General features: G+C 38.9%; 5 protein-coding genes across 5 annotated transcripts; 1 reads left to right on the top strand and 4 right to left on the bottom strand.

Moving 5' to 3' along the window:
- The first annotated feature begins 37,076 nt into the window (after positions 1 to 37,076).
- Positions 37,077 to 37,920, top strand: LOC104217120 (probable FBD-associated F-box protein At5g38565). Its single transcript, XM_009767269.1, has 2 exons — positions 37,077 to 37,368; positions 37,502 to 37,920. The coding sequence occupies exons 1-2, from the start codon at positions 37,077 to 37,079 to the stop codon at positions 37,918 to 37,920; spliced, it is 711 nt and encodes a 236-aa protein (XP_009765571.1).
- Positions 37,921 to 42,506: 4,586 nt separating this feature from the next.
- On the bottom strand, positions 42,507 to 43,079 carry LOC138868477 (uncharacterized). Its single transcript, XM_070146032.1, has one exon. It carries the CDS (start codon positions 43,077 to 43,079, stop codon positions 42,507 to 42,509), a length of 573 nt encoding a protein of 190 aa, XP_070002133.1.
- Positions 43,080 to 43,202: 123 nt separating this feature from the next.
- LOC104217118 (uncharacterized) lies at positions 43,203 to 44,682 on the bottom strand. The gene is made up of 2 exons (XM_009767268.2): positions 43,765 to 44,682; positions 43,203 to 43,664 (listed from the first exon to the last, which is right to left on the bottom strand). Exons 1-2 carry the CDS (start codon positions 44,680 to 44,682, stop codon positions 43,203 to 43,205), a joined length of 1,380 nt encoding a protein of 459 aa, XP_009765570.2.
- Positions 44,683 to 53,232: 8,550 nt separating this feature from the next.
- Positions 53,233 to 53,709, bottom strand: LOC138868476 (uncharacterized). The gene has a single exon (XM_070146030.1). It carries the CDS (start codon positions 53,707 to 53,709, stop codon positions 53,233 to 53,235), a length of 477 nt encoding a protein of 158 aa, XP_070002131.1.
- A 10,049-nt stretch (positions 53,710 to 63,758) lies between these two features.
- LOC138868475 (uncharacterized) lies at positions 63,759 to 64,265 on the bottom strand. The gene has a single exon (XM_070146029.1). It carries the CDS (start codon positions 64,263 to 64,265, stop codon positions 63,759 to 63,761), a length of 507 nt encoding a protein of 168 aa, XP_070002130.1.
- Positions 64,266 to 72,089: the final 7,824 nt, after the last annotated feature.

Raw genomic sequence — 72,089 nt, 5'->3', positions numbered from 1 at the left:
CCTGTTGGCCAAGGTGAGGGAGAGGAAACCGGGTTGACTTAGACCAAATCAAGTGCATCAAGGACGAGGATGGCAAAGTGTTGATGGTTGAGGCACTCATTAGGGGAGATGGCAGACATACTTCTATAAACTGTTGAATGAGGACAGGGATAGACGCATTGTGCTGGGTGATTTGGAGCACTCCGAGAGTCGGCGGAATTTTGGGTACTGCAGGCGGATTACGGTAGAGGAGGTGGAAGGGGCGATGCGTAAGATGTGTAGGGGCAGAGTGATGGGGCCAGACGAAATCCCGATGGAATTATGGAAGAGCTCGAGGCAGGTAGGTTTGGAGTGGCTCACTAGGTTGTTTAATTTTATTTTTAAGATAAAAAAGATGCCCGAAGAATGGAGGTGGAGTACGATGGTTCTACTTTACAAGAACAAGAGTGATATCTAAAATTGCAATAATTATAGGGGTATCAAGTTATTAAGTCACACTATGAAGGTTTGGGAGAGGGTGGTAGAGGCCACGGTAAGGAGGTATGTGTCTATTTCCGATAATCAGTTTGGATTCATGCCGGGGTGTTCGACTATAGAAGCAATTCATCTGGTAAGGAGATTAGTGGAGCAGTACAGGGAGAGGAAGAAGGATTTGCATATGGTGTTTATTGACCTTGAGAAGGCATACGATAAAGTTTCGAGGAATGTCCTGTAGAGGTGATTGGAAGTTAGTGGTGTTCCGATAGCGTACATTAGGGTGATTAAAGATATGTATGATGATGCTAAGACTCGACTGAGGACTGTGGGTGGTGACTCGGAGCATTTCCCTGTGGTGATGGGATTGCACCAGGGATTGGCTCTTAGCCCATTTTTATTTACCTTGGTGATGGATGTATTGTCACGTCACATCCAAAGGGAGGTGCCTTGGTGCATACTATTTGCCGATGATATAGTATTGATTGACGAGATGCGTATCGGAGCTAACGCGAGGTTGGAGGTTTAGAGATAGACCTTGGATTTTAAAGGTTTCAAACTATGTAGAACCAAGACAGAATACTTGGAGTGCAAATTTAGTGACGCGACCCATGATGCAAACGTAGAGGTTAAGCTTGATGCTCAAGTTATCCCCAAGAGAGAGAGTTTTAAGTATATCAAATCTATTATCCAGGGTAACGGGGAGATTGACGAAGATGTCACACATCGCATCGGAGCGGGATGGATGAAATAGAGGCTCGCTTCTGGTATTTTGTGTGATAGGAATGTGTCGCTAAGACTTAAGGGTCAGTTTTTGAGTAGTGGTTCGACCGGCTATGCTGTATGAGGCTGAGTGTTGGCCAGTCAAGAACTCCCACGTGCAGGAGATGAGAGTAGCAGAGATGAGGATGTTGAGATGGATATGTGGGTGTACCAGGAGAGATAGGATTAAGAATGAAGCTATCCGGGACAGAGTGGGAGTAGCCTTCATGGAGGACAAGATGCAGGAGTCAATACTGAGATGGTTAGGACATGTTAAGAGAAGAAGTACTGATGCTCCTGTCACGAGGTGTGAGAGGTTGACCATGGAGAGTTTAAGAAGAGGCCGAGGTAGGCCTAAGAAGTACTGGGGAGAGGTGATTAGGTAGGGCATGGCGCTACTTCAGCTCACTGAGGACATGACCCTGGATAGGATGGTGTGAAGGTTGAGGATTAAGGTAGAAGGTTAGTAGGTAGTTTATAGTTGTTAATTGGTAGTCTTAGTAGCATGCATGTCCCTTCATATTCTTAGATTTTTATTATGTTATATGGTTTTGTTCGCCTCAGGTATTGTATTCCATGTTGCTATTATTTGGTACTACTTATCCTTTATCTCTCCCTTTTCTTTTCTCTTCCATCTTTCTTCCTTCCTTGCTTTCCTCTTCTTCTTTTTGCCCTTCCTGAGCCGAGGGTCTATTGGAAACAGCCTCTCTACATGCATTAGGTAGGGGTAAGGTCTGCGTACAGACTACTCTCCCCAGACCCCACCTGTTGGGATCAAACTGAGTTTTTTGTTATTGTTGTATATAAGTCCAATATATATGGATTAAATAAATAAGTCTTAATCCATTGGGCTAGTTCATTTAGGTGGGCTACAAATAATGAGCCCACTTTATTAGGCCCAATATGCCATCTTTCTAGAGGCACAGTTTGGTGCCACGTGTCAAATTAATGACGTGGCATACCAAGTCAAATGGAAGAGTCAATAAGATCATGCCACGTGTCAAAATGGCAAGACATGCCAAGTCACATTAAAAGGCCAATAAAACCGCGTCACGTGTGCAAATGACATGTTCCGTCCAAACAAATGTGGCCTTGTCACACTTCAATTTGATTGGTCGGAAAGAGTTTGTTCTTATCATAACTCTTTCCTTCCACAACTATAAATAGAGGTCTTCGTAACTCAGAAAAGACACTAGAAGTTATAACAAGAAGCAAGAAAGAATTCGTGGATCAAACGCTGCAAATTCCTCCACAAGTTTCAAGCTTCAAGCAATCAAGTTCATGAATTAAGTTTAAGCTCAAGAATAAAGAGCAATCAAGATTCAAGGAGTCCGAGTTCAAATCAAAGTTCATGCTAGTTGAATTTAAAATCATCGTTCGTGACAACAAATATAAATTCAAGATCAAGCTCAAAGGCTTTGAAAAGAAGAATCAGAGGATTCATAGATATTATACATTCATATTATTTAAAATCAAATACTACGATTGTCGCAATATTTTTCAGTCTCGATTTTTTTTTCTCGACGCAATTTATTGTCTACGGTTATCCCAAGCTCTTAACTCATCCCATAATTGTCTTCTTAGTTGAGTAGTACATTTAGCATACACAATCATTGTGTGCAGAGGGACGGGGCTGCCTGGCATCGAAACTTGGTATGTAATTTTTGTTCGGAGACCTCCAAGAGCTGTATAGTTAAGTCAGAGGACCAAAAGATCTATATCTTATTATTACAGTTAAAGAAACTATTTTGTAGACCAAGTTGTAATTGGTATTCACAATCTTGGAGGAGTTGACCATTGGATCTTGCACAATGAATGGTAGTTTGTGTTGAATTTGAAGAGATTTTATCCTTTCAAAGGCCTCTTGGGACTCCATGCCCCTAATGTTCCATGATACAATGTTAATCATTGGAAACTATTTGAGGTTGAGGCTTTCTCCTCCTTTTTGTTATATCTTGTATCATTTGTTGAATGTTATTTTCTGTCCCCCCATGGAGTTATGTTGACCCCTTGGCGAGAGATTGTTCAATTATGTTATTTTGTCCTTAACATCACCTCCTAGACCATTGTCCTCCCCTAAGTCTAGTGCCCTATGAGGTCTCCTAGCATTTTCATCGTCTGATTTTGTGATCTCCTCTTCATTCTACATTAACTCCACGTTTGTGTCTTGTTTATCCTGGACTCTTTCTGTAAAGTGGCTGCCACTGTTTTGTCTCCAGTGAGGTGTGGAAAATCTGGGGTCTTGGGTTGAGGATTTCCGTGGCGTTAAGTCCTGCACATCAATTGCAAATGCAGTACTAAGACCATGTTCACCTTTCTCCCATCTCACCTCTATAGAAGGACTGATATTGTGAAAAAAGGGAAATGACATTTTTAGTTCCTGTATTATTGCATTATTCTAATTTTAGTTAGGTTAAGCACATTTGGCCTTTAATTTTAGTCCAAAAAGTAACGGACGCTTAAATTACAGAGGGATAAATTTGGGTATTTATTTTTAATGCAAACACTTAACAAGAAAGAAGAAGAACCCGATTTTAACATTTTAATCATACCCTCTCTGCTCTCATTGCCTCCTCAACCTGCATTTTCTCTCTTTGACAATCTTTTTTTTGGCAATCTCACTTAGAAAAATCAAATCCTTGTGATTGTTTTTTTTTAGTTTCTTCTCTGTTCAACTTTTATCTATTCACTCCTTTTTATGAAAATTCAATTATAAATGGCGAAGATTTCATGGATTTGTTAATGATCTCCTCTTTATCTTCAAGAGGGGGAATCCTTTTTTTCCCCTCAAATTAAGGCATCACCAAAGGCTTGGCGCCATTAGTGTTGGGGATTTAGGTGACCCTTACCATTTCTATTTCAATGCAACAAAAATTATAAATGAGGAGGGGGCATGGACCTAAACCTCCGAAAGGAACAAGACTAATAAATCAATCTTCAAAAAAGTTTAGAAGAGAGAAGCCAATACAACTCTTCCTTTTCTAGCTATATACTCAACTTACAAAGAAATTATATTTGTCGTATCTTCTTTTAATACTAGGAAATTGTCATTTGTCTAGTTGAAAGTATCCCTTCATCTCTTTCAGAAGTTGTTTAAAAGAGTAATAGGAGGTATCATTTTCATTCGACGAGACTAGTTTGACTAAGAAATTCGCCATTTGATTGGCTTCTCTAAAGTAGTGTTTGAAGTGTACCTCTGTCCCATTGATTGTTGAGATGATGTCTCTAATTATCTTCCAGAGTTCGAAGTTGTTAGTGTCTTCGTTATTCAATATGTCAGTCACAATCATAGAGTCTGATTCCAAATTGAAGGCATTGATTCCATTTTAGAAGCACTAGTCCATCCCATATTTGGTTGTCTGTGCCTCAACTCGGTTATTGCTGGTGCATTGATTGGAATTAAGGAGGCCATTATTAAATCACCCGCCTCATTTATAATTAATTACCCCTCTAATGCATGTTCTTGAGTTGTTCCCAAGAAAGCTTCCATCTGTGTTAACTTTGCACCTTCCTGTCGAAGGTTTACTCTAGCTCACATGTCTCAGTATTACTACTGGTTTAAGCTGTTCAATAGTCTGGTATTGTTGAGCCCCTATCAGTTGTATTTAACTTTGAGAATGCTATAGAGATAGATGTTTACTTCTTCTTTTTTATCTAACAAATAACGTAGTTATTATCATTGTTTTGGCGTGGACTTGCAACCCTGCCCCACCACCCCAATCTATGTTATTTTTGTTTGATTTTTAACAAATTAGAAGGCACCCATTTAGAGAAATATGATCAAACCGGCAAGGAAAGCGGCTCTTCTCTGCGTGCATGGACCTGAGATATCAATCTTGAAGATAATAAAAGGAATTTTAGTGTAGAGTATTTCGTGATACTTTTCAACTTACTACCACGTGAAATTATTATACCACCAGACTATAGCGTAAGAAAGAATTCGTGAAGAACAATCACTAAGAATATAGATACCCAAATTTGTCCTCTACAATAATCAGCTATTTTGTTTGGTGTATATTATTTAAAGGACGAACATCCCATGCTTCTTAGTTAAAGGTCAAAGGTGCTTAACAGAATCTTAAGGTTGGAAGACTGCTTAGAGAGAGGCTAGCTACCTCTCTCTCTACAAACAACGGTATCGCTTTTCAACGAAAACACTCTTTAATTCCTTTTCTTTCAATTCGTCTCTTGAATGTCCAGATCTCCCAAATGAGCCCTAAACTCCCCATTCATGTAGCTACTTCCTCTGATCAAGAACCACCTGACATCGAAACCATGCAAATTGATGATCCCGCCCCACCTGCATTTACTGCAACCTTGTTACACATACAGGTCTGCAACACACAATCCTCCTCCTTTCCAACAGCAAACTACACTATTAACAAGGAAATTGAGATCTCAGATGAAAGCACTAACTGCGAAAATGATGATGATAATTTTATTCTACTCACCAAAAATGATAAATCTAGCCTATACTCTCCATGGCAAGTTTTTGTTATTGTCAAAGTTTTTGGCAAAAAAATAGGACACCAGATCCTCCGAAATAAAATTGGAATTTTTACATCCTATATCAAAGGTTAACACCTTATTTATATTAAATAAATACCATTTAAATAAATTGTATTCTATAGATATCATTTATGGTTTATAGCAAAATTGTTAATTTTGGTTATCTCCTACACTTAAGCCACAATACACATTCTTTCTCTCTCTTATTTTGATACACTATATTCTCTTTCCCATTCACTATAAACTCGCCCAAAACCAGAGAAACTCTCACCCACACCGTTTTCTTCTTCCCCAATCTCGGCATAAACCCTAATTTTCGCTTGATAGTTGTCATTTGTTGCTATAATTTCTCTTAATCTTAATCTTCAAGTCCCAATTGTTGTGGACTTCGAGTGTAACCCCCACCTCTGGTGCTTCTGTCACTTCCTCTGCAAATAATCTCTCTGTCCGAATTATCCATTTTCAAATGCATGATGCTCCTTTCAATCTCACTGCTTCCCAATTCATCAGCCTCATTCGCCACCGTAGTATTTGCCGTCCCAAAAATTCATAGTGTTTTCAGGCAGTCCATTCGATTTAACGTTCATGCCTTCCTGAATAAACCACTGGACTCGAGCTCTGCACCGGCCTCTAATCGACCATCAATACTTGTCTCTGTATTTCATGTATTTTATTGTATTCTCTGTCTCTTTTTTCATTGTATTTCAATGTATCCCGTTGTATTTTATGTATTTCATCATATTCACTGTCTCGCTATATGCCATGAATGTATTCATAAGTTTTTTTAATTAATATAATTCATGTATTCATATGTATTATATAATTTCTCTGAAAATTGCTATGTTTTTGGGGTATTTTTTGGTTGAGAATCTTTTTTATAACTGAAAATACAAATTTTGTGTGTTATAATTGAGTTTGTTGAGTTATATTAGGAGTCTATTATGTTAATTGTTTCACTTTCCGTTTTAAAAATAATGTAATCCCCTATTTCACACCGTGAACACAGTCGAATACAATAATCTGTCCAGCTGTAATCCCATGTTTCACTCCATGAATACAGTCGAATACACTCGAATACAACAACTGATTAGCTGGACTTCCTTGATTCATGCCTATTTTTGCTATTGTATTCATGAATACAATAGCTTAAATACATCAAATACATTTTATAACTATATAAAAGGTATCTATAATCAGTAATATAGCAAATGATATCTATAGATGGCTAATTACTACTAAAAGATAGTGCCTTATGAAAATTTCTCAATAAAATTACCTCACTTTGGAAGCCCACCTAGGATCTCCCATTAATTGACCTACGGTTTGATTTCTTCCTATTCAAATTAAAAAATGAAGAAAACATGCATAAAGCTCTTCATAGAGGGTCTTGGTTCATTCTCAATGACTTCCTCTCTGTACGAAAATGAGAACCAAAAATTTATTGCTTCCAACACACAACTCACATACTCGGCACTGTGGGTTCGCCTACCTGAACTCCCCACAGAGTTCTATGATTTGAAAATCCTACAATGAGTAGGTTCAAAATTGGGACATCTATTGAAAGCGGATACTTGCACTTCGACAACTACCAGAGGAAGGTATGCCCGTAGTTGTATTGAGGTACCACTAGAAAGATCACTCAAAATACATATCTACATAAGCAACCATAAGTAGACATTACTATATGAAGGCTTTAATTTACTATGTACTAAATGTGGTCGCTTTGGGCATGCAACATGGAATTGTTACTATGTCATAAAATCACACACTCCTCCACTACTTGCAACTAATATGCCTCCATCAACTTCACCACATACAAACCAAATACCAGTAGAAGGGGAATGGAAAATTGTAACTTTTCAAACGAAATCAAGCACATGATACAACAACCGGCCAACCAGCACCTCTAACGAAGAATTGCACCCCCTCAAACAACCCTTGAATACACGAGCGATAGGGTCGGAGAATACGGCGGCTGCTCAGATTGACACAACACCACCAGGTACGTCCTCAAACCCTAATGGGCCACATAGTCCATATCACGTCGGGTAAAACAATATTGGAAAAAAGGCCTGCTACAACTTTAATTAATCAGTTCTCCTCCTTAAGAAATATTGATCCAAACATAGCCATAGCAGATATTGCTTCTGATAGCCCAATGCTTATGTCCTTATCTACCAAGCCCATCCAAACCCACGATCCTAGTACAAACATAGACCAATTCCTAATAAGGAACATCATAACGACTCCACAAAAGTAAAAATAGCACGGTATAGCCAGTTTTCGGACTGGTCATTCAAAAATAGCAAGCGTTTACGAAATCAATAAAAAACAGCCACTATTTTGCTACAACAGAGATCGGTCCAGCATAATATACTGGAGTTCGGTGCACCTGTGTATGAACTCCAGCATATTATGCTGGACCGGTATACTTTGCTAACTCCAATATAACATACTGGAGACTGGAGCACCGGTGCTCCAAACTCCAATATATTATACTGGATAATTATACTTGCTGGAACTCCGGTATATTGGAGTTCTAGTGTACTTATGCTGGAACTCCATCATATTATGCTGGAGTTCCAGCATACTTATCTTGGAACTCCAGTATAATATGTTGGAGTTCAAGCATACTTATGCTGGAACTCCAGTATAATATACTGGCATATTTTTTGGGTTTTAAATAGTGTTTTCGTTCAGATTTATCTTTACATGAAAAATAGCTAAATTTCGATTACTTTTAAAACTGGACTATTTTTGAACAACCATTTGTAAATTTGACTATTTTTGAATTTCTCCCTCCGCAAAATGCCAGCAGCCCCATGTCCACCAATTACCCACAGAATCTTACCACTCATGACCACCTATCTATAGCACATAAAACCATAGTTTTTAGAACCTAGGTTGGACACGCCACATAGCACAGGAAAGTCATGTCTGTCACACCTCCTTTTTCCGCACCCGAGGGGGCGCAGGGGAGTTTTTCCAATTAAAGGACAATCGAAACGGGATTTATTTATTAATTTCAGAGTCGCCACTTGGGAGATTTAGGGTGTCCCAAGTCACCAATTTTAATCCCGAATCGAGGAAAATAATGACTCTATATTATAGTCTGCGTACCAGAAATCCGGATAAGGAATTCTGTTAACCCGGGAGAAGGTGTTAGGCATTCCCGAGTTCCGTGGTTCTAGCACGGTCGCTCAATTGTTATATTCGGCTTGATTATCTGATTTTATACAAGTATGAACTTATGTGCCAATTTTATCTTTTAACCGCTTTTATCATTCACTGTTATTTTTATAGGACTTGCAACGTCGTGAAAACATATCTCGAACCACGTTACATCAATGCACCCGTGGTTATTGATATATCTCGACTCGGTTGAGATTTGGATTTGGGTCACATAAATGTGCACCCGAATTAAGAAAAATAAATTATTTAAGACGCGCCTAAAGCAACTAACGTATGGTTGTTTTGGGGAAGGCCGTAAAATTTGCTAAACGGCATGTCCCGAATTCTAAGTATTTTTAATATATATGCATTTAGAGGGCCCCGCAGCTTCTACATTTTTGTTTGTCGAGGCTCGTCTCATTTATTATTAAAAGGAATTTACAACGTCATGGAAATGCATCTCATACCACGTCACAGTCAATGTACCCGTGATTAGAGGCACATTTCGATTTCGTTGAGATTTGGATTTGGGTCACATAAATGTGCACCCGAGTTTAGGGAGATAACGTTATTAAAGGCGCGCCTAAAGCAACTAGCGCATTATTATTTTTGGGGAGGGCCGTGAAATTTGCTAAACGACCCGTCCCGGAATCTAAGTATTTAATATATACACTTAGAGGGCCCCGCAATTTGTCCCTTTTATTTGGCGAAGCTCGTCTCATTTTACTTATTATTTTTTTTATTATTATTTATTTTTATTTTTATTTTTATATTTTTAAAGGGATGCCATTTTTATGCCTTTAACAGTACTAAACCTTATAGCCTATTTACAACTGAAATCTCATAACTCGTTACGATTTTAATAAAAGGAATCTAGCAAAATGAGTGTTTTGGAAGTAATAACAACAAGTAATGCTAGTTTTGTCCGAATGAACTAAGCAAGAGAAAAGACGAACAAATTAACGTTAAACTGTGTCATGGAACAACTAACCCTACTTAATTAAATGATATCAAATAAACAAAATACGTAACACCAAAAATGAACAAAACGCATATGGTGAAAACATAAGCAGAACATTATCGCATCAATTTATATATTGCCTCTCAAACATTCAACGTAAGTTTATTTATCTAATACATCGAGGTTTACTAACCTTTGCACCTCGACAAACTCAGAGCGACAAACATGATTCCGACGGAACTTAAGCCGGACCTTTCTGAACGAAGAACAACGACGGAACCTCAGACAGTGCCTCGACGTACCGGACCTCGACTCAACCTTTGGACCTTGGACTGGAACTCGACCTCAACACAAGGTCGAGCAGCTCACCTCCATGAACTCCGGCTCAACTAGTGGCGTAAAGCTGACGGACTGTTTAGTCGACGATCGTGGGGGTCGACGGGCAGTGTTTAATGGTGACGGGGTGATGGTTGTCGACTGGAAAATGACGAGGGCGTTGGTTGCGACAGTAGGGTGGGTTGTTTGGGCAGTGGTTAATGGCTGGAGCTCGGACGTGAGAGAGTGGTTGGTTTTGGGTTATGGTCGCCGGACATGGTGGAGAGCTCGACAACGCAGCAACAGCTGCTCGAGTTCCGGCGAGGGGGCAACGACGACGCGATGGAAACGTAGCAGCAGTCGCTGCTTTGACGGAGGCTAGACGCGGTGGAGGAAGCTGACGGACAGGTTTGTTGGAACTAGAAGGAGGAGGGGTGGTCGTCCATGGCTGGAGACGCGACAGTAGTGGTGAGTTTCACGGTGGTTTTGGGTTAGAGTTGAGGATGGTTTTCGGACATGGTGCTTGGGTGGTGGCGTTCGGACAGTAGGGAATGGAGTTAGGCTGGTGGTTTTTGGAGTGTAGGCGACGGGGTCAAGGTCGTTGATGGTGGTTTTTGACGCCCCTGGCAGTAGTGTTTTTTCGTGGGTTTTTCGAAGGGTTTTCTGAAGAAGAAGCAAATGAACAGTAGTCCGTTTTTTAAATTCTCCAAAATTCTTCTGTTTTTTTCTTTTTTTTAAAATTTCCCCAGTCCCTTTCCGTTGGTCCCCCCCTCTTTTCAAATTCTGTCCGTGTTTTTGTAATGCAATGCCCATGAAAATGAGCCCCACGCGTGGTGGGGTTCGAGGCATATGTCCCCCACGCGTGGTGGGGTTCCCCACGTGTCCTGGACACGGTTTATTATGGGCTAGGTCCGAAAATTAGGCCTAAAACCGGGTAGTTTGAACCCGAATATTATTCTTTTGCCCGGACCCGAGAAATAGGAACACGTTGCTTAACTAGTCCTATGTAAGCAAAATAACTACCAAAAATAAGACTAGTATTTAAACAAAACTATATATTTTTAAATATTTTTCAAGATTTTAAAATAGCTACAAAAATATTAATAAAACTATTTTTTTGTAATTTTCGTAAATATTAAGATAAAATATGAAGTACTATTTTTGTATTTTTTCAAAGTTAAAACGACTATAAAATATTAATAAAACCATTTTTTGTAATTTTCGTAAATATTAAGATAAAATATGAAGTAATATTTTTTGTATTTTTCAAAGTTAAAATAACTGCAAACATTAATAGAACTATATTTTTTTGTAATTTTCGAATTTTATATAAAGTACCAAAATAAAGTACAATTTTTGTATTTTTCAAGTTTATGAGAAATACATAAACTAAAATTTATATATATATTTTGTGATTTTTTTCTTTTTGCAACAAAATAAGGTAAAATAGTTAAAATAGCTATACTAGACCCAATTTCACATATTCACGCTAAAAATGTGAAAATTCTCGGGGAGGGTCAAAAATCACGTGCTTACAGCTGCCCCTCTTTGACTGGAAACACGAAGAGTTTTCCGACAAAGAACGACTAGACGTGTTTTTGACCCGACCATTACTTGGACGGACTACACTTAAGGAAAGGGAGGGAATGTGACCGAGCCCTGGTATCTGAGCTGCCTACATATCCTTGGTTATACAGGAATCAGGCCACGTGTAGTTCGGGAATGAGAGAGATAGTGAAGTGTACCGAGGTGGAGAGCCGATCGAGGTGCCGTTCCGTTGAGGTTCCGGTCCGCGGTCCTGTCATTACAACAAAAATGAAAACTGAAAAAGACTAACTAAGCCTATCAGCTACTAGTTACAAGGATTCCTATCTCTTAAGTCTTCTGAAACTTGGTCTTGAATCTTGAATGGTGCTTCATACAGACTTTGGATCTGAACCTTGATACTTGCTAGTTGTAGGTGCTAGTTCTTGAGCAGACCACATTTGTTCTCCACTTCCGTATTTTGGGATCTTCTCTTTCTTTTTCTTCTTCTTTTTTTTTTCTCTTTTTTCTTCTTGTTGTTGTTTTTGTTTTTTGTTTTTTGGTGACCAGCTTCTGTTGATCCTCCCATACTGTTGACTTGCATTCTTGGGGCGAGCTTCTTGTTGCTTCTATCTTGGATTGAGTGCTGGGGATTTTTGTTGTAACCTTCTGCTTTCTAGTGGGTCACTGTATGTTTCTCCGTTCTACAGGCGGACTCCTGACTTCTTCTATCTGCGACACGCAACAACCTCCGCTCTATAGGCAGGCTCCTGACAACCAAAACAAACAACACAAATGAAATTTCCTAACCCAGTTTGCACTGGGAAAGTTTGTGAGTCATTAGCAAAATTGTAACTCATTGATACTACTGATGCAGTGCTGAGAGTGAACTAAACACTAGACTAGGATGTATTCCCTTGTTATACAGGTGGGCGCCTAATTTCAATGCTTGAAATATAAGGACTGAAATGTATTCCTCTGTTCTATGGGCGGGCTCCCAATTTCAACACTTGAAAAGTAAAGACTGAAATGTATGCCTCTGTTCTATAGGCGGGCTCCCAATTTCAACACTTGAAAAGTAAAGACTGAAATGTATGCCTCTGTTATCTGGGCGGGCTCCCAATTTCAACACTTGAAATAAAAACTGGAATGTATTCCTCTCGTTATACAGGTGGGCGCCTGGGTTTAGGAAAATGACTTTTTTTTTTCTTTCTTTTTTTTTCTTTTTTAAAAAATGTTTTTTTTAGCATCTTAGGAGAAAGATTCATCGGACTAAGATTTTGATCCTAGGAGAAGGTTCGTCAGACTAGGTCTCTATCTTAGGAGAAAAATTCGTCAGACTAAGATTTTGATCCTAGGAGAAGGTTCATCAGACTAGGTTTTTTTCTTTTTGGTATCTCAGGAGAAAGATTCATCAGACTGAGATTTTGATCCTAGGAGAAGGTTCATCAGACTAGGTCTCTATCTTAGGAGAAAAATTCGTTAGACTAAGATTTTGATCCTAGGAGAAGGTTCATCAGACTAGGTCTTTTCTTTTTGGTATCTTAGGAGAAAGATTCGTCGGACTAAGATTTTTGTTTTTGGGTATCTTAGGAGAAAGATTCATCAGACTAAGATTTTGATCCTAGGAGAAGGTTCGTCAGACTAGGTCTTTTCTTTTTGGTATCTTAGGAGAAAGATTCGTCAGACTAGGTCATTTTTTGTTTTTGGTATCTTAGGAGAAAGATTCATCAGACTAAGATTTTGATCCTAGGAGAAGGTTCGTCAGACTAGGTCTCTATCTTAGGAGAAAAATTCGTCAGACTAAGATTTTGATCCTAGGAGAAGGTTCATCAGACTAGGTTTTTTCTTTTTGGTATCTCAGGAGAAAGATTCATCAGACTGAGATTTTGATCCTAGGAGAAGGTTCATCAGACTAGGTCTCTATCTTAGGAGAAAAATTCGTCAGACTAAGATTTTGATCCTAGGAGAAGGTTCATCAGACTAGGTCATTTTTTTTTAAAACAACTTAGGAGGGAATGTATCTCCTATGGGCAAAACTTAACTTTGAGGAAGTGCGTCTCCTGTGGGTACAATAAACTTAGGAAGTGCGTCTCCTATGGGTACAATCACTTTGGAAGTGCGTCTCCTATTGGGGATAACTGTTCTTAGGAAGTGCGTCTCCTATTGGTACAATGGATCTAGGAAGTGCGTCTCCTATTGGTAAAACTTAACTTAGGAAGTGCGTCTCCTATCGGTGAAACTTTTTTTTTTTTTAGGAAGTGCGTCTCCTTAGGAAGTGCGTCTCCTATTGGTGAAATTATTCTTAGGATGTGCATCTCCTACTGGTGAAATTAACTTAGGAAGTGCGTCTCCTACTGGCGAAACTTAACTTTGAGGAAGTGCGTCTCCTCTTGGTGAATCTTATCTTAGGAAGTGCGTCTCCTATGGGTAGAACTGAAACAAACTTAAGAGGAAATGCATCTCCTATGGGTGAAACTAAAACCAACTTAGGAGGAAATGCATCTCCTATGGGTGAAACTAAAACCAACTTAGGAGGAAATGCATCTCCTATGGGTGAAACTAAAACAAACTTAGGAGGAAATGCATCTCCTATGGATGAAACTAAAACAAACTTAGGAGGAAATGCATCTCCTATGGGTAAAGACGTGGAATGTATTCCCTTATTATACAGGTGGGCGCCTAATGGTAAAGACACAAAATGTATTCCCTTGTTATACAGGTGGGTGCCTGGAACATGAAATGCAAATACTGAAACCAACATATCCTATTTGAGGGCGGATGAACCCAACAGATCCTTAAGACTTGAAATGTCTTACCTCGAATACTTGCTGGGGATTGGGATGAATTTTCCCCTTTTTTTTCATTATTATCTTTTTTATTCTTCTTTTTTTTTTTATTCTCTTTTTTTCTTTTTTTTTTGTTTTTGCATAACTTCTTCCTTTGAAGACTACCTCCCTTGATTTACTTGCCTGTTGGGGGTAAAATGTTATCAGCTGAGGGTACCTGACTTCCAGAAAATTTTCTAAATGAAAGGAAAATTTTCTGCCCCAGTTTGATAATATCCCTTGTGGCATGCGTTTCTGCATCAATGCCATTTCCTTTACCTGTTTCAAATCAAACAAAATTTGTTAGTTTAAAACATGGTGGTTGGTTGTGATACTCCTGCTGGGATGGTGTTCCCTTTCTCCCTCCTTGCTCTGTGTTCCACAACTTGTTGGGGATGATATTATGTGCTGGGGATAATCCCTTCCTGCTGGGGATATCCATCTTCTTTTGTGGCATAGCTCGGAAACTGGCATTTTCCCGACCTTTTAGTCTAGTATGGATTTCGCCAAATCATGCTCACTGCTCTCCTTGCTCTGTTCACGGGCCTTGTCTTTGAGGTTTATAACCTTGGTTTTGGCAAGGATATCCCTCTTGATGCTCGTCAATCCTTTTGTCAATTCCCTTTGCTGGGGATATCTTTTTTGACACTGACCTCGCGCTTGTTCCTTGCTGACTATACCATTCGGATATACTAGTCAGATCTCATCTTGGAAAGCTGATGGCATATTTTGAAGTCATTTCATACTTGTTCTGACCGGACAGACTCTATTGGGGAAATTTTTTACGAAAGGAGAAAGATAACAGAAACAAAATAAAAGACAAAGGAAACGATGACTCTTTTACAAAAGAAACTATAAACAAAAATCCATCAAACGCAGATACCGACTCTAATGGCCATGACATGCGTATGTGGCCTATCCTCTGCCGTCAATCATCTTTTAAGATCTTCCATTGGCGACTCCCCCTCTGATTCTCAATCTTATTCGACTTGTAGTGCCCGAAGGGTTTTCACTATCAAGTCTCTCTCATTTTGGTTTTCTCTCAGCTTTCACCGCCTTATGGTGCCTGTGAAGGTTTTCACCAATAAGACTCTCTCGTTTTATATCTCTCTCCAGCTGAGGATTTGGAGTGTTGCCGGTATGACTCTTTCTGTTGGAGATTAGAGTCCTTTCTGCTGTGGAACAGAATGTTATGCTCGCCGGCAAGACTCTTCATTAGTCTGACTTGACATCTTTTGAAGACTGATCGGAAGGTCTTTCTTTGGACCGTAATGTGGGTTTTGGATAGGGCTAGAAAGAAAGGGTATTAAAGGCTCAAAAATGCATTAATTTTGGGTTATTAATTACAACCTTCGGAATTAGATTTATTTACATCAAACGCAACTTTTGCCCCAGTTTCTTGCTTGGGGATATTTTAATTGATTTTTTTTTCATTTTTCAAAACTATGACCGAGCCGTGAAGCGCCTACGTATCCTCTTTGAGGAATCAGGTCAAACGTAGTTCCCAATTCCTCTTTTTTTTTGTTATCATTTTTCTTTCTTTCTTTTCCTTCTTTCATTTTTCCCTCTTTTTTCGTTTTGTTGTTTTCTTTTCCTTTTTTTTTCTTTTTTTTTCATGCCATGCTTGCATTTTCTAGTCGTTTTTACTGATTCCGAACGAGGGGTATAAAAGAAAAATAAGTAAGGCTCAAAAAGGGGTAACGAAGGATAAAGTATTTAGGTATCAGAACAAAATGCCTTCGTCATTCCAGTCTTCAAAACATGCCAAGTGCAAACAACACAATTTAAATTTGTAGTCTCTTTTGAGGGTGCTGGACTTGACAATTATATTCAACATCTGTTTGTTCATTTGTCACTTCTAAAGCACAGTTGGCGACACTCTTATTCTCATTATTATGAACGACCCTCATGCCAATTTAGGCGAATCTTTTTTAACGGTTTTCTTTGTGTTCAACTTGCCCCAGTTCCACATGACTCGAGCTCTGAATAATCTCAACCGTCCTTATTTCCTTTAAATGGTCTGAATCGCCTTTCCAGGGTTTTATGATTAACTTTTGAGATTAGGCCCAAACTGGGTGCGCATGTCATGTCCCTAGAATCGGCATTGAACAAAAATGGTAAAAAGGACTAAACAAAAGGTGACTGGAAATAATAAAAGACCGGACTTTGTATTAGACTACCGGCGAAATGGTTTTAATAACAAAACAAACAAAACAATCCAAAACAAAATCCTAAAAACAAACTGGATAAGACAACATCCGACTCATAACCCTAATAATCCGAACAACAGAAATGACAACAAAATGAGCCACCACAAGCTTCTCTCTTGCTGACCAAGGAACAAAACGTCCTCCCACTTTATCAAAATTGGCATTTTAGCCACTGAGCTTTGCATCAATATTACCAGCTTCAACCTCATCAACCTCCGTAGGCAAGTTCTCGAGGAGGTTCGAGTGCTCCATGTCACTGTTATTAATCGCAACCCGCCCTTCTCGGATCATTTTCTCTACTTCCTTTCTCCAGCTATGACAGCTCTCAATGTTGTGCCCTACGACATTGGAGTGGTAGGCGCATCGTGCTGCCGGATCAAAGCTCCTTGCAAGCGGATTTATAGTACATGCGGGGAGTGGCTCAATCGAACCAGCATGCCTTAGCCTTTCAAACAGACTGGCATAAGATACCCCGATGGGGGTGAGAGCCTTTCCTCGTTTCAGCAACCTCTTCATTCTTGCATGTTGACAGGGCCGGAAACCTGATCCAGGTGGCTTTTGGTAGGCTTGTGTAGGTGGGTAGGCATTTTGTGGAGCCGGGTGCCTGGAAAGTGAAGTATGGCGGGGAAAGAAGTGGTGTTGGGGAGCGGAGAAGCATTGGGGAGCGATGGAGCTACTCGGGTAGCTGGGAAGGCTGCCATAAGTGGGTTGGGATGGAGAGTATGGGGGATCTTCCATTATGGTGTTGGGTGCTTGGGAATTGACCGAGTTCAAGAGACTTGGCGGTGGAGGGGGTGGTGCTTTTCCTGTTATCCATGCCTGATACATGTCTGCCACATGCTGTCTCAGCATTTTCACTTCTTCTACCAACCCGTTGTTCCGTTCGATCAATTGTTGTCGGTCATCAGTACCGACCCACTCGGTTCTGCGGTTCTGAGCCATTGTCCTTTGATTTTGCTTTGCAGGGAGGAGTTACCACAACCAACCACTCTCTATATATGGACACATCAAAGGGAAGTCATCACGTTAGTGTTAGGGCATTGGACAGACAATCATATATCAAAAATGTACCCAAGCAGTTAGGCAATTGTGCCCCCTGAAAATCTTCCACACTCTCTTTTATTTATTTATTATTATATTTTTTTTATTATTTTTTTTTTAGTGGTGGTCGAATCTTATGGAGATTGCCTACGTATCACGTCCCTGCGTGAATCAGACCTTGCGTAGTTCGGACCAATAAAAGATAAAAAACAGTAAACATTTTTTCTTTTCACTTTTCATATTAAAACAAACTGGGTTTCAAAGGTTTGAAGATGACCTGCAAACTCAAAAATCAACCAAACCACATATTTTAATCAAAAGCTTTACAAACTCAAAAACAAAAGGCTAGCTCCCTTTCTCTGTTCGACAAATGCAACCAAACGGTTATTTTTGCAAATGTGGCCCCTTCCAAATTTCACATGAATTTTGAGGCCGGGGAGGATTATTTATGACACTTTACAAACTTGTCCGTTTTTTACGAAAATAGCCTTTCGACAACTGAAAGATACTCTAAAGCTATTTCGGCAAGAACGGTTTAAGACGCGGCCGAAGCTGGCTCGGCTTATTATGACAAAATTCAAACGGTATTCACTTGACTGTCGACTCTTTTTTCAAATTATAATAAAAACTTGGTGTTGCAAAACACGGCCCTTCAGCGTCTCGGGGACGAAGCTTTTTAAGGCTGTGTGGGTCCATATCTCAAAATGACCCAGAGGTGGCTGTTTATGCCAAGTCAGCCTTCCGGCGTCCCTTTCGGGAACATTCGGCTATTTATGACAAAACAACATCACCTGACTTATTTATAACTCTTTTTTCATCGTTTTTCAAATTAGAAAAGTCAATATTGCAAACACGGCCTTTCAACGTCTCGGGGACGAAGATTTTTAGGCTGTGGGGGTCAACTGGACCAAGTCTTAAAAATGACCCAAAAGTGGTTGTTTATGCAAAGTCAGCCTTCCGGCGTCCCTTTCGGGAACATTCGGCTATGTCTTGATAAAACAGCGTCACCCGACTTCTTTATGAAATTTGACATATATATTTTTGCTATTTTTTTTTTGTAAAAGGGGAAGTTGGACATCACCCGACTTATTTATGAATAAAAACTTGACATGTTTTTTTTATTTTATTATTATTTGTTTTTTTTTGGCTTTTTTAGCAAAAGGTGGGGTTGGACCCGATGAGGGTTGCCTACGTATCTCACATCCGGTGAGAATCAAACCCGCGTAGTTCGGGCAAATAAACTATTATTGAGAAGACCCTTTTCCATTTTCTATATATATATTTTTTATTATTATTATTTTCACAACAATCAAATAGACTATTATTCTATTATTTTTTCATTTATAACAAACAAACGAATTAACGAAAAACATAAAACATTCCTTCTTTTTGAGAAGGTGGGGTTGGACCCGATGAGGGTTGCCTACGTATCTCACATCCGGTGAGAATCAAACCCGCGTAGTTCGGTCAAATAAGCATAAGTAGGCAAATAATGATAAGCAGATGAACTAACTTTTTTCTTTGAATTTTCGTTTAAAAGAACTACTTTAAAAGCAGCAAGGAAATATTATTTTTGATTGATTTTCTTTTTAAAAGAAACACTTCTAAGATATATTTTTTGAATTTTCATTTTCTTTTTTTTCTTTAGAAGAAGAAGAAAATATTTTTCGGAATTTTGCTTTTAATAAAAGAAATGCTTCTCAAAATGTTTTTTTTTGAATTTTGAATTTTCTTTTCAATTTCGAAAAAAGAATCAAAATATTTTCGGATTTGTTTTTCTATTTTATCTTTTTTGAATTTTGAACTTTCTTTTGATTTTTTTTTGGATTATATATACTTATTTTTGGAACAAATAATAAAATCACATTCAACGCCGGACTCTTTTTATTTTTATTTCTGGCATTTTCATAGACAAACAAAATAAAACATTTTTTTTTAAAAAAACAAACTCTTTTTCATTTTCATTTAATTGCAAAACAAACTATTTTCTTTAATATTTAAAAAAAAACAGACAGAACAATGATGATTTTTTTTATTTTTTCTTTGCTTTTAATATAACAAACTAACAAGACATTTTTCATTTTCTCAAAATTTCAGCAGAGTTTCGATACTACTCGGACATTGATTTTTCTCTAAAAATAAGTAGTTATATCTCTACACTGTCATTTTTCTCCTCTTTTTCACGATTTTTTTTTTAATCTCTTTTTTTTTAATCTGTGGAAAATAATGAAAACATGCAAAATCTTTTTGAATTTTCATGCTTTGTTTTATTTGTAATTTTTATTTTTTATATTTATTATTTCTTTCAAAAATGTGGCATGGGAGACATAATGATTTCCAAGACTTCTTGGATTCCGCAAATGCTCCCCATGCGCTTTTCCCAACATATGAAGCGTGGGGGACATATGGGAATTCCAAGACTTCTTGGATTCCACAAATGTTCCCCATGTGCTTTCCCAAAAAGCAAGCGTGGGGGACATAGGGAATTCCAAGGCTTCTTGGATTCCACAAATGTTCCCCATGCTTTGATTAAAATAACATCATGCTGAAAATGACCAAATGACCCATTCGCCCTTGACTGAATATAACATGTAGCACATAGGATGCCATAAGATGGTCTATTATTTTCAGGTTGCTTGTCCTAGACGGACCCAACCCCTGTGTTGAGTCCCCTAAGTCAAATGCACATGATGCAAATAAACGTTCCTACTAGGGATCCGGCATGTGGCTTTGTTATACTAGGTTCAAAAACCTGGGTCGGTGTTCTAGACAGTGTACCCGAGCGGACAACTCGAGCTGAGGAAGGAGCTCCTTTCCGGGAACCAAAAGGCCAGCCGGCTTAGAAACTTTCCGAGCCTCTTTTATTTAGGGTATGACACTAACAGAATAGGGAGTCTCAACCAGTAAGCACATCCCCGGAGGTAAGAAGAGAAAGGTTTCGGCACAGTTTATATACAGTTCAAATAATATCAAAGCGGTAAAAGCAGCATTTAGCACATTAGGCTCAAAACATGTAATAATCAGATAATAAATAAAGCCAAATAATAACAATTATTCTAAGCTCGAATTCTTAACCCTGAACCAGTGGTTCTGGGTTTCCACTTCCCCAGCAGAGTCGCCAGAGCTGTCACACCTCCTTTTTCCGCACCCGAGGGGGCGCAGGGAAGTTTTTCCAATTAAAGGACAATCGAAACGGGATTGGTTCATTAATTTCAGAGTCGCCACTTGGGAGATTTAGGGTGTCCCAAGTCACCAATTTTAATCCCGAATCGAGGAAAATAATGACTCTATATTATAGTCTGCGTACCAGAAATCCGGATAAGGAATTCTGTTAACCCGGGAGAAGGTGTTAGGCATTCCCGAGTTCCGTGGTTCTAGCACGGTCGCTCAATTGTTATATTCGGCTTGATTATCTGATTTTATACAAGTATGAACTTATGTGCCAATTTTATCTTTTAACCGCTTTTATCATTCACTGTTATTTTTATAGGACTTGCAACGTCGTGAAAACATATCTCGAACCACGTTACATCAATGCACCCGTGGTTATTGATATATCTCGACTCGGTTGAGATTTGGATTTGGGTCACATAAATGTGCACCCGAATTAAGAAAAATAAATTATTTAAGACGCGCCTAAAGCAACTAACGTATGGTTGTTTTGGGGAAGGCCGTAAAATTTGCTAAACGGCATGTCCCGAATTCTAAGTATTTTTAATATATATGCATTTAGAGGGCCCCGCAGCTTCTACATTTTTGTTTGTCGAGGCTCGTCTCATTTATTATTAAAAGGAATTTACAACGTCATGGAAATGCATCTCATACCACGTCACAGTCAATGTACCCGTGATTAGAGGCACATTTCGATTTCGTTGAGATTTGGATTTGGGTCACATAAATGTGCACCCGAGTTTAGGGAGATAACGTTATTAAAGGCGCGCCTAAAGCAACTAGCGCATTATTATTTTTGGGGAGGGCCGTGAAATTTGCTAAACGACCCGTCCCGGAATCTAAGTATTTAATATATACACTTAGAGGGCCCCGCAATTTGTCCCTTTTATTTGGCGAAGCTCGTCTCATTTTACTTATTATTTTTTTTTTATATTATTTATTTTTATTTTTATATTTTTAAAGGGATGCCATTTTTATGCCTTTAACAGTACTAAACCTTATAGCCTATTTACAACTGAAATCTCATAACTCGTTACGATTTTAATAAAAGGAATCTAGCAAAATGAGTGTTTTGGAAGTAATAACAACAAGTAATGCTAGTTTTGTCCGAATGAACTAAGCAAGAGAAAAGACGAACAAATTAACGTTAAACTGTGTCATGGAACAACTAATCCTACTTAATTAAATGATATCAAATAAACAAAATACGTAACACCAAAAATGAACAAAACGCATATGGTGAAAACATAAGCAGAACATTATCGCATCAATTTATATATTGCCTCTCAAACATTCAACGTAAGTTTATTTATCTAATACATCGAGGTTTACTAACCTTTTCACCTCGACAAACTCAGAGCGACAAACATGATTCCGACGGAACTTAAGCCGGACCTTTCTGAACGAAGAACAACGACGGAACCTCGGACAGTGCCTCGACGTACCGGACCTCGACTCAACCTTTCGACCTTGGACTGGAACTCGACCTCAACACAAGGTCGAGCAGCTCACCTCCATGAACTCCGGCTCAACTAGTGGCGTGAAGCTGACGAACTGTTTAGTCGACGATCGTGGGGGTCGACGGGCAGTGTTTAATGGTGACGGGGTGATGGTTGTCGACTGGAAAATGACGAGGGCGTTGGTTGCGACAGTAGGGTGGATTGTTTGGGCAGTGGTTAATGGCTGGAGCTCGGACGTGAGAGAGTGGTTGGTTTTGGGTTATGGTCGCCGGACATGGTGGAGAGCTCAACAACGCAGCAACAGCTGCTCGAGTTCCGGCGAGGGGGCAGCGACGACGCGATGGAAACGTAGCAGCAGTCGCTGCTTTGACGGAGGCTAGACGCGGTGGAGGAAGCTGACGGACAGGTTTGTTGGAACTAGAAGGAGGGGGGGTGGTCGTCCATGGCTGGAGACGCGACAGTAGTGGTGAGTTTCACGGTGGTTTTGGGTTAGAGTTGAGGATGGTTTTCGGACATGGTGCTTGGGTGGTGGCGTTCGGACAGTAGGGAATGGAGTTAGGCTGGTGGTTTTTGGAGTGGAGGCGACGGGGTCAAGGTCGTTGATGGTGGTTTTTGACGCCCCTGGCAGTAGTGTTTTTTCGTGGGTTTTTCGAAGGGTTTTCTGAAGAAGAAGCAAATGAACAGTAGTCCGTTTTTTAAATTCTCCAAAATCCTTCTGTTTTTTTCTTTTTTTTTAAAATTTCCCCAGTCCCTTTCCGTTGGTCCCCCCTCTTTTCAAATTCTGTCCGTGTTTTTGTAATGCAATGCCCATGAAAATGAGCCCCACGCGTGGTGGGGTTCGAGGCATATGTCCCCCACGCGTGGTGGGGTTCCCCACGTGTCCTGGACACGGTTTATTATGGGCTAGGTCCGAAAATTAGGCCTAAAACCGGGTAGTTTGAACCCGAATATTATTCTTTTGCCCGGACCCGAGAAATAGGAACACGTTGCTTAACTAGTCCTATGTAAGCAAAATAACTACCAAAAATAAGACTAGTATTTAAACAAAACTATATCTTTTTAAATATTTTTCAAGGTTTAAAATAGCTACAAAATATTAATAAAACTATTTTTTTGTAATTTTCGTTTTTAAATATTAAGATAAAATATGAGGTAATATTTTTGTATTTTTCAAATTAAAATGACTATAAAAATATTAATAAAACTATTTTTTGTAATTTTCGTTTTTTAATAAAGACAAAAATATGAAGTAATATTTTTGCATTTTTTCAAAATTATAATGACTGCAAACATTAATAGAACTATATTTTTTTGTAATTTTCGAATTTTATATAAAGTACCAAAATAAAGTACAATTTTTGTATTTTTCAAGTTTATGAGAAATACATAAACTAAAATTTATATATATATTTTGTGATTTTTTTCTTTTTGCAACAAAATAAGGTAAAATAGTTAAAATAGCTATACTAGACCCAATTTCACATATTCACGCTAAAAATGTGAAAATTCTCGGGGAGGGTCAAAAATCACGTGCTTACAGCTGCCCCTCTTTGACTGGAAACACGAAGAGTTTTCCGACAAAGAACGACTAGACGTGTTTTTGACCCGACCATTACTTGGACGGACTACACTTAAGGAAAGGGAGGGAATGTGACCGAGCCCTGGTATCTGAGCTGCCTACATATCCTTGGTTATACAGGAATCAGGCCACGTGTAGTTCGGAAATCCAAACACCCAATCTTCTTAAATATATGAAGAGAACTCCAAATGCATACCACCACTCTTACCCTCCATTAATACTGGTGGGAATAAACCCCCTACCAAAATAATATTCACGGTAATAAAAGCGGAATAATAATATAGCACCGAGATACGGTAATTAATAAGAATAAAAGAGTAACAATGACACCAAGATTTTTACGTGGAAAACCCTTTTGAATATGGGAAAAACCACGACCCCGAGAGGAGCAACTGATATCACTATAGTAAGGAATTTACACTTTGTAGGCCCGAGTAATGTCTGTGAAACCTTACTCTTTCTTTCTCTCTTTGTTGGTGTGTAGAAATGAGAGTTGAAGCTCTCCTTTTATAGCCAAAGCTTCACCCTCTAAAGCCTACAATATTTGACAATTTACACACACTTTTCACAATTCAACAAAGTTGGCTACCAAACCAAAGAAATTCAACAAGGTTGGCTACCAAACCAAACTAATTCAACAAGGTTGGCTACCAACCAAACCAAGTCAACAAGGTTGGCTACCAAACCAAAGAAAACTCTTATTAGGCACATGCCTAATACTTCTTCAATGAGATGGACATCATCAATCTCCCCCTCCAGTCTCATTCATCTAGAGGAGGTAGCACTGTCTTCTAGTTTGAGTGCATGCCGACAAGTTCTTTGCATAGCTCGAACTTGTTCCTTGGTACCACCTTGGTCAGCATATCTGCGGGATTCTCACTTGTAGAAATCTTCAAGACTTTTAGAGATTCATCATCTACCATTTCTCGAATCCAATGATATCTCACATCAATGTGTTTGGTCCTTGCATGGTACATAGAGTTCTTGCTAAGGTCTATTGCACTTTGACTGTCACAATAGACGACATACTCCTTCTGATGCAATCCAAGCTCTTGAAGGAATCGCTTGAGCCATATCATCTCCTTGCCAGTTTCTGTAGCGGCAATGTACTCTGCTTCAGTTGTTGAAAGTGCAACGCACTTCTGCAACTTAGACTGCCATGATATAGCTCCCCCTGAAAATGTAAATAAATATCCAGTAGTAGATTTTCTGTTGTCAATGTCACCTGCCATATCAGCATCTGTATAGCCCTTCAAGATTGGATCAGATCCTCCAAAGCACAAACAATCTCCCGTGGTACCTCTCAGGTACCTGAGTATCCACTTGACTGCTTCCCAATGTTCCTTTCCAGGATTTTCAAGAAACCTGCTGACAACACCAACTGCGTGAGCAATATCAGGTCTAGTGCATACCATTGCATACATTAAGCTTCCGACTGCTGAAGAATAAGGAACTTTAGCCATGTTCCCTTTCTCCTCCACTGTTGTAGGACACATCTTCTTACTCAACTTTAGATGACCAGCAAGAGGTGTGCTGACTGGCTTAGCATTCTTCATGTTGAAGCGTTCTAGTACACGTTCAATGTACTTCTCCTGAGATAGCCACAACTTTCTACTTGTTCTCTCTCGAACTATCTTCATCCCTAGAATTTGTTGTGCTGGGCCCAAGTCCTTCATATCAAATGACTTGGACAGATCTCCTTTCAACTTTGCTATCAACCCCTTGTCTTTTCCTACAATTAACATGTCATCCACATACAACAACAATATAATAAAGTTATTCTCAGAAAATCTTTTGAAGTATACACATGGATCAGAATAGGTCTTTAGGTATGTTTGACTTTTCATGAATGAGTCAAACTTCATGTACCACTGCCTTGGTGCCTGCTTCAATCCATAAAGACTCTTATTCAATTTGCACACCATGTGTTTCTTTCCAGCTACTTCAAATCCTTCTGGCTGCTCCATATAAATCTCCTCTTCCAAATCTCCATGAAGAAATGCAGTTTTCACATCCAACTGCTCCACTTCAAGATCTAGGCTAGCTGCTAAGCTCAAAATTGTTCGAATAGAAGTCATTTTGACAACAGGTGAGAAAATTTCGTCAAAATCAATACCTTTCTTTTGTTCGAAGCCTTTAACCACCAATCGAGCTTTGTATCTGACCAGCTTGCCATTTCCATCTTTCTTGAGTTTAAAGACCCATTTGCATTTGAGTGGTCTTTTACCCTTTGGAAGTTCAACCAGCTTGTATGTGCCATTTTTCTGTAGAGATTCCATCTCTTCTTGCATAGCTTTCATCCACTGGTTCTTTTCTGGATGGGACAACACCTCCTTAAGACTTTCTGGCTCCCCCTCATCACTGATGAGGACATACTCTGTGGAAGGGTACCTGCATGACTCTACCCTTGGCCTCTCTGATCTCCTCAGAGGTTGAGGTTGTTCTTCTCCCTGAGTGGGGTGCTCCACTTCCTCGACACCTTCATCAAGTTGCTCCCCCTGCTCAATAACCTCACCAGGTTGCTCCCCCTGCTCGGCAACCTCGTCGGTCGTACTTTCTGCACTTGTGGGATTGTTAGAAGTAGAAGGAATAGTAACAAAGTTAGGAATTATACCATTCTTCGCCTTTTCTGACATATCAGCAGCAGTTCCAACTTCACTTTCTCGGAAGACTACATCTCTGCTTCTGATGACCTTCTTCTTTACAGGATCCCACAGTCTGTACCCGAACTCTTCATCTCCATATCCGATAAATATGCAGGGAACAGATTTATCATCCAGCTTTGTTCTCTGCTCTTTTGGTACATGTGCAAAAGCTCTGCAACCGAACACCTTCAGATGCGAGTAGGACACCTCCTTGTTGGTCCAAACTCTCTCTGGGATTTCAAACGCCAACGGAACTGATGGACTCCTATTGATCAGGTAACAGGCTGTCTGAACTGCTTCACCCCAGAATGACTTAGGCAGTTTAGCCATTCTGAGCATGCTTCTCACCTTCTCCACAATGGTGCGGTTCATCCTCTCGGCTACGCCATTGTGCTGTGGGGTTCCAGGAACTGTCTTTTCATGTCTGATCCCATGACTTGAACAATACTCTTCAAATTCCCTTGAAGTGTACTCACCTCCATTGTCACTTCGGAGACGCTTTAGCTTTCGACCCGTCTCCCTTTCTACTAGAGCATGAAACTTCTGGAAAACTTGAAACACCTGATCTTTGGTTTTCAAAATATAAACCCATAATTTTCGTGAAGCATCATCAATAAAAGTAACAAAATATTTGTTACCGCCCATTGATTCAATTTCCATTGGGCCGCAAACATCAGAATATACTAAATCAAGTATATTCAATTTTCTTTCAGACGATGTCTGAAATGAGACTCTATGCTGCTTACCAAATAAACAGTAGTCACAAGGTTTTACCGTTGTACCTTTGGCATAAGAAATGAGTGATTTCTTGGCAAGAATCTGCAATCCCTTCTCGCTCATATGACCCATTCTTTTGTGCCACAAATCTACAGAAATCTCATCTTGTGCCGCGTTCAATTCACCTTGGCATATTTCTGCATTTGTCCTGTACAACGTGCCACGAGCAACTCCCTTTGCAATCACCAATGATCCCTTAGTGAGTCTCCACTTTTGATTTGCAAAATAACTCTCGTATCCATCTCGGTCTAAAGCAATTCCCGAGATCAAGTTCATCCGCAAATCAGGTACATGCCGCACATCCTTTAGAACCAATGTGCATCCGACATTTGTCTTGATACAAATGTCACCAATCCCCGCAATCTTTGAGTAACTTGTGTTACCCATTTTCACTGTACCGAAATCACCTGCTACATATATGCAAAAAAGATCTCTTACCGGTGTGGCATGGTGAGATGCCACTATGTCAACCACCCATTCCGACTCTGGACCTAACAGGTGCATGCATTCCTCAGATATATTTTCCTCTGAGATTGATGATGAAAGAATGAGAGCCGAAGCTCTCATTTTATAGGCAAAATATGCCTACCAACCTTGACCTTTCAACTTCTGCAGCCTGTCATTTTTCATAGAAAAATGAGAAACGTGGGCTGTCTGCTTCTGCCAACTTTGAAAATGAAGAAGCAAGGAAGAAAACAACTTCCTTAAAATGTGGGCTGGACCCCACAAATACTACATCTGAATCCTCTACTAATCTCTCATGCACTTCATCTCTCGTAAAAATTTAGCAGAAACCAAGCATGCGGCGTCCCACCTTCCAGCAACCCACAACAACACATACTTGAGGGATACCATCAACATGAACAACCAGTTCTTCCAACTTCCCCGCTTAACCATGCAAGGTACTCACCACCCCCATCCCACAACACAACATATCTCACAGACAATGGACCAACTACTCCATTCGTGGTTGGAGATGGGATTACAAGGTTATGCTCTCATATTTACACTAGAACTCAACAACCAGGAGGTGATCCTTCTCGTCAAAAACCCCACTCACCTAGCGGAGATAGTAACAGAGGGGATAAGATTCGGCATGGAAGCCTACGCCCAAACCCAGTGGTACACCACCCAACACCTCTAATTGTGGATTATCATTCATCAAGCTTCCAAGCACCCAAATGGACATACCCTATGTATCCTAACCCAACAGATGAACCCCACCATGAATCTCCTTCCCTTCTATCCTCCCCAACACTGGGGACAAATATATACCCCTTGGTTCCAACCCATCAACTCATTCAAACCCCCATGCCCCTATGCCACATCCAGCAGCCCTTACGACCCTCTGAACCTACTAGACTGACCTCCACCAACACCCCCTCCCTCTCCAAATGAACTAGACATTCAAACCAGGCAAGAGTTAGCAGAGATAAGGGAAACCAGAATGAAATTTCTATGGTTAAAAGGAATACAACTCTACAACCTCAAGGAGCAGTACGGAAAAAATTCATAGGCAAATGCCCTCCAAAACTAGACACATACAGCCTAAATTTTCGAGTAACGACCAATCGCGAAGCCGGGAAATATGCAATGGTCGTAATTTCGACGCTTCACCCGACACCAAATGTCATGGAACATGAGCAGACGGCAACACTAGCTTCCTAACTCCCGATCCCAGACCAATTGATTCTACCATCTTTCCTCATTCAACTATGAATATCTTAATTTGAAATTGCAGGGACTCTCACAATGTAGAGTTTAGGAGCCACTTTAGGTCTCTCTTTGATAACCATAGGCTAGTTCTAGCTATAGTATTAGAAACTCACATGCAAGATCACACAATCCTACGCGACGACTTTCAATTCATTAGTATGTCCCAGGTATCGGCAAATGGCCTCAGAGGAGGTTTGGTAGTCTTATGGAACAATGCTTTAATCAATGTGGAGGAATTGCGGATGTCTGAACAGTAAATCCACTACCTAGTTCAGGTATGGCCAAACCTATCTAAGGTTTTTTTTAATTATGCCATATATGCTAGTAATTGCTTTCAATTTCATAATATCTTATGGGAAAACTTAATGCACCTTCATGACGCTTTTAAGGGACCTTGGCTAGTAGGGGCGATTTTAATGAACTACTATGATCAAGTGAGAAATGGAGGTAGACCTCTTAGAAATAATAGAGAAGACACCTTTGCGCGTTGTATAAACTATTGTAAATTAATTGATCTAGACTTTAGGGATAGCCGATTTACATAGACTAACAAGCGTCAACATGGTTACACCATTTTAGAGAGGCTAGATCGTATGTTAGAAAACTATGAATGGCTAAACACTTATCCAGAAGACACAGTACAACATTCACCACGAACCTACTCCGATCATTTTCCTCTTTTACTAACTCTAGAAACTAGGCGTCCCTTTAATAAAATTTTGTTTAGGTTTGAAACAATTTGGACATCTCATCCAGAGTTCAAGAAATTAGTTCGTCAGGTCTAAGCAGCAAATACAAACCTTATTAGTGCCACTAAAACCTTTCAAAATGTAGACCTACACTGGAATAAACATTCCTTTGGTAATATATTTGAGAATAAGCGTAAAATATTAGCTATATTTACGGGTATTCAATCCTCCGTCAACTACCCCACTAGTTTATTCCATCAAAATCTAGAGCAACAACTAACTACTGATTATAGTAATATTTTACGATTAGAAGAAGATTTTTGAAAATTAAAATCATGTATAGCTTGGCTAAATGAAGGTGATGCTAATACCAAATTCTTCCATATGTCAACTCTCCAAAGAAGACCGAGGGATAGGATAACTGCTCTTAAAGATACGGTGGCTAATTGGTGCTTTAACACTACTGACATTCATAATATAATCCAAGCTTATTACCAACATTTGTTCACTAAGGAACACACTCAATCTATATACTTACACCCTGACTCTAACTCCCACCTCCTAAGTAATGAAGATTTTCAATCCTTAGAGAAGCTCCTACAAGATTCAGAAATAACTAGAGCTCCATATGCATTCAAGCCTCTTAAAGCATCAGAGCCGGATGGTCTACAACCCTATTTTTACCAGAAATATTGGGATGAGGTAGGCCCTACGGTTAAGATTTTTTGCCATCAAGTCTTTCTGGACAAGGTTATCCCTCCAGAAATTAATCTTACATACCTATGACTAATTTCTAAGGTAAAAAATGCTCATACTATCCAATAATGCATACCTATTAGCCTAAGTAATACTCCCTCTGTTTCAATTTATGTGAACCTATTTCCTTTTTAGTCCGTGCTAAAAAGAATGACCTCTTTCCTTATTTGGAAACAATTTACCTTTACAGAATGATTTATAGCCACACAAAATATATGTGACTCATTTTACACCATAAGATCAAAAGTCTTCTCTCTTTTCTTAAACTTCGTGCCCAGTCAAATGGATTTACATAAATTGAAACGGAGGGAGTATTAATTATAAACTCATCACGAAGATTATTGCTAGTAGTCTCAAACCTATAATCTCAAAAATAACAGGCCCAACTCAGACTAGCTTCCAACAAGGTATGCGAGCTTCGGACAATGCTATCATCGTTCAAGAAACTCTCACTTTCTTCCAAAAAATAAAAGGACATGATAGTACCATTCTTCTAAAATTTGACTCTGAAAAGACTTTTGATCGCCTAGAATGGTCTTTTGTCAAGAAAACTTTACTCTTTTATAATTTTTGTACTTCCTTAATTAACTTAATAATGTCCTATAATAAAACAACTTCACCATCTATTTTGATCAATGGTACCCGCACATCCTATTTCTATCCATCTAGAGGCATTCGCCAGGGGATACTTTGTCACCCTATCTTCATAATGTGTATGGAAATATTTTCTCGTAGCATATCACTATCTATGGATTACCTTAATTGGCAACCAATAAGACTTTCCAAATCAGGCCCTACTCTATCACATCTCTTCTTCGCAGATGATCTTATCTTATTATCTAAAATAAGTACCAAAAGTTGTCATGCCATCATAGATACTCTAAATTACTTTATCATGCACTCAAGCCAAAAACTTAATTATCAAAAATCCAAGATCATTTTCTCGAAGAACTGTCCTCAAGTAAATAAGAACATTTTTCTGAGCTTATTCCAAATGTCCGAAGGGACCAACTTTGGTAAATATCTAGGTTTCTCTATATTCACATCCCATCCTAAAAAAGGTGACATTCAATTCCTACAAGATAACTTTAAACATAGATTAGCTGGCTGAAAAACTAGTATCATGACCATGGCTGGACGAACCACTCTCATCAAATCCACCTTTAATGCTCTTCTGAACCATGTCATGCAATATATCTCCATTCCACAATCCATAGTTCATAAAATGGAACAATACCAATGTAAGTTTCTCTGGGGTACCACTGCAATAAGGAAAAAGTTGCATTTTCTCAAATAGAGGATAGTTACATCACCCAAAGAAATGGGAGGCTTGAATATACAAGAACTCCGACCAAAAATGAATGCCTTACTTGCTAGCCCTATCTTGGCGGCTTTTCAACTCTGCACATTCCCTTTGGGCTGAGACTTTAATTAATAAATACCTACCTATGTCCTCAACAACAAACCACTCTTAAATTTGGCGTAATAGTCTTAAAGGTTGGAATCACTGTCAGCTTGGACTGCAATGAAAGATCGGGTTGGATAAACATATTAATTTCTGGAATGACCCATGGGTTAGGCCAGACACACTTCTCTGCTCTCTTATTCAAGGACCACTCACACACCACCATCAACAACTCAAAATATCATCCTTTCTAACTCCAGCGGGTTGGAACTGGGCTAATATTCCCTTCGAATTACCTTCAAATATCCAAAATGCAATTCAAACACCTTACATTTCTTCATACACACGACAATTAGATCACACACATTTTGGGCTCTCACACCTAATGGACATTTTTCTGTCCATTCATTGTATAAGGCCCTAGCAAATAACACCACTCAAACTCCTTCTTCCCCTGAAAATTTAACTGGATTTGGGGACTGCCAATATAACCCAAAGTCAAAATATTTCTTTGGCTCCTCAACCATAAAAGATTACCCTCATGCCACTTCCTCCACTATATTGGTATTATAACAAATGCAACCTATCACTACTGTCAGGCGGGCACTAAGACTTTAACCCACATTTTTTTAACTTGTGCCAACACCCAAAACTATTGGGAACAATAGGCTTCAGGGCCATATCTGTGTGCTCACACATATAGATAACACACAACAATGGCTACACACTCTAATCTATTCGAAGCCATCCCAGTTACCTCATAAAATTAATCACCGCACCTTTCTACCATTAAGCCTATGGAGCATTTGGCTTACACGTAACCGCAACCTTTACGAACAAACATTCTCTCAAGTTAGCCCACATTATACAATACATCAAGCAATAGAATTTTCCTACTTAGATGCATCACACCATGCAAAACCTCTGCGAGTTAAAATTGCACTTCGATGAATACCTCACAAACCAAAATTTTAAAAACTCAATACAAATAGCACCATTTCTTACACATCTAATACGGGTGGCATTGGCGGAGTCATTAGTAATCATCTCGGAGATTGGATAGTGGATTTTGCAGGGAAAACTCCACATTCAAATTGTATTGCTGCAGAATTACAGCCCTGATCTGAGGCCTTAAAATATCAATACATCTGCCCTTGATGCCACTTGAAGTGGACTAGATGCTAATAAGGTAATCTGTAACGACCCAGCCAGTCGTTTTGAGAGTATTAGCCTCGATCCCCTATTTATAGTTTTCTCCATATCTTTTTCTGCTTATGTGGCTTGCTCGGAGGGTTTATTTTTATTTTCGGAGTGAATTGGGATACTTAGTCCCTAAAATAGAAGCTTAAGTTCTAGAATTTGACCGTAGTTGGAATTGTATGAAGATGACTCCAAAATGGAGTTTCGTTAGTTCCATTAGTTCTGTTGGGTATTTTTGACTTAGAAGCGTGTTCGGAATGTAATTTAGAGGTTTGTAGCTAAATTAGGCTTGAAATGGCGAAAGTTAAATTTTTAGGAAGTTTGACCGAAAGTGGACTTTTTGATATCAGTGTCGGATTTCGACTCGGAAGTTGGTATATGTCTGTAATGTCAATTATGACTTGTGTGCAAAATTTGGGGTCAATCGGACGTGTTTTGATAGGTTTCAGCATAAGTTGTAGAAGTTTGAAGTTTCAAAGTTCATTAAATTTGAGTTGGAGTGTGGTCGTGTTTTTGTTATTGTTTGATGTGATTTGAGAGATCGACTAAGTTTGGTTGATGTTTTAGGACTTGTTGGTATATTTGGCTGAGGTCCCGAGGGCCTCGGGTTGATTCCAGGTGTTAACGGATCATTTGGAGATGTGTTGGATTGGCTGAAGTTTGTTGCACCTGGTGTAATCGCGCATGCACACTTTGGGCCGCAGGTGCGGCACTACAGAAGCAGCCATCGAGCCGCAGAAGCGATTATGGTTCTGCATAGCTAGGACCGTAGATGTGGTCAGAGTGTCGCAGAAGCGGACTCACAGGAGCGGGTGATGGAGCGCAGAAGCGGCCCTTGTTCGCAGAAACGAAATTTGAGGACTTAAGTGATGTCCGCACCTGAGATGGGTTTTCCACAGGTGCGGAACCACAGAAGTGGTAAATCCCTCGCAGAAGCGGATTAACTGGGCAGAAAAGGGGAAATTACGAGGGTTTGATCTTATTTTCACTTTGGGACTTTGAGAGCTCAGATTTAGGGGATAATTTGAAGGATTTTCAGAGGAAGCTATTAGGTAACAATTCTTAACTCGTTTTTGGTTATATTCGACTAATCTATAGTTAATTTCATCATTTAATTAAGGATTTGGGTTGAGAAAATTGAGGAAAAAGTTGAAAAGTTCTTCAACCAAATTTTTGGGTTTTGATTTTGATATCGGATTTGAGTAATTTTGGTACGGGTGAACTTGTGGTTGAATGAGTGTTCGTATTTATGACTTTTACCCAATTATGAGATGTGGGCCCGGGTTAACTTTTTAGGACGAATTTCTAATTTCTTGCTAAAGTCTTTATTTAATTAATTAGATTAGTTTCTTATAGTTATATTTATGGTATGTAATTACTTTTAGCTAGATTTGGGTCATTCGGAGTCGGAAAGTCGTGAAAAAGGCATTCTTACTGATTGATTGAGCTTGGTTCGAGGTAAGTAGCTTGCCTAACCTTTTGTGGGGAAAATTCCCTTAGGATTGGATACTGTTGTGATACTTCTGTGATATGTGAGCGCCGCGTATGCGATGTGTACATGAGCTAATTATTGTAAAATCTGGGTTTTCACTGAGTAGTAACCTGTTACATCTTAATTGAGTTATACCAGCATGTGTAGTTATCCTATTTAGCCTAATATCGCATGTCTATGTGTCTTAAATGTTTATTTAAAATCTGTGCGGCATGTATAGTTGAATTCTTATTTTTCCTTGGTTTGTATCAGTCTTAACTGTAGAGTTCTTGCTGTTAATTGTTGTTTCCATCGGTTTCGAGCTGTGTGTTTACTTTTGGGACTACGAGGCAGTACCTCGGGAGATTCCCCTGCACATTTACTTTTGGGACTACGAGGCGGTACCTCGGGAGTTCCCCCTGTACATTTACTTTTGAGATTACGAGGCGGTTCCTCGGGAGATCTCCTTGCATATTTACTTTTGGGACTACGAGACGGTATCTCGGGAGATCCCCTGTTAAGTATTTGCTTTTGGGACTACGAGACGGTATCTCGGGAGTGCCCCTGTTGTTTATCACTATGTGTTGTGTTGTTATTTTCTGTAGAATTCTCCTTATTAGATTCTCAATCTTTTCACATTATTATATCTTTAGTCATATTTATTGTATACAGTAAGGCCCCAACCTGACCTCGTCACTACTCTATCGAGGTTAGACTTGGCACTTATTGGGTACTGTTGTGGTGTACTCATGCTACTCTTCTGCACATGTTTTATGCGCAGATCCAGGTACCTCCTACCAGCCCCGCTATTAGTTGCGTACTTGCTGATGCTCCAGAGACTTCAAGGTATATTTGCCAGCGTCTGCAGACCTCGGAGTCCCCTTCTATCCTTTATGTTGTTTCTCCTTTACTTCTTCTAGTTACTGATGTATAAAATAGTTAGATAAATTCTTAGAGCTTATGACTTATGACTACCGAATTTTGGGAATACTGTGTATACTCGCGTGCTGGTTTACTTGTACATGCCAATCGATATTTTATCATTATATAGTTATTTGTTGTTGTCTAGTTGTTAAATTCTGTTTTTATATCTGTTATCCCACAAATTGTTAGGCTTACCTAGTCGTAGAAACTAGGTGCAGTCACGAGATCTTACGGAGGGAGATTTGGGTCATGACGTAATCACACTATTAGCTAACGATAATATTATCTACACTAATATGCTTTTTGATTGCAGACACCTCCTCCACCTCCTCCAGCTGCTACATAATGCTATCGTCCATCATACGTACAGAGAACAAAATAGGGTATCAAAATCAGGCAGCGGTTTGGAAAGTAACCCTACTTAAAAACTTTTTGAAGTTCCACTACTTATTGTGATCAAACAACTTGGCGGAGATCAACAAGGTTTAACTACCATAAAAGCAATCCCGTCCACAACAAAGCAGGCAATAGAAGGACAAGCTGCAGTATCAGGTTTTGGAAGCAACTTAGTAGATGATGCTTCTGTTGGACCTCACTTTTTGCACAATTTCATACCAGAGCCACAAAATAAAAGCACCTGGAATTGTGAAGATAGTCTCATTAAGGGCACCACCTCCAACTTAACAACTACTAGTAATATTTTTGTTTGTAATATGATGCAACCTGAGCACCACCATCTCTGTTTTAATTAATGAATATTATCTTTCCAACAAAATAAAAAGGTGCTTAATAGGATATCACGAGGACTAAAGTAGCGATAATGCAATAACACATGCAATACAAATATCATTTTCCCTATAAAAAACACAAAAACAAGTTCCTACAACTGTAGAAACATCTACTAGATTGTTAAAATGTCCAAATATTGCCAAACTATTTGAGTAAATTTCATAAAAAGTCATATATGATATAACTATGATTTTTTCCCATGGAATTTTGTTTTTCACAAAAAAGTTATAAAACTAACATTCAACGTGATATTACAAAAGTTGCAAATGCGACAAATCCAAACACTTTCTTTTAAGAATGTATCTGGTTCTATCTTTTCAGTTATCATTTCCCCATTATTCAAGTCGTCTAAGGGACGAGATTCCAGTTTTGTACAAACTCATTTGGAACCTTTGAAAATCGATCTGACCAGTCCTGATAAGTCGTAAATGACGGCTCGAGACTTTAGATAATTGATAATTTATTTCACATTTTAACGTATTTTTTATTTTTCATCCAATAAATACGTACTCAATTAAAAGAGAATCGTGTGGGGGACGGTAGGATTGAAAGAGAACTACGGAAAATAAGTTTATAAAAAAAATATTTTTGTAAGTATTTAATCTAACCATGAGAAAATTGTTTTGTTAAGTTTTCTTACGGATTGACTTGAAATCGTGTCAAACTGCAGCTCAATGGGCCAACTTTAACACTGTATGAGGAACCCTAGCTTTTCTGAAAATGCGGCAGCGGCATAAAGTTACCGATCTCACCATTGACGGAGAAATCGAAGCTCCAGATTTGATTAGCAATCTTCCAGATGAAGTGTTATCTTCAATAATCTCCTTTCTTCCCACCAACGAAGCCGTAGCAACCAGCGTATGTTCCAAACGTTGGAGATTTCTATGGAAATCCTTATCTCGCCTTTCGTTTTATCTAAAAGTCGATGTTCATGATCTTCGTCCATGTTTAATCCGAATTCAACGTATTGAAAAACTGTCGATCGTCGACCAGGTTCTCTCATCACACATTGGTATTGTTGAATTTTTTCACTTGCATCACTTCCCACAAGATTGGGCATGTTTTAATCTCATGGTAGAATGGATTGAACTTTTAAAAAACGGAAAAAGACTTAAAGTGATTTCACTTTCTTGTGATAAATATAGTACATTGCATCTGGACACTTTCTTGTGATAAATATTTACTAAGAGATGCTTCACCCTTTAAAGGCTGTGTCAATGTTAGAACCCTAAAACTCAGAGCATGCTGTTTTAATGAAGAAACCTTAATTGACATCCTTGGTAATTGTGAGTTCTTGGAGAATCTCAGCCTTCGTGCTTGTTCTTTGGACACGTCGTGGAAGCACACGCCAATTCTGAGGATTCGTCACAAGAAACTTAAGTTCTTGGAGATTTATCATATGGAAGTAGAGATATTTTACCTAATCTCTAAAAGCTTGACTGAGTTGGTGTTGGAAGACCTTTCTTATTCATCCAGAAGATCTATTATTCACTGTCCAAACCTTCGAGTCTTTCGGACAAACAGCCCTGGGGTGCTGGATCAGCGGGGCACTGGTAGTGCTTGAGGGTTTCTCTTTGTAAAGTTATTTCATATTGTTAGAGAATACATTTGTCCCTCGTTGGTTGTGTAAGGATTTCCAAATAGATTTATAATGACCTGAACGACTCCACCCATTGCGTTAAGACTTTGGATTGGATGCCAATATTCTTTTACACATATGCAAACAAGTTAGTGACCAATATTCTTTTTTATATCTCCTTCTTGATGTGTTTCCTTAATTGTAATGAAGCTTTTATATTTGCAACTAATCCTCCCGGAGATACTTCTCTGTAAGATTTACCCTTTTGTGAAATTATTTGAAGATGTTAGTAGAGGTGGTGAGTGCCACCATATGTAGTTGTGAGTGCCTAATTATTCTATGTATGTTTTTACTAACTAATACTCCATTGCTTTAATCTTTTTGATCACTTGAAAAATGTATTGGATTTCAAGTTCTATGTTTCTTGTTGGTGCAATTGTGAGGGACTTTGGCTGGTTTTGTCATGCAATGTAGCTAGTATTTGAAAACAACACAGGATGTGACGCTTGTGTGCTCCCATATCAGTGTAGAAATATTATATTTTTGTCATAAGAGCATTTGATGAAGCATGAAATTCATGAATTTTTTGAAGGTAATATTGACTTGGATAATCTTAGTAACATAGATTGGATGGATGCTTGTGTTACTTTTAGACTGACAATTTTAATTGTCAACTCTATTTGTGTGAGCATAAACTTAGATTGGTAATTTTGGTGTCTTTTTTTTTTTTTGGAACTTAAGAATATTATATAACAATAAATTAAGTCCTACTATTCTGTCAGCAAAAAGGTCTTGTTTGGAAGGCCCGCACAGAACACGTTATGTCAATATCTCATTCTTTTTTTCTTTTTCTTTTTTTTGTTAACAACACCACCTGGGATTTTATTAGATGAAGTTAACTACATCCAAGGGGTGTATAGCACCCTTCACCTACAGGATTGGAACAGGCTCCAACCATACAAGATTGTAGGATTTCAAAATTAAGCTCTCAAAAATAAGTGTACAAGGGGGATATATATATATAATCATCCCATCCATATATCAGGATAATTTGGTATTCAGGGGACATCAAAAGAGTAGCTCCTATCAGTATTTCTGTCCAGATAAAAAGCATTTTTTACATGTCTTCTTCTAAAAGAGGGAAATTGAAGTCTGTCCATATTATATTCTCCCCTTGCTTCTATCGGTAATTGTTGAGGAAGGGTAAACCAACTATGCAGTTGATTCCATGATTTGCAAGCCTATACGCTACTTTGTTCGCTTCTCGAAAGCAGTGTTGCACCTTTAAGCTGTCAAAAGAGTCCATAGTGCTTTTTATAGCTTGAATAGTGTCACAGATGTTCCATGGAGGCTTGGCTTTATCAGTAATCCAGTTTATGAGCAATAAGGAATCACTTTCCACCTCGAGGTTTTTAATTTCATTACTGCTGCACCAATCCATCCCTATCAAAAGCTCCATAGCTTCAGCTTTATTATTGGATTCATCTCCAAAACCATTGGCATATGCAATCAACATTTTTCCATCGGCATCTCTAATGATTCCACCACCTCCGCTTGGGCTAGGATTACCTCTAGAGCTTCCATCTGAGTTTAACTTAACAAAATCTTTCAAAGGTAAGGTCCATTTGACAGTAATAACAGAGAATTCAAATTTTGCAAAATTGTTTCCATTGCATGAAAGGGGGAATTTTAGGGAATTGTCTGTGAGCAATCAGAATTAATTGTTGAGCGGAAAGAAAAACTATACTGTGATAATTCATTCTCTTATTTTCAAACCTGTTCTTACATCTGGCTTTCCAGATGTGCCAAATAATGATTGATGGCATGACATGTAAAGCTAGTTTAATCACAGGGTTGTGACTTTTCATGGTCCACCATCTAACAATCATCTGTCTAATATTAGCAGCATCAAATCTGACACCCATTATGTTACAGAAATAAAACCAGATTTTCTTGCTAATATGACTATAGACAAAAAGATGTTCCTCAGTTTCCTGCTCCGGGCTGGGACAACATGAGCACCTGGAGGGAAGGTGAATTCCAAATCTGGTGATATTAACATCAACAGCAACTTTGTTCCTAAGAAGCCTCCATAGGAAAAAAGAGATTTTTAAAGGTTCATGCTGGTGCCATGTCATCTTGTTAACTAGTGAGTTTCCATGTTATTCCCTAATATAGGGAATAATCCATTAGATCAGAAGAGTTAATCTTAACTCTCTGAATATGTTGAACAATATCAGGAGGAAGGCATTGTTCTAGTTTACAAATGTTCCAAGTCCGTCCAGTCATATATGAGGCCACCTTAATCTTAATAGAGGTAGATGCATTTCCATACTTAGACAATTTACCTTTGCATGACTAATTATCCCACCAAAAGTTATTATTACCGGCATGAATCCTCCACATAATGAGATGGTCAATTTTCCCTCTAATCTTCATCATTCTTCTCCATGTGTGAGATTGAGTGTAGCTAAACTTTCTTGCCATTGGATGAGCCCTCCTACAATATTTGGCCTTTAAAAATTCTGTCCACAGAGAAGTATTAGATCTGAAGATCCACCACAATTTAGATGCAAAAGTATCTGCAATTTCATGTAACGGTCTTATACCTATTCCCCCTTCTTTGGTAGGAATACATAAATTTTTCCATGAAGCCCAATTGTGTTTCTGTTTCCCCTCCATATTTCCCCATAGAAAGTTAGCAAACACTCTTTCCATTTGAGTTAAAATAGTCTTGGGAGGTTGGCAGATTGATAGCAGATGAGTAGGAATAGAAGTCAAAACATGCTTAATCAAAATAATTTTACCTCCAGCAGATAGTAGAGTGCTATTCCATGAGCTTACCTTCTGGATAATCTTTGTAGCAATAATAGAAAAGTATTGAATCTTCTTTCTTCCTACAAAAATGGGGCAACCGAAATATGTAATAGGAAAATCTTTCTTTTGTAAATCAAGGCAGTTGGCTACAATAGATTTTCTTTTTTCAGACATGGAGTCATCCACCAAGAAGCAACTTTTTTCTCTGTTGATCAATTGTCCAGAATTTTTTTCGTAATTAGTAAGAGTAGCCATAATGAGTTCAAGTGTATAAGTCTTTCCCGAACAGAAGATAATTAGATCATCAGCATATGATAAGTGATTTATTTTAGGACCCTCCATCTACATGTAGAAGCCAGTGTATTTGGGATTCTGGTACAAACTGTTCAAACGCCTGGAGAGCACCTCAGCAGCAATTATAAAAAGATATGGCGAGATAGGATCTTCTTGTTTGACACCTCTGTGAGATTTAAAAAAGCCATGTCTTTTTCCATTTATGATCACTGTGTACCACATATTGGAGAGGAGATTCCATATGATATGTATCCATTCCTCACCAAACCCCATTTTCCTCATGACCGCACATAAGAATTGCCAAGAGAGTCGGTCATAAGCTTTGTTCATGTCTAATTTGATGGTTACATTTCCACCTTTATTGTATTTCTTAATATCATGGATGATCTCTTGAGCTAGAAGAACACTTTCAGTGATAGATCTTCCTTTGATGAAGCCACTTTGGTTATGAGATATAATCTTAGGGATAAGCTTTCCAAGTCTCTCATTCAACACTTTAGAAATAATCTTTTGGGAGACATTACTAAGGCTGATTGGTCGAAATTCAGAGAAAGATTGAGGGGCATCAACCTTCGGTATTAGAATCAAGCAAGTGGTAGTAAAGAATTTAGGCAATTGCTCACTATTAAAAATAGCCTTGACCATGTCCAAGATATCTTGCCCAACTATGTCCCAAGCTTTCTGGAAAAAATAGCCAGTGAATCCATCAGGGCCAGGAGAGCTATAAGGATCAATATCGAACACAGCCTTCTTTACTTCTTCCCAAATAGGTTCAATCAATAACATAGAGTTGTCTTCAGCTGTGATCATAGTAGGAATGCAATCCAAGATATGTATGTCCATCATAATATTGTCTTTGCTAAAAAGTTTTTGATAGAAGTCAGTTGCTGCAGCTGCAATCAAATTTTCATTTTCCAGCCACTGATCATCAACCATAATTCTGTTGATTTGCAGGAATTTTCTTCTACCTCGCACAATATTGTGGAAGTACTTGGTATTCTCATCCCCTTACAATTGCCATTTCAAGTGAGCTTTTTGTCTCCAGAAGGCATCCACCATTTTATGACGAGTCACTGCTTCTGCTTTAGCCTTGTTCAGACTCATTCTGTCCTCCGGAGTTCCAGAGTTCATATATTTTTCCTCATACAAGTTCACCATATCTTCCATTTGGCTGGCCTTGACGAAAATATCACCAATCTTAGCTTTAGACCAATCACTGAGAGCCTTGATAGTTTTCTTCACTTTCTGGTGGACTCTCCAAAATATATTTCCATTAAGTTCTCTTCCCATTGCTCCTTGACAATATCATAAAAGTCCGCTTGTTCCACCCAAAAGTTCAAAAATTTAAAATATTTGATATAATTCTTCTCTTCGGTGAAGAGCCTAATAAGTAAAGGACAATGGTCAGAGCTGAGTCTGGCCAGATGCTGAATAGTAGTGCTGCAAAAGTGTTCTTCCCATTATTCATTTGCCAACATTCTGTCAAGTCTTTTCCATATGGTATCCTGTTCTTTTCTTTCATTGCACCAGGTAAAATTGCTCCCAGAGTATCCCATATCTGATAAACCACAATCATTAAGGCATTCAATAAAGGGGATGCTTTTACTCAGTTTGTGAGGTTTGCCCCCCATCTTCTCTTCCTCTTTCAGAATACAGTTAAAATCTCCACATACTGCCCAAGGATGATCAATCGTAGAAGCAAAAATTCTCATGTATCTCCATAGGTCTTCTCTACCAATACTCCTGGATTTGGCATAAACAACAGAAATAAAAAGATCCTTGTTGTTAGTAGTATCCATTAGCTTACATGTGACCATCTGGTCCTCATTGACATATACATTGCAATTCAAAGAAGATTTCCAGAAAATCCATATCTTGTTACTACTATTAGCAAAACAGCCATGCATATTGAGAATTACTCTAAAGCTATCAATCTTATCCTCCTTCACAAAAGGCTCTTGAATAGCAATGAATGATAATTTGTAAAGATTAATAAGGTAGTTCAATCTTTCAGTAGCAGCTTGGGACTTCATGCCCCTAATATTCCAGTTGAGCATACTGATCATTGAGAAGGGTTAAGAGAGTTGTTTGTGACTTTTTCCTTTTGACTTCTAGTGATTGGTGATTCTCTGATTCTTCTTCCCTTATTGTTTTTCTCAAATCCTTGGGGGGGGGGGTAAATTACTTTGCATACATTTTCCATCAATTTCATTCTGCATTTCTTCTATCTCATCTTCAATATCTCTAGTGTTTCGATGAGATTGATTGGTGAGTTCTCCAGAAGATTCCTCAGATGTGTTGTCGTCTTCAGATGTGGATTCCTCATTCCATTCATCCTGGGGAAGTCTCTCTTTTCCTTTCGCAAATTCAGTTTTATTTATTTCACCATGTATTTTATCCTCGGAACATATTATAGCTTGAATGGGTTGTATAAGTTCCTCCTCGCCTTGATTCTCTTCTGATTCCATCAGGTTAACAAACATGTTTTGGGACTGAATTTGGTTCCCTTCTTGTTCTTCTCTATTATCACTTTTCCTCCGTGAATCCTCTATTTTATTTTGATCTTCTACTTTATCATTCCTCTTCCCCACTTTAGATTTCTTACTTGTGATAGTTTCCTAGCCATCATCAAATAAGACAACTTGTAGATCCTCAGGATTCTTGATCAAAATAGAATTTTTTCTGTGTTCTATCAATTCTCATGTCTGGCAGGTTCACATCAATTGTCAATTGTTGAAAATTTTGTTGGTTGTCGACCACTAGCATTTGTTGAGTACTAGGGGATTCTGGTCTTGCATTAGTCTTCTCTCTTGCTTTATATGATTCACTGCTTTTATTAATTCCTTCCACAGATGGAGAAGGTTTATCAATTCCGAAAATAGCACCTGTAGGTCTGTAGATTTGCTTAGGAGGTTCGCTCCTACCTCTTCTGTTTTTTACAGCATTCCTACTATCTATCATTGTATCTCTTCCTCTGTTATCTTGACTATTAGCCCTCTGTGAGGATTGCTTCTCTTTTGTCACTGTAGCATCTGCAATTTTAGAGCTTGTGGAGGCATTTTTGTTACTCTCGACATTCGTTTGCACCTCTTTTCCTTTTTGGTTATGTTGAGTATTTCGATCATTCTCCTGCACCCCTTTGTTTCTATCATTGGCTTGCTCATTATCGTTTTGCTCTTCCGGGTCAGCAAGTTCCTTCTCCAATCTTCTACATTGACTAATTTCATGCCCCTGGAGTCTACAATGGTTGCAATATTTAGTGATACCTTCGTATTCAACCTTTTGTTCATGGCCATGGAGGGGATTAGTAGCATTTTTAGACCCAACAAAGACATGACTTAGTCTAGGCTTGGATAAATCAATCTCAACACGGACTTTGGCCATACTTGGTCTAGTCTTTCCATTAGTAGCAACGTCCATATACATCGGGGTTCCAACTGGGCTCAAAATTTGTTTTATATAGTGCCAGGTATGCAAGTGAAAAGGAAGTTTTGGCAGAAGAACCCAAACCGGAGCAAGAGGACTATCTTCTTCAGGGGTGAAGTCCGGCGACCATCTGCTAAGCCACATTGGCTGGCCCTCCACCCCAATAACATGTCGACAATAGACCGTATTAAAATCCTCTTCGGTAGACATCTATGAATACATTTCTGTTATCATAGACCCCTAGTGAAACAGTCTCTTCTTCATGTACAATTTATTTTGACTGTTTTTCTTCAAAAATTTATCCTCCAGTGCTTTCCATAATTTACTTGCAGAAGTTTCCTTTGTGTATGGATATTTCTGCTCTCTAGCAAGGTAGGATCGAATGGTACCGCAAGCAACACGGTTGATAATTCTCCAATCTTCTTCTCCAATAACATCTGGTTTCTTTTCTTCAATGGCCAGATCTAGCCCTTGTTGAAAAAGGACATCTAGAACCTCGCCTTGCCACATCCCAAAATGTCCGGACCCGTCAAAAATTTCTACCGCAAATTTCGCATTTGACACAATTCTTGTCATAAGCGAAGATGCCAATGATGACGTATTGTTGACACTTGATGTAGATTCTTCTTGTTTATTGTCTCCCATATTTGACACAAATATTATTTAATAGCTGACGACACAAATCAAGATTATTTCCTTTCTGATGTAGAAGATCAGACTAAGCTGCAACTACAGAGCATACTCAGACAGAACCTTGACTCAGTTACCAAGATAAATCTTTTCTGATGTGGAAGATCAGACTATGCTGCAACCACAGAGCATACTTAGACAGTACCTTGGCTCTGATACCAATTGTTGCGGAAGCCAAATGTATATAGTGTGAATAAGTCACAACTACTATACCAAAATTATGACAGCCACCAAATAATAAATAAGACAATAAAGCAACAATAAAGGGAACACCAGAATTTACGAGGTTCGGCTAATTTTGCCTACTCCTCGGACACAACCAATATTTTATTTCACTCCAAAAATACAAGTGAAATAATACTAAAGAGAGAAGATACAAATGCCTTAAACAGATGAGAAGGCAAATGAGAGGTGTGTTTCAATCCTAAACATTAGGCCTTCTTTTATAGGGGAAAAATCCCCCCCAAACTTAACTCCCAACCAATGTGGGACTTTGGCATTTTGCCAAACTTCAACAAATCTCCACCTTGGCAAAATTCCACATTTTCAATTCTCTCTCAATAACAAATTTTGGTTGTGTCTTCATCTTCAATCTTCAGTGTTCAACAATGTTGATCAAATCCAAACAATGTTGAAACTTGACCGCAGTCACCACCTTTGTCAGCATATCAGCAGGATTCTCTGTAGTATGAATTTTCTTCACCGTGACTCCACCTTCTTCTATGATTTCTCGTACGAAATGATACCGAACATCAATGTGCTTCGTCCTTGCATGATAAACTTGGTTCTTCGCTAATTGAATAGCACTTTGACTATCACAAAAAATTGTGATACCTTTTTGTTCAACACCAAGCTCCTTTAGCAATCCTTGAAGCCAAATTGCCTCTTTCACAGCATCTGTAATAGCCATGTATTCTGCCTCTGTTGTAGACAAAGCAACTGTTGACTGCAAAGTAGACTTCCAACTAACTGGTGCCTTTGCAAAAGTAAACACATAACCAGTAGTTGATCTTCGTTTGTCCATATCACCCGCAAAATCTGAGTCACAATATCCAACTACAGACTGATTGTCTTCCTGCTCAAAAACTAACCCGACATCTACAGTATTATGAATATACCGTAGAATCCACTTCACAGCTTGCCAATGCTCCTTCCCTGGATTGTGCATATATCTGCTAATAACTCCAACAGCTTGTGAAATGTCAGGCCTTGTGCAAACCATTGCATACATCAAGCTACCAACAACATTTGCGTATGGTACCTTTGACATATACTCTCGTTCAGCTTCATCCATTGGCGACATAGTAGTACTTAGCTTAAAATGGGAAGCAAGTGGAGTACTAACTGGCTTAGTCTTGTCATCTATGCCAAAACGTTGAAGTACTCTCTTCAAATATTCCTTTTGAGATAAACAGAGTTTCTTTGAACGTCTATCTCTAATTATCTCCATGCCAAGAATTTTCTTTGCCTCACCCAAATCCTTCATCTCGAACTCCTTCTTCAGTTGAATCTTCAACTTATCAATTTCTTCCAAATTCTTGGAAGCTATCAACATATCATCAACATATAGGAGAAGATATACAAAGGAACCATCTTTAAGCTTGTGCAAATACACACAATGATCGTATTTGCTTCTCTTGTACCCTTGCCGCAACATAAACTCGTCAAATCGCTTGTACCATTGTCTAGAAGATTGTTTCAATCCGTACAACGATTTTTCAAGTTTGCACACCATATTTTCTTTTCCAGCAACTTTGAATCCTTCTGGCTGAGTCATGTAGATTTCCTCCTCCAAGTTTCCATGTAAAAACGCAGTTTTTACATCCATCTGAACTAGTTCCAAATCCAATTGTGCTACCAAAGCCAACATAATTCTAATGGAGGAATGTTTTACAACTGGAGAAAATACTTCATTGTAATCAATTCCCTCCTTTTGAGCATATCCTTTGGCCACCAATCTTGCTTTGTAGCGAACATCTAATTGGTTAGGAAATCCTTCTTTCTTTGCAAATACCCATTTGCACCCAATTGCTTTCTTTCCCTTCGGGAGATTGGCCAATCTCCATGTATGATTCTGATGAAGGGACTGTATTTCATCATTCATGGCAATCCTCCACTTATCTTCTTCTGAACTTTGGACAGCGTCTTTATAAGTAGTAGGAACATCATCAGCTACAATTGAGGTTGCACAAGCAACCGTCTCTATGAGACGAACAGGTTTCGTTATTGTTCTTTTTGGCCTGCTGGTTGCTATTGATTCAAGTTGTTGTTGAGATTCCTGAGTTGGAATCTCCTCTACTGGCTCTCCTTCCAGAGGGTAATCTTCATTTGTTTCCTCCTCTGCTTCTTGTGTAGGAAAAATAAATTTTCCCTCAAACTCCACCTGCTTAGAAGCACCTTCATTTTGTTTGGTATCTTCTGTTACCTTATTTACCATAGCAAATTCATCAAAGGTAACATCTCTGCTGAATATTACTTTCTTTGTCATAGGACACCATAAGCGATATCCTTTGACTCCAGAAGTAATTCCCATAAAAATAGCCTTCTTTGCCCTTGGATCCAATTTTGACTCCGTCACATGATAATATGCAGTTGAGCCAAACACGTGCAAAGAGTTATAATCTACAGCAGGTTTTCCGTACCATTTTTCAAATGGTGTTTTGCCATCAATAGCAGCAGATGGTAGACGATTAATGAGGTGGCATGCATATGTAATTGCCTCAGCCCAAAATTCTTTGCCCAAGCCAGCATTGGACAACATACACCGTACCTTCTCCAGCAAGGTCCGGTTCATACGTTCTGCCACTCCATTCTGTTGTGGTGTATGTCTAACAGTGAAGTGTCGGACGATGCCATCATTTTCACAGACCTTATTGAAATGATCATTTTTGTATTCACCTCCATTGTCTGTGCGAATACACTTGATTCTCCTGCCTGTCTGATTCTCCACCATCGTCTTCCATTTGAGAAAAATTCCCAACACTTCATCTTTGCTCTTCATTGTATACACCCATACTCTTCGGGAAAAATCATCAACAAAGGTTACAAAATAGTGCTTCCCACCCAATGAAGGTGTTTTGGAAGGACCCCAAACATCAGAGTGTACATAATCCAAAATGCCTTTAGTATTATGGATCGCTGTACCAAATTTAACCCTTGTCTGTTTCCCTTTAACACAATGCTCACAAAACTCCAAGTTGCAAGCCTTTACTCCTTTTAACAATCCTTGATCTGATAGAGTTTTCAAGGATTTTCCTCCAGCATGTCCCAAGCGCATGTGCCATAGCTTGGTTGCTTCTGCCTCTTTGTCGTCACTGGATGTTACTGTCGCTGTCCCAATAACTGTACTGCCACGATAGCGGTACATATTATTATTCTTCCGATTAGCCTTCATTACCACTAGTGCACCGGAGCATACTCTCATCACTCCATTTTCTGCAATGATTTTGAACCCTTTTGATTCTAGGGCTCCCACAGAGATGAGATTCTTCTTCAAATCCGGTACATATCGAACATCTATCAATGTTCTGATCATTCCATCATGGTTCCTTAATCGTATTGAACCAATGCCATATGAGGTAAGAGGGCTGTTATCCGCTGTGTGGATGACTCCATATTCTCCTTCTTGAAATTCCATGAACCAGTCCCTGTTGGGACACATATGATAGCTACAAGCCGAGTCCATCAACCATATGTCTGATGATGTTGATGACTCTGTTGTAACTAATGAGAAGTCTGAATCATCACAATCAGCTACATTTGAATCCATAATAGCCTTTCCATTGTTATGTTTGGCCTTATTCTTCAACTTCGGACAGTCTTTCTTCCAGTGCCCTTTTTCTCGACAAAAGGCACATTCATCTTTGCTGGGTCTGGATCTTGACTTGGATCTTCCCTTCTTTGTCCTCGTTTGATTTTGAGGACGACCCCTCACAAACAGTGCTTCTCCTTCTCCGCCCTTCTGTTTTTCTCGCTTTCTTTGTTCATAGCTGTACAAAGCTGAACAAACTTCTCTGAGAGAAATTTCGTCATTTCCATGGAGTAGAGTAGTTTCAAGGTGCTCGTACTCATCAGGAAGTGACGCCAACAACATTAAGGCCAAGTCACCATCATCATAAGTTGTATCCATATTTTGCAAATCTGTGACCAACTTATTGAAACTGGTGATATGTTCATTCATCGTGGTACCAGGAACATAGGTGAAGTGAAACAGTCTCTTCTTCATGTACAATTTATTTTGACTGTTTTTCTTCAAAAATTTATCCTCCAGTGCTTTCCATAATTTACTTGCAGAAGTTTCCTTTGTGTATGGATATTTCTGCTCTCTAGCAAGGTAGGATCGAATGGTACCGCAAGCAACACGGTTGATAATTCTCCAATCTTCTTCTCCAATAACATCTGGTTTCTTTTCTTCAATGGCCAGATCTAGCCCTTGTTGAAAAAGGACATCTAGAACCTCGCCTTGCCACATCCCAAAATGTCCGGACCCGTCAAAAATTTCTACCGCAAATTTCGCATTTGACACAATTCTTGTCATAAGCGAAGATGCCAATGATGACGTATTGTTGACACTTGATGTAGATTCTTCTTGTTTATTGTCCCCCATATTTGACACAAATATTATTTAATAGCTGACGACACAAATCAAGATTATTTCCTTTCTGATGTAGAAGATCAGACTAAGCTGCAACTACAGAGCATACTCAGACAGAACCTTGACTCAGTTACCAAGATAAATCTTTTCTGATGTGGAAGATCAGACTATGCTGCAACCACAGAGCATACTTAGACAGTACCTTGGCTCTGATACCAATTGTTGCGGAAGCCAAATGTATATAGTGTGAATAAGTCACAACTACTATACCAAAATTATGACAGCCACCAAATAATAAATAAGACAATAAAGCAACAATAAAGGGAACACCAGAATTTACGAGGTTCGGCTAATTTTGCCTACTCCTCGGACACAACCAATATTTTATTTCACTCCAAAAATACAAGTGAAATAATACTAAAGAGAGAAGATACAAATGCCTTAAACAGATGAGAAGGCAAATGAGAGGTGTCTTTCAATCCTAAACATTAGGCCTTCTTTTATAGGGGAAAAATCCCCCCAAACTTAACTCCCAACCAATGTGGGACTTTGGCATTTTGCCAAACTTCAACACTGTCAACCATTTACTTTTGCACTGCCTAGTAGCTGCAGATATCCGGAATGTGTTTCTAGAAATCTTGGGATTAAGTTGGGCTCAACCTAGAGAAATCAGGGAGGCAGTAGAAAGTTGGAGTAAGTGAATAGTTGACAAAACCATCAGGAAAAGCTGGAAGATGATTCCAGAAAGTATTTTTTGTGTCTCTGGCAAGAAAGGAATCGCGGATGCTTTGATCACATATCAACTCCAAACCACTCTCTGAAAGCTAAATGCTTTTTGTATCTTTTTAGTTGGAATACTCTTTCCCCTGTAAATAATGCTCTCTCCCTCCTCGATTTCATCGGTTCACTTACTCTTGCTTAAACCCTGTACTTACTCCTCCTCGTTCTATATGCAAAGTATATGTAGTTGAGGAAACTTCTTGTTTGTGTTCATATTATTTTGATATTCATGTGCCATATTTGAAAAAATAGGCCACATTGGCATGATGACAAAGGTGAGATAGATCCTTTTGCATCACCTATATCCATATTCAACCAACCTGGTAGAGGTTTGAAAATGCTCGTAATCAATATTGGATTGATACGGAGAAAATGTTAACTACAACACATATATTTTTGAATTTCCCGGAAGTTCAACCATATTATAGGTAAGTTTCGAATTTTATTATTGACTTACATGCACAAACCATTAATATCTTTAACTAATGAAATTTGTAAACGTGTCGGACAATTACTTCGTGAGTCAGTTTGACCATGATACTGCTTATCCAAGTTCTTTAGAGTAATTTAGAGATTCTTTAAGTGTTAATTAATTTGTAACCATGACATTCATTATTTTAGTTCCCTGGGCTAGGTTCTGTAAAAATGTATTGGAGCTTACATCTACTTATCATTGTAATTTTACATCTTCTTGAGGTCAGCAATGAAACACCTTACAATAACAATAATCCAGTAAAATTCCAATAGTGGGATCTGGGGAGGGTAGTGTGTACGTAGACCTTACCCCTACCCCGAAGGAGTAGAGAGGCTATTTCCGAAAGACTCCCGGCTCAACAAAAAAAAGACAAAAGGGAGACAATATTAGTATCACCACATAAATCATAGGAAAATAGGAACAACATTAAATTTAGAAGAAAGATGTAAAGCAAAAGCGATAGGTAGTAAATATGTCATCCATTGAAAAGCGTAATAGTAAGACACAATATTGCCAATAGCTATCTTAGACAAAAATCCTACCAGACTAGTCTCATAGAGGTACGAAGTAAGGCAAGACTCAACTACCTCATAACCTACAACCCTAATACTCGACCTCCACATTTTCCTATCAAGTGTCATGTCCTCGGAAATCTAAAGCCTCACCATATCCTGCTTGATCACCTCTCCCCAATACTTCTTAGGTTGCCCTCTACCTCTTCTCGTACCCTCCACAACTAGCCGCTCACACCTCCTTACCGGGACATCTGGGCTTCTCCTCTGAACATGCCCGAACCATTTGAGTCTCACTTCCCGCATCTTGTCATCAATGGGAACCACGTATACCTTCTCCCGAATATCATCATTCCTAATTTTATCCATCCTAGTGTGCCCGCACATCCACCTCAACATCCTCATTTCTGCTACTTTCATCTTTTGGATATGTGAGTTCTTAACAGGCCAACACCCAGCCCATATATCATGGTCGGTATAATCACCGCTTTATAGAACTTACCTTTGAGTATCGGTGGAACTCTCTTGTCACATAGGACTCCAGATGCTAACCTCCACTTCATCCATCCTACCCCAATATGGTGTGTGACATCCTCGTCAACCCCCCCTCCTGGATAGCCAACCCAAGGTACTTGAAGCTGCCTCTACTTGGGATGGCATGTGATTCAAGCCTCACATCCACGCGCAATTCCCCCGACTCAGCGCTGAACTTACACTCCACGTATTCCGTCTTCGTCCTGCTCAGCTTGAAACCCTTAGACTCAAGAGCCTGTCTCCAAACCTCCAGCCTCTCGTTAACACCGGCTCGTGACTTATCAATCAAAACTATGTCTTCAGCGAATAGCATGCACCACGGCACCTCCCCTTGAATATGGTGCGTTAACGCATCCATCACCAGGGCGAATAAGAACGGACTGAGCGCAGAACCTTGGTGTAACCCCATTACAACCGTAAAATGGTCAGAGTCACCTCCGACTATCTTAACCCGAGTCTTAGCCCCATCATACATATCCTTAATCGCCATAATGTAGGGAACCGACACACCTTTTGCCTCCAAGCATCTCCAGAGAATTTCTCTAGGAACCTTGTCATACGCTTTCTATAGGTCAATAAACACCATGTGCAGATCCTTCTTCCTCTCTCTGTACAGTTCCACCAACCTCCTAATAAGATGTATAGCTTCTGTAGTAGAACGACCCGGCATGAACCCAAACTGGTTGTCGAATATAGACACTGTCATCCTCACCCTCGCTTCAACCACCCTCTCCCACACTTTCATGGTATGACTCAGTAATTTGATACCCCTATAATTGTTACAACTCTGAATATCACCTTTGTTCTTATACAATGAGACCACCATACTCCACCTCCACTCAAATAACATTAAACAACCTAGTCAACCACTCCAAATCTACTCTCCCCACACACTTCCAAAATTCCACTGGAATCTCGTCTAGCCCGGTTGCTCTGCCCCTACTCATCTTACGCATAGCTCCCACGACCTCCTCAACCTTGATACGCCTGCAGTACCCAAAGTCATGGTGATTCTTGGAATGCTCCAATTCTCCTAGCACAATATCTCGATCCTCTTCTTCATTCAGAAGTTTATGAATTAAGTCTGTCATCTCCTCTTAATCTGGGCATCTTCCATCAATACTCTACCTTCGACATGCATCTCACTTGGTCCAAATCCCGAGCCTTTCTCTCTCTCAACTTAGCCAGCCTGAATAACTTCTTTTCCCCACCTTTTCCCCTAGTTCCTCGTACATACGACCATAAGCCGCAGTCTTAGCCTCCGTGACCGCCATCTTAGCTTCCTTCCTAGCTACCTTATCCCTCTTCATGCACACTCGCCTCTCCTCCTCACTTATGCTCCCCACTAACTTCAGGTATGCCGCCTTCTTCTCTTCCACTTTACCTTGGACCACTTCACTCCACCACCAGTCTCCTTTGTGCCCACCAGAGACGCCCGTCGAGACCCCTAACACCTTTCTTGCAGCCTCCCTTATACAGTTTGCTGTCACTGGCCACATAGTGCTCGCGTTACCATTGCTCCTCCAAGCCCCCATAGCCGATAACTGCCCTTCCAACTTTTGGGCTTTATCCTTAGTTAAGCTTCCCCATTTGATTCTCGGTCTTCCTTGAGCAGACCTTCTCCCCCTCTTTAACATAATACCAACGTCCATCACCAAGAGCCTATGTTGCGTCGTGATTATCTCACCCGGAATCACTTTGCAATCCTTGCATAGCCCTCTGTCATACCTCCTGAGGAGGAGATAGTCAATCTGAGTCTTCGCCGCCGCATTTTGAAAAGTAACCAGATGCACCTCTCTCTTCAGAAAGCTAGAGTTCGCAATCACCAACCCAAAAGCCTTAGCAAAGTCCAACAACGAGGTACCTCCTTCGTACCTCTCCCCGAAACTGAAGCCTCCATGAACCTCGTCATAACCACTTGCGTTCGACTCGATATGACCATTGAAATCCCCTCTTATAAATAGCTTCTCAGCAGGCAGAGCCTGGCGCACAATCTCATCTAACCCCTTCCAGAAGTGTCGTTTAACCTCCTCATCCAGGCCCGCATGCGGCGCTAACGACCTTTAGGGTGCGCTCACCAACTACCAACTTAATAGTCATCAATCTATCATTCACTCATCTAACCTCAACTATAGACTCTCTAAGTCCCCTATCTACCAAGATACACACACCATTCTTACCTTTCTCGACTCGTGAGTACCAAAGCTTATACCCGTCCACGTCCTTTGCCCTCAACCCTACCCACCTTGTCTCTTGGACAAATGCTATATTGACCCTCCTCTTCTAGAGGATCTTCGCCAACTCTATAGACTTACTCGTCAATGTACCTACGTTCCATGACCCAATTCTCAACCTATGGGCACCCTTGTCCCCTTTACCTCCCTTGCCTCTTGACCCACCCCTAACCCTTGCCCTGCCTCCTGCCCCACCCCCCGCTCCACCCAAGGACATGACCTCACTCGATCCCAGACCACAGCCACTATACCTACGTCAGACTACTGGGAATCACTAACACACATAAGGCAACAGACCAAACTAGAAGAAGACAAGCTGCAACTACAGACACACTAATACGGTGAATAGATTAATACGAACTATGATGGCAACAATTTAACTAACACAACAAAGGGAAACAGGAAAACGGGAGGTACCAACTCCCGCGAGTAGAACCTGGGAATTGTCTTGGTATATACGACGGTGTTGCGGCAACCTAGCACGTTCGCTTCCACTCCCGCCGTCCCTTGCTGACATTCGCTCGGACTATTCTGTTTGCACACGCACATCTCGTTCGCCGCCTAATAGCCACAAGTCCTAACCTGAAATACACACAAACACCACGAAGCCAAACAAAGGAGGGAGGGGTTGTTACCGCTACCACGGGTGTGGCCCTACCCATAGTAAAGTAGCGCAAAAAAAAGGATGAACTAAAACCTTAAGTTAATTTAAAAACAGTCAATAATGAATAAAAGGAAGAGAAGAATCAGGAGGAAAAGATAGAGTGAGTCTGTACAAGAAAAAGGAAGATAACAAAGTAACGAATCAGGAGGAAAATATAGAGTGAGAAAGTAAGTAAGAGAAGAAAAATTCAGAAGACAATAAACGTCTAATACAAATATAGAAGAGGTAATTACAAGAAGCTGGAGATAGCAAAATATTAAGATAGTAACAATAAGAACCAAAACCAAATAATAAAAACAGATAGTAACAATAATTAAATGTCTATATCTTAGTTAAACTATGTTGATGATTTTGTATGATTGTTAAAGCATAAAGAAGCAACAGAATATGACAATCAAAGTTTCAAGAAGCAACAGAAATGTAGCTGTGAATATTCCAATTATTGTCTTATGAAACACCCTATTTCATAAAATAAAAAGTTTGCTCTTTTCCAGATCTGAGTCAGATTGAATTTTCCGAATTTGTAATTGTCCTGGAATTATTCATCTTTTTCTCATACATAGTATATTCTTTAAGAAACCGACGGCTCTTCTTTTCCTTATCTCGGTTATTTGAAGTTATATAAATTATTGCCTGAATGCACACTTCAAGTTTTTCTATAAGCCGTCATATGCTGCATATAGCTATAACTCTGAGCAAATATGAAGTGCTTAAGCATAGGATGATTCCTTTTTATCCCAATTAGCAATTATTTGGGTCTGATGGTAGGAAATCTTTAAGTGCCTCTCTGTCGATATTTTCTTATACATATATATAATCTGGCTCCTTAAAATGATAATAGGCCTGCCACTCTATACTTCTCCACTTGAATATCTGGATTTTGTATGCGGCAGGTTTGAACATGCGCCATTGGCCCTCAGGTATTTCTTGGTTATCCAAAAAAAATAAAATAAAAATTGGCTTCCTAATCTTGTACAGTTCAGATATTGCACCAAAAGCTTGTTCACTGTGTCCTTGTTTGGAACAGAAAATACAGATTCGATAATTTCGTCCACTATGTACGAAAATGTACTCCAGAGATTTCCCCTGATTTGGAGTTCATTATCCAATGTCGTACATTTCCTGTCTTGCAAGTTCATTATTCTTGAAATACTATGTTCGCGCAACTTATAACTTGCAATTTCAATACTGTCAATGGTATTTATTTGAAAAGTAATATTTGTTGTCTTTAAGTTGGTGTTATGCATTTGTGTCACCCCAGATTCTGTGAATGTGCTTGATATGCTTGCTGATGCAGATGAATGGGATTGCAGAACGGAGGTAAACAAGAGAACATTTGGCCTTAGAAGTCTAGAATAAACTATAGCAGCTGAACTGGTTTTTCTTCACTGGAGCTATTTGTGTTATCACGAACACTGAATTTTCTTAATTTCTGGTACTTGTTTCGGAATTCTTTGTTAAAAAATATCGATGTCCTAAAAATAAATAGGCTTGTGGTTCGTTCTAGGGATAAGGTTGAGTAGGATCACGGCCACTCTAGAATTTTGGTTATTTTTCTGGCTGGTAAAAAATGATCAGCATAAAAGTCTTCATTGAGTTCTTTCAAATGAACAGAGTAGACTAAAATCTTGGTTGACTCGATTGCTGGGTTTTGTCTCTGTAAGAGCGAAAAAGGTAAGACAATTTCCATTCTCTTCTTTATCTTATTAGGAAAATGGTATATGCCAATAATGTATGTTTCCTAAGTATGGTATTCTGAAATGTAGGAAGGAGAGTGCTGGAACTTATTCATAATTATATTATCTCTCCTAGCTTTTCTTTTTTGCTTCTCTTCTCTCTCCTTATATGATTTCTTTTTCCTCGTGAAGATATTGGTTTGTTGTATGGAAACTCTGCATTAAGTGGTAAATTGATAATACCAAAAATCGATACCTTATACTTCCTCCAATCCAATTCATGCTCGGCAAGGAGTTTAGGAAAGAAATAAAGACTTAGAAACTTGTGGTCTTAACATGTAATATTTGTGTGATTATAAAACTTTTGGAACTTGAGATTTTAAACATGTCAGGACATTTGTGTTGGTGTAAAACTTCTCATGAAGATATTGGTATAAAATGTCTCTATTGGCTCAACAACAACTTCTTGGGCTGGGCCACCAGCTTGAGGTTGTTCCTGATGGTGGACTTCAGCAATGGTAGCCACTGCTTCTTCAGTCTGAGAATCTGCCTGTTTGTCGCTTGCGGCCTGAGCGGCTCAGTTCGGCCGAGCCTGTGGGCGTGGTGTTTTGTCCATAGTTGGATCGGCAAATCGATTCTTGCTTGGCTTACTTGCTTGATTGAAAGAGTTTTCCTGTTGGACAGCTACTATGAATAAATGGATTGTCTTTATTGAACCTAGCCTTACTAAATATCGTAAAAAAAAAAAAAAAAACCAGCCGCTGCAAGTGCTTGAGAATGAGTTCACGCTCTTCTTGTTACAGTAAGTGCTGCAATTGAATCAGCTCTTGATGCAACTTGGTGTAAGCGTAAAATGTTGAAGCTTAAAGTTAAATTATTTTCACATATAGAGATATGCCATTTTCTTTGGAACAAATAAGGAAGTAATGTCTCATAAAGTGAAATAGAGGGCATACCAGTATAGAACTGGAGATTTACAGAGTTTATGCTCTCACTACCTTTAGAATATATGAGTCAGCTTTTGGAATAATACTGGGTCTGTTGTTGTTGTTGAGTCAACTTTTGGTTTTCTGAAATTGCAATGTTTTTTGACTTAGATCCTTATGATTGGCTTGGAATTTTTTCTATATGGCGCAAGATCAATTGTTTGAAGAGGTGTCTTCCACTTAAGTAATTTTGTACATTTTCTGTATTGTTTTTAGGTATGGATCTTTTGGAATCTAATTTATTGGATATTTTTTGAAAGCATGTCACATTCTCTTGTGTTTGTAATTTTACAGTATTTTTCCTGGTGCTTCTGTGAAGGACTTTCTAGTTTCTAGCACCATCGCTTCTTTACGAGAATTGTAAGCTATTTCCCGAGGAAGGCTTTAAGGATATAGTTTCAATTCTTTGAATTTTTTTTAAGATTTCGATGTTTACATTGTTTATTCGTAGGATCTTGTATGAAAATATAGTGATTGGTACAATGCTAAAGGAGATTGGCTTGTTGAGAAAACTGAAGATTTTCGTCTCCGAAACCAGCTCAGATGACCAATTCTTCCCAAGCTTGATTATTTCAAACATTATGGAGATGTTAGTATACTCTTGAGTGTTTTTGTACGTGGGACATTCCTTTTCTGTCTGAGCTGAATATTATGATTTGTCACTGTTTAATGTTTCACATTGACACTTTCTTGAGTTCAAATAATGTGAATTGGATTGGATGGTTGATTTCTATGATGGAGAAGTAGAATATACTGCTTCATTCTTTGTTTCCATAAGCAGTGCACTTCTTCAGTCAAAGGTTGGGTTCGGGACATTTGAATTTACATTGTTTTCATCAGACTTATGTAGTTTATCTAATTAAAAAAGGATTATTTGAGACGTTTGACGCATTTTACAGGGTCATGCTTCCGTTATAACCTCACATTATGCTTTCACGTGTTTTCATATAATGGAAGTATGTCAGTTGAAATCAACATATATAAAAAATAGTATGTCAATTAGATTCTCAAACGTTTCTATTGACACGCATTTTAATCTTGACTTAAACCAATTCAAGGCATTTTAAATATTTAGTTATTTACGACTAATAAACTTATATTTTTGTACTTCTTTAATTAATTAGATAAAATTAATTTTTTAATGCACATCGTTACTTAAGTTAAGAATACTTTATTAGTGGAATTTATTGCCGCTTTACTTTTTTAGGCTCAAAAATTATATTTTACGTTCGATATGAAGTTAACCTCGTTTGAACTTGAGTTCTAATACTAATAATGTATATAAGTCAGTCACGGTTGAAAGCAATTGCCAACTTAAACTAGTGCTATTATAATTCTCCAATTGTTACGAAACAATAAAAGAAGAAGAAGAGTATTGCAGAGAAAAGTAGGGAGAAGAGAATTCTTATTGAATTTTGGGATGATTTACAATGGGGTAAGACCCCTCTATTTATAGGGGGAAAATGACTTAGCCACAAAGTAAAACTCTCTACAAGATAGACATTCACTCTAAATAGAATCCTATTCATAACACTCCTCCTTGAATGTCTACTCAATAAGTAATGTGCCTCGTTAAAACCTTAACTAAAATAAAACCCAATGGGAAAAAAAAATTCTAGAAAAGGAAAAAGAGTACACATATCTAACTATACACCCTTTGGTTGCCTCGTTAAAAACCTTGCAAGGAAAACCCAGTGGGACAAAACCTTGTAAGGAAAAAAGAGTGCAACACACATTAAACTCCCCATGATGAGAGCATCATTTCACATCCTTGAGCCTTCGCATCCCAATCTTGTGTATTAGCTTCTTGAAGGTTGACGTCAGTAGAGACTTGGTGAGCAAATCAGCCATATTATCACTTGAACGAATCTGTTGCACATTGATATCATTATTCTTTTGAAGATCATGTGTGAAAAATAACTTTGGTGAAATGTGCTTTGTCCTATCTCCTTTTATGAATCCTCCCTTCAATTGAGCTATGCATGCTGCATTGTCTTCATACAAAATCGTGGGTAGTTTTTCACATTTCAAACCACATTTGTCTCGAATAAGATGTATTATAGACCTCAACTACACACACTCTCGACTTGCTTCATGAATATCAATTATCTCGGCATGATTAGATAAAGTAGCCACAATTGATTGCTTAGTCGATCGCCAAGATATGGCAGTGCCTCCACATGTAAACACATAACCTATTTGAGATCGAGCCTTGTGTGGATCGGATAAATACCCAGCATCGGCATAACCAACAAGATCAGGACTGCAATTATTGCCATAAAATAAGCCCATATCGGTAGTCCCTTTTAGATACCGTAATATGTGTTTGATTCCATTCCAGTGTCTCCTTGTGGGAGCAGAGCTATATCTTGCTAAGACATTAACTGAAAAAGTTATGTCGGTCCTTGTAGTGTTAGCAAGATACATTAGTGCACCAAGGTACTTCAGGACCAAGTAGCTCTTCATTCTCTTCTTGAGGCCGGAATGGATCCTTATTCACATCAAGTGATCGAACAACCATCGGAGTACTTAATGGATATGCTCCATCCATGTAAAACCGTTTCAATACCTTTTCTATGTAGGCAGATTGATGAACAAAAATTCCGTTTGCCAAATGTTTGATTTGCAAACCAAGACATAATTTTGTCTTTCCGAGATCTTTCATCTCGAATTCCTTCTTTAAATAATCAATTGCATTTTGGAGTTCTATAGGAGTTCCAATAAGGTTTATGTCATCAACATATACAACAAATTCCGATGTTGTTTTCTTTATAAAAACACATGGGCAAATTACATCATTTATATAGCCTTTGTTTAATAAATACTCGCCAAGACGATTATACCACATTCATCCTGATTGCTTTAGACCATACAACGATCTTTGCAATTTGATTGAAAATATTTCCCGGGACTTTGAATTATTTGCTTTAGGCATTTTGAATCCCTCGGGAATTTTCATGTATATCTCATTATCAAGTGAGCCATAAAGGTAGGCGGTAACCACATCCATTAAATGCATGTCAAGTTTTTCATGGATAGCAAAACTAATGAGATAACGAAACGTTATAGCATCCATAACGGGTGAACATGTCTCTTCATAATCGACACCCGGCCTTTGTGAAAATCTTTGTGCAACAAGGCGTGCCTTATATCTTTGTACCTCGATTTTCTCATTTCTCTTGCGTACAAAGACCCATTTATAGCCAACAGGCTTAACACCATTAGGTATTTGGACTACAGGCCCAAAAACTTCACGTTTTGCAAGTGAATTCAATTCTGATTGGATTGCTTCTTGCCATTTTGGCCAATCAAGTCTTTGTCGACATTCTCCAACAGATTGAGGTTCAAGATCCTCACTTTCTTGCATAATGCTAGATGCAACATTATATGCAAAGACATAATCCACCACTATATCCACTCGATTCAAATTTGTCTCAATATCGATTGGATTTATTGATAGTTCCTTATTTTCTTGAGTCTCGGGCTTAGTGGATTCCTCATGAATCTCAGAATTTATTAAATTGTGGATTTCTTCATGAGATTCTTTCGTAGTGCCATTTTGATCATTTATTTTCCTTTTTCTAGGATTTCGATCTTTGGAACCTAATAGTCTGCCACGTTTTAGGCGTGCTTTTGACTCATTAGCTATGACACTAGAAGATTGTTCAACAGGGACATCAATACGGATTGGAACATTCTCTGCAGGGATATGTGATTTTGTTATCCTTTTTCAAATCCGTAAATGCATCTGGCATTTGATTTGCTATTCTCTACAAATGGATAATCTTTTGCACCTCTTTTTCACAAATAGAGGCACGTGGATCAAGATGAGATAATGATGAATTTTTCCATAAAATTTCCCGTTTGGTTTCACCAACTTCTCCCCCTAATTTTGGGAAAAGTGTCTCATCGAATCGATAGTCTGCAAATCGAGCAGTGAATAAATCCCCCGTTAATGTTTCAAGATAGCGAATAATGGAGGGCGATTCAAACCCAACATATATTCCTAACCTTCTTTGCGGACCCATTTTGGTGCGATATGGCGGTGCTACAGGCACATATACTGCGCATCCAAAAATTCTTAAATGGGATATATTAGGTTCATGACCCAAAACTAATTGCAATGAAGAATATTTATGATAATTTGTCGGTCTGAGACGAACTAGTATTGTTGCATGCAAAATGGCGTGGCCCTAAACAGAAGTGGGAAGCTTCGTTTTCATGAGTAACGATCTTGCTATCAATTGCAGACGTTTAATTAAAGACTCTGCAAGACCATTTTGAGTGTGAACATGAGCTACAGGATGTTCCACTTTTATCCCAATTGATAAGAAATAATCGTTAAATGCTTGGGATGAAAACTCAGCAGCATTATCAATTCTAATAGACTTAATTGGATTATCGGGAAATTGTGCCCGCAATCATATTATTTGTGCCATTAATTTTGCAAATGCGAGGTTGCGAGATGACAATAGGCTCACATGAGACCATCTAGAAGATGCGTCTATTAAGACCATAAAATATCTAAACGACTCACTAGGTGGGTGAATAGGTCCACAAATGTCCCCTTGTATACGTTCCAAAAACGCAAGGGACTCAATTCTAATCTTTGTTGGTGATGGTCTAATAATTAACTTGCCTTGATAACAAGAAGTGCAAGAAAATTCATTATTTAAAAGAATCTTTAAATTCTTTAATGAATGCCCATTTAAGTTTTCTATAATTCATCTCATCATAATTGATCCAGGGTGTCCCAATCGATCATGCCAAATTACAAAAGTATTGGAATTAGTAACCTTTTGATTTACGGTAGAATGTGCCTCAATTGCACTAATTCTTGTCCAATACAGGCCACAAGATAAGGATTGGAACTTCTCAATAACCCTCTTTTGGCCAGAGATATTCTTGGTAATGATGAGATATTCAAGATATTCTCATTTATTGTCTCAATATGATATCCATTTCGACGGATATCTTTAAAACTCAACAAGTTCCTCTTGGACTTGGAGGAGAACATTGCATTCTCTCTGATAAGTATTGTTCCTTTAGGCAGAGTTATAGTAGCTCTTCCAGAGCCTTCAATTAATTTACTACTACCAGAAATTATAGTAACATCTACCTTACACATATTTAAATAAGAGGAATATTTCTTCTTTTTGAATATTGTATGTGTCGTACATGAATCAATTAAACAAATATTTTTACAATTGAACTTTGATCCAAGTTTGCTTTGTGGGATATCCATATTTGCTTCCAATGGTTTTGCATACAAAAGAAATAGACGAATAAATATTAGTATATTCAGAGAAAAAGGAAAGAAATAAAGTTAAACAAATGATTTGATAATGACATTTTAATGCAATTTTGAGTAAACTCTTATTATATATAATGCAAACAATTACGTAGTTAAAGATTATACAATTATAAGCACATTATACATCTATGACCCAGTATGGTAATGATTATTATAGACATTTTTTTAAACAACTGGAAATTTCCGCCAAAAAAAAATATTACCCAAACGTCATTGATATTTTTGAAAAATTCTATTCAATAGGTGGTTTCCGTTTTTTTTTTTGGTGAAAACTAAAAAACTTTGCTCTAATAGTGTTTAGCTGGAAAGCTTTTGGAAAACTGAAAAAGTATCAACACCTTTTTGTGAACAAATGTCGTAAAAATTAACTAGTATACTACTATATCAGACTTGTGTAGTAGTAATGCAAACAAACTATTTATTAAATGATTCTCTGATACTATACGCCATGACTATGTTATTTATCATTAGTAATGCTAATGTACATTTCATGCGCAATTGCTAGCTTTTACAATTAAATAACTATTTTGAAATTGTAATGACTATAGTAAAAAAATGTACGTAATAACATTGAATTTTGTGTTACAGTTCACGTGATTGGTTAGGCATCAAGTTCATTATTTAAAACAAATATAAGAATCATATTTAATCAAAACGTACTAACACTATTTCATAAAATAAATAATACTAATCAATACTAATGACTACTATTCATGTAAAGAACTATGATTACATGATGTTTATTCACTAACTACTACGAATTGACAAAAATAAAATTTAAACTACTCAATCTTCTTTAACCACGGATCCATCACCGATCAAGTGGTCTATTTTCCCATCAAGTGGGTGATGTCAAAATCATTATCTGAGACAAAATTGGCTTCAGGACCTTTATTCTTTAGAGATGCTTGATAAAGCTCAACCAAATGTCTTGGTACACGATAAATATTTGCCCAATGGCCTTTTCCACTGCAACAATAACATTCGGTTTCTGAACCATTTGCCTTTGGTTTCTCATCTTTCCCTTTCCACTTTTGGTGGTTATTTTTCTTTGAGGGGTGATTAACACCAGAAAAATTTCTTCCTTGTTCACGGCCATGGCCACGACCACGACCATGACCACGACCACGACCACGAATAGGGCCACAACCTTTTCCATGCTTAGCATAATGGGAATACACCTCATCCACTTCAGGCAATGGTGTAGACCCAGTGGGTCGATTTTCGTGATTTCTCATGAGCAAGTCATTGTTTCGCTCAGCCACAAGGAGAAGAGAAATCAACTCAGAGTACTTTTTGAAACCTTTCTCTCTGTATTGCTGTTGCAAGACCATATTGGAGGCATGAAACGTTGTGAACGTTTTTTCAAGCATATCATAATCAGTGATAGTATCTCCACAGAGTTTCAATTTAGAAGTAATTCTGAACATTGCAGAATTATATTCAGAAACAGACTTAAAGTCTTGGAGCCTCAGATGATCCCAATCATATCGTGCTTGTGGAAGAGTGACCAACTTTAAGTTGTCATATCTTTCCTTTAATCATTCCACAAAACAAGTGGATCTTTGACTGTGAGATATTCTATTTTCAACCCTTCATCAAGGTGATGGTGCAAGAAAATTAAGGCTTTAGCACAGTCTTGGGTGGATGCTTTAGTTTTGTCTTTAATGGCGTTTCCAAGACCCATTGTATCTAAATGGATTTCAGCATCCAACACCCATGTCATATAGTTCTTGCCCGAAATTTCAAGGGCAACAAACTTTTTTTTCATAATATCAGTCATAATTAAAAGAGGAGAAGAGTTGTACCTTAATCTTCTTGGGACGGTAGAGTCTCGTGCTGATAACGTGTTATGAAACAATAAAAGAAGAAGAAGAGTATTGCAGAGAAAAGTAGGGAGAAGAGAATTCTTATTGAATTTTGGGATGATTTACAAAGGGGTAAGACCCCTCTATTTATAGTAGGGAAAATGAATTAGCCACAAAGTAAAACTCTCTACAAGATAGACATTCACTCTAAATAGAATCCTATTCGTAACAAAATCATTTAATTCTTTTAATGGTGTAGCATTACTCGCGTAACTAAACCTTAAAGAGCCAACTCGCCCTCCGTTCGAGCTCGATCAGTTATACTTTAACAAAACTAGGTTGGGCTTGACTCGATATCTCTGAGCTCGATAGTGTAACAAAAGCTCGGCTCAGCTTGGTGTTGTAATAATATCGATTGGGCTGAATCATGCACTTTTGATTGTCATCGAATGTAATTTATTGTGATTGCTGTCTTGCGCTGCCGGCCGTGGGAGGAAGAGGAAGACCTAAGAAAAGCAATATGAAGGTTCAATTAGCAGAATTCATAGCATCGACGAGTCAAAATGGTGAATTAGGGAAATTAATGCCAACACAAGGAACCCTAATTCGCAAGAAAGGGACGACTACTCCAAAATCAATTGGAGGATTGATGGTGAGTGCTTCAAACGCAAATCAAAATCGCATATCAGAGAGTGGGAGCAAAGACAAGCAGATAGAAGGAATACACACTGAAGTGCATGGATCGAACAGGCAGGGGAGTTAGATGATTGTAGGGGTAAGTTCTGGCCCTAATAATAACTTGAATCAAGCTGGAAATTGGGAAAAATGCTGGCAACAAATCACACGGCGAAGGATTAAGTGCTCAAAGACAATTACAACTGAGTGTAAACCCTAAAGGAACTATGCATGACTTGGTGATAGGCAAAGAGGGATGCAAATGAACTGAAGACACTGGGTGTGATGAAGCTAAAGTAGCTGGAACAAGGCCTACTACTGGACCCAAATCCTGGGCTAATCTAGTGGCGGAGAATACCTATGCGGCTAGAGGAATGGGGCTCACTTATGTACCTCCAATGATACACAATGGGGAAAAATAATTAAATTGCAGCAAGCTAAAGTTGAGAAGGAAACAAAGAAATGAAGGAAGGCGGTAGTCATGTATGTAGTTGAAGATACACCTAGTATTGGAGCTGTTGAAAGATTTATCGCGTTCCAATGGAATTTCGTAACAAAGCCAAATGTATACTATCACAATGAAGGTTTCTTTATTGTTAAGTTCAGTAGTATAAAAGAAAGGAATGAAGTATTATATTCAGGGCCAAGTACAATTAATAGCAAGCCAGTGATCACTAAGGCATGTGCTCTTGAAGAAGAAGGTGTTGCTCTGGAGTAGTGGACTATTTTGACTCCTCCTCTGAACTCAGTTTGAGTTGTAAAGCTTCTTCTGATCACTTCCATTCTGGGTATAGTGTTAAGAACTTTTCCCACAATAGTGTATTGGCGTCTATTGGCTAGAGTGACCATATAGTCTTTCCTGGTGAAGATAATCGCTGGTTGACCCTATTTGGTGGTTATTTGGGGGGATGTGAATTTTATTGGAACTAAATCTGCAACGTGTTTTGCTCCTAGTTTGGTTTCTAGGGATTGTGTGATGGTAGAAGAAAGTGGGGCAGGATAGTTTGGTGGTTTTTTCGGTTGGGTATTGTTTTTTTTTTGTGTGGAATATCTGGTTTATTGTTGTGAAGTTGGGCATTTTGGATAGGCTCTGTAGGTGACTTATTGTTTTGTGGGTATCGAGGTTTATCAAAGTTGGCTGAGATCTTTGGGTATGCGGAAGTAGATGGTCAAGGGGTGGTTTTGGTTTTTGTTTGATCTTATTGGGGAGTCTTGGCAACATGACTAGATAGCTCATTAGTTGGTGCCTTCTCCAAGTGTCCTGGAGCATTTTGAACAGCTGCTTGAGTAAGGTCAATCACATGGTTTTTTTATGAAGGAGAGATGACTGGTGCTTTTGGTTGAGCATATGTAACAATGGTAGTTGCAGGAGTCGATTTTGGAGATGTTGTGACTTTTGATTGGTTGACCTGAGGTTATGATGGATTGGGAAGATTCCCTATATCTGCAAAAGAATTTTGGCATTGACCTTGGTCGATTTGGATAGTTGGTTCACCATCTTCGACCAACTAAGCAACTAAGGAGAAATATGATAATCGATCTCCATGGATTGGGCCTTGTAAAGTGGCTCCTGCACCACGATGAGCTTTAGGAACATTCGAAGGGTCATTTTTAGTAAGTTGCACTTCAATTGGGTCAGTGAAATTGGTTGGGACATTTTGTCGAACGCCTGTTATGTTCGCGACTGCAGAATTTGTTTTTTGACTTCTTATGGAGATTTGTTGATTGTGGTGGGGTTTCGAGGATTTGAGAGTGTTTTCTAGGTTAGCAGAGACATTTTCGCATTGGTTTCGTACCAATTGGATACCTGGAGCATCTTCTCCGGCAACTATCTCCTCGCCGGCATTTTGCAGAACATCAGAGCTCTCATTTTCCATGGTAGAATGGTCTGATATTTGGTGGGGAGGTAGTATTTGACTTAGGGGAGAGTCTTCATGGCCTGGAATTGTTCGATTTGGCCCAGGAATGGATTGGGAAGTTTCTGAAAATTTCATGTGACTCGAAACTATAGTAGTCGCTGCATCGTTTTGTAGCATTATAGAAAATCGTTTGGAATTGTGGAATGAAACCAATTTGGGTTTGTGCTCAATGCTAAGGCAGTTCTTGAGCCAAGTCCGGTGGAATTTCACCGCCGGACGGCGGAGTTGTGCCCATTCTGGTGACAGACTGTCCTTAGCATCGAAAATCACTATCTTATTGTGTGATATGGTATTAAATGGGAGTTGGCTCCTCACTTTGATTTCAAGGAGGAAATATTGAAGACTCTCCCCTTATGGGTTAAGCTCCCAAACTTACCATTGAAATTCTAGGGAGTTGACTCTCTGAGTCGAATTGGAAGTGGACTAGGGACATCTATTTATGCTGATGAATGTACCACTAAAGTGGAGAGGATCTCACATGCCATAATTCTTGTGAAAATGGATATTACCAGGCCATTGCCTACTGTTACGACCCTAAAATCGACCAGGTCGTGATGGCGCCTATTGTGAAACTAGGCCAGCTAACATAACTCCCAAATTAACCATTAATCAATAAGAATTATTTTTAAGCCTTTAATTAAACAAATATTTCATAATGTAAGTCTGAATGAACAATGCAAAAATAATATACAAGCCCGACATTGGGGTGTCACAAGTCACGAGCATCTACTAAGGTCTGAATACAATGAAAAATCTAAAAATGTACTAAATACAGTCTAATGAAAACAATAGGGAGAAAGATGGTGCTGCGGACGTCGGGCATCTACCTTGTTAAACTCCGATGACTCTGCCTCTGAGCAATCAACACCCGCTACCGGGTTCAGAAATACCTGAATCTGCACACAAGGTAAGGGAGTAATGTGAGTACTCCAACTCAGTAAGTAATAAAGGTAAATGAAAGCTGAGTAGTAAGAAAATACGTAAACCACATCAAAATGCTACAACAAAAGCAGGATATTTCCAACACAGTACAGAAATCATTTACTTCGAAAATCATGCTCAGTTTCGGTAAAAAACTTTTAAAACACTTTTCAATAGTTTTCAAATGAGATAAAACAGTGAATAAATATGATAGAAACGTAAACAACCCCTCGGGCAAAACATGTACCATAAACTACCCCTAAGGCATATTATCAACAGAACCAACCTTTCGGGCTACCTCACAATCACTCGTAATCAGCCCCTCGGGCATAACATAAATCAAGAATCGCCCCCGAGAAATAACATGGAACAACATTAGTCCCTCGAGCTATATCACGTCTCACAGTGGGTACCCGCGCTCACTGAGGGTGTACAGACTCCGGGAGGGCCCCCTTACGTCCCAAGCGCAATATCAAACCATCTCGTGGCATAATCAATATAGGCTCTCGGCCTCATTTCAAGCCACCTCATGACGTAACAAATCAGGCCCTCATCCTCATAATCATAAATCAGTACTACACTACTACGGCGCACAACCCGATCCCATAATATTCTTACAATACAGGCCCTCAACCTCATTTATTCAGAAATCTCTCAAGCCACTCGGGCAATAGTAAAACATAATGCTCAGCCCAAAATATCATTTAAAAATATCAAAACGGAGTAAATATGGATGAGCTATGAAAACAGTAAAATACAACATGACTGAGTACAAATATAAAGTCAAAATAGTGAGGAATAGTAGTAAAAATCCCCTAAGGGTCTAAAACAGTTGGCACGAGGCCCAAATATGGCATTCAGCCCAAAACATGATAATGCTTTCCAAAACACGATTATATCAAACAAGTTTTAATCAAATACGTGACTTAACAGTCATACGAGACGGACTAAGTCACGATCCCTAACGGTGCACGACCCCACACTCGTCATCTAACGTGTGCGTCACCTCAAAGTAGCATATTGATGTGAAATCCAGGGTTTCATACCCTCAGGACAATATTTACAATCATTACTTACCTCAAACCGGTCCAAACTCTAGCCCGCGATGCCTTTGCCTCTCAAATCGACCTACAAATGCTCCAAATCTAACCAAAATCAGTACATTATCATCAATATACGCTAAAGGAACAAAGCCCAGGCAAGAATAATCAAATTAACTCAAGAATCCCGAAATTGCTCAAACCCAGCCCCTGGGCCCATGTCTCGAAATCCGACCAAAGTCTCAAAATCCAACAACTCATTCAATTACGACACTATCCATACTAGTTTCACTCAATTCCGACTTCGAATCGGGTTTCAAATCCCAAAAATTTATTTTATGAATTTCCACAATTTTTTCCAAATTTACATCCCAAATCTCTACTCAAATGATGAATCCAACGTTATAATCATGTATTTTAGCCAAAATTGAGTTAGAATCATTTACCTCGATGGTTTTCTTGAAAATTCCTCGAAAAATCGCCAAAGCTCGAGCTCTATAGGTAAAAATATGAAATAAAACTCCAAATATCGTATTTATAGATCACCTTTCGGATCCCCATCACCGCTGACCGTAAAACCAATGCTGACTGCGGTAAAATCATTGCTACAACGGAAAATATTGACTGCAGTGACATACTTTAGTATTTTAGCCATAACTTTCTCTACATATGTTCAAATTGTAATTTCTTTAGTTTTCTGAAAACTAGACACGACGAGCTACAACTTTTGTTTTTGAATCATCTCAAAATTCCTTGTAGAACAAAAGATATAGGCTTCTGAAGTCAGACCAGTGAACCTGCGGATTCTTCCCCACCGCGGACCGCAGACCATTTTTCGCCCCAGCGGTAAAACTTACACCCCAACTGTAAATTTAAGCACCAGAACCAATGCCTGAGTCCCGGTAATGCCCGGACTCGCGCAAAACTCACCCGAAACACACCCAAAGCCCTCGGGACCTCAACCCAAATATACCAACACCTCCCATAACATCATTAAAACTTAGTCGAGCCTTCGAATCACTCAAAACAACGCCAAAATACCAAATCAACTTCGAATTCAAGCTTAAGAACTTATGAACTTTCAAGTTCCACAAACGATGCCGAAACCCATCAATTCAACTCCGAATGACATGAAATTTTGCATACACGTCACAATTGACACAACGGACCTATTCCAACTTCCGGAATTCCATTCCGACCCCTATGTCGAAATCTCACCTATCAACCGGAAAATGCCAAAATCCCAGTTTCGGTAATTCAAGCCTAAACCTTCCGCGAACCTCCAAAATACATTCCGATCATGCTCCTAAGTCCCAAATCACATAACGGAGCTAACGAAATTATAAAAATTCCAATCCGAGATCATATACTAATAAATCAAAACTTGGTCAAACCTTTCAAATTTTAAGTTTCAAACTGAGAACTGTTCTTTCAAATTTATTCTGATTACCCTGAAACCAAAACCGACAATTTACATAAGTCATAATATATCACACGAGGCTAGTCATGCCCGAGAATTGGCGAGCGAAGTGCAAAAGCTCAAAACGACCGATCGGGTCGTTACATCCTCCCCCACTTAAACATACGTTCGTCCTCGAACGTGCCCAGAGTTGTTCCGAAAACTGTTAAATCGCTATGAAACATTGCCATGCACATACTCGGGGGTGATCCCATGTCACCCTATCTCATATAGGTCCGATAACACAGTGTAACTGAAGTTTCGCAATCCAACTTAGCCCATAAACCTTAGAACCACATTTCCCCTTATGAAATCCTTTACAAGATTAGAATCTCACATTTATACTCTGAATAAGCCCGAACAAGCTGTAGCAAACCATACCCGCAACCTCAGATGCAATTACATGATGTACCACATAACTCAAACAGTCGTAGCGATAACTCCTAATCACAACAGTTGCTCAAAACAACCGAATATCGATAATAAGTCTCTTATCCAACAAAGCCTCATTCCAACACTTCCGTATACTGCCAACATCGATATTAATCTTCCAACACGCTGAAATCGAATCCATTTATATTCATTATAGATCCCAACGATCTCATCTAATCCAACACAACTACTCTGGTGACATGACACATCAATCCAAAACTAAAGCCACAACTCGTGCAATCTGCGCACCAATAAGCAATAATCCGAACATACTTAAATCATGAAAATGACTCAAATGAGAGAGTTGTACCGTAAGTTCACCAGTACCACCACAACACAATGCTCGAAACCCGTCACACATCATAGAAATAGAACACACGAATCTAACCCGAAGGGTCATACCTCCATATAACTTCGCTGCAATACGTGACCCTATCCAAACACTGGTCCACATGAAACACCTTGTCCCGCCCCCTTCCCCACCTCATATCGGGAAATTGGGGTTTATGACATTCTGGTTGGGATGACTCTTTTCCTTTTGGGAAGGGGCTTGCAATTTTGAAGAGTCAACACTTAATAATTTAAGGTGCATTAGGACACATGTAAGGTTCATGTACAACTACGTTTGATAACTAGATATAGGGTAAGGGCTTGAAATTATCCTAAGGGGAAGGTGTTAGGCACCCCTCAGGATCCACTAGTGTGGTTCTCGGTCAGACAGTTTTTGTGAATTTGTACAATTAGCAAATAGGCAGGTATTGGATCAAATAGTAGGGGATTAATGCTGAATACACATATGTAGCAAAGCAGCTAATAAAAAGGGGCAAGATTTTGAAAATAATTATAATTCAAACATACTTGAGAATGTAAAAAGGGAGGGAGGTCCTAGGGTTGTTTATAATAT

The sequence above is a fragment of the Nicotiana sylvestris genome, chromosome 5, assembly GCF_000393655.2.
Source record: "Nicotiana sylvestris chromosome 5, ASM39365v2, whole genome shotgun sequence".
In the NCBI taxonomy this organism is placed as follows: domain Eukaryota; kingdom Viridiplantae; phylum Streptophyta; class Magnoliopsida; order Solanales; family Solanaceae; genus Nicotiana; species Nicotiana sylvestris.
The sequence above is the reverse complement of the archived record's forward strand: the minus strand, read 5'-3'. Positions and strand labels throughout refer to the sequence as shown.

Bases quoted from the DNA above. Each gene is read 5' to 3' on its own strand.
- LOC104217120 (XM_009767269.1), top strand. From the start codon at position 37,077: ATGCGGCAGCGGCATAAAGTTACCGATCTCACCATTGACGGAGAAATC. The intron at 37,369-37,501 runs GTATTGTTGAAT...TGATAAATATAG, and splicing joins GGTTCTCTCATCACACATTG to TACATTGCATCTGGACACTT.
- LOC138868477 (XM_070146032.1), bottom strand. From the start codon at position 43,079: ATGAAGTCCCAAGCTGCTACTGAAAGATTGAACTACCTTATTAATCTT.
- LOC104217118 (XM_009767268.2), bottom strand. From the start codon at position 44,682: ATGTCTACCGAAGAGGATTTTAATACGGTCTATTGTCGACATGTTATT. The intron at 43,665-43,764 runs GTGAACCTGCCA...GATGATGGCTAG, and splicing joins TTCAACAATTGACAATTGAT to GAAACTATCACAAGTAAGAA.
- LOC138868476 (XM_070146030.1), bottom strand. From the start codon at position 53,709: ATGGACGTTGGTATTATGTTAAAGAGGGGGAGAAGGTCTGCTCAAGGA.
- LOC138868475 (XM_070146029.1), bottom strand. From the start codon at position 64,265: ATGGTCTTGCAACAGCAATACAGAGAGAAAGGTTTCAAAAAGTACTCT.